Here is a 69,082-nt window from a genome sequence, read left to right as displayed (position 1 = left end):
AAATCGATGTAGAAAAAAGAACCACCTCTTTTTTGACAGTCAGTTAAAAACCGATTACCTTGAAATATTTACGGAACAATTTTTTAAATATCCCCTTTCTAACAAAAAAAGAATGAATGAAATCGGACTACGCGTTAATGAATTACAACTCAGTATACATTTTAACTTTCATCCCCTCTCCTACGGGAACCATGCTGAATTTCGGGATAAAAAGTATCCTATATTCTTCCTCATAGTATGACCTCAAATCGTACCAAGTTTCATTGGAATCCATTCAGTAGTTTCAGCGTGATGCGCGGCCGTGATACAGACAGACAGACAGACAGACAGACAGACAGACAGATAGACAGACAGACAGACAAAAATGAAAAAAATTACAGTTTTGTGTTCAGTATCGATTATAGAGTGCCCTCGAAAAAAAAATTTCAAAATATCTTCAATGTACAGAATTTGACCTGTTACAGTTTTATTATAAGTAGGTATTGATATTGATGATTGATGATATAAATTTATGGCGCAAACTGAAAACCAGCGCCGAGCATTGTGAGGAGTGCTCGGCTAAGCTGAGTTTGCGACCTTTTGTTTATTGTTAGTTTTTAGTTTAGATAGTATATTAGATATAACATTGTACATACTAGTTACTAGCAATAATGTAAACAATAAAGCATATTTATTTATTTATTTACTTACCTACCTGCTGACTACCTAACTACAGCTGACTCTGAGGGCCTGGCACTGGTCGCGCGTGCAGGACGCCATGTGCCACTTATGATGATGTCGGGACTCTACCACCCGGCTGAAGTCGTGGCGACTGCACGACACTCAGCCCCGCATGTTGCCGCCCGCCCCCTGGCGGCCAGTGTTTACCTTTACAACACACTGCCTACGTTCTGCTATCGACAAGGACATCGAGCTGCCGGTGCGAGAGCCCATGGTGGCGCTCTCCGGTCTCCTTGCAGTTTTTTCACATTATTTTGTTTGCATCTTCATATTAAGTAGGTAAGTCTAAGATCCTTTAATAAATAGTAATAATAATAAATACCTACCTATATAAGTACTTAAGTAAGAGGCTGGCGGGAAGTGGCTGGATGAGGAAGGCTGAGGACCGGGTGTGGTGGCGCTCTTTAGGGAAGGCCTATATGTCCAACAGTGGACATCCACAGGCTGATGATGATGATGAAGTACCTACTTACTTAATTTAATTTAATTTAAAATAACTTTATTGTTAATAGATTTTCAGAGAGTAAGAATACAGGATACACTTAAAAAACAAAGGGCGACCTTATCACTAAAGTGATCTCTTCCAGGCAACCCATACTTAAGAACTTATAGAACTGTTAAGACGGGGAGTCGCAATGTAGCTATAAATATAATATATATATATAAATATATATAGGTATATATAAACACATACACTCTAATAGGTACATAGTTTGGGGGTGTATGGTGGTGTAGGAAGACCAAGGCTTTCCCCAATAATCAGAAGACAGGCTCCAGCACTCAATCGGTTTAATTGGCACTATTAAAACTATTACAGACTCGCGAAGTAACGTACTTGCTAATTTAAAATTACGTACATATGTTTTCGCGCGCTAGACAGACGTGGACACAGGGACGGTGTTGGAAGCCACTAGGTAGGCACCTCGGGGCTGCGGCGCGCTGCGGGCGGGGGCAGGCGCAAGTGACCGGTTCCCCGATCAGCTGGGACGCGATAATATGCACACAGATGCCGCGCGGCAAAACTAATATTAGGTATCTAAATTATCTTATTAAATATGTACAATTGATTTTTATTTATGTGTAATGTAGCCCACAATACTATAAAATATAATATAATATATACAATATACATGTATATAAATACTATATAAACTTACTTATATATTCTAGTATCTATTTGTATAGTTTGTATAGGTATATATATAATCCCTATAATTGTGTGTTCTTTGTGCTGTTGTAGATGACTAACAATTAACAAAATCCAGTTATTGCAAAAGATAATAATTCGAATCTTAATAGTATCGCCTTTTTTTTAAACTGTCCCCTCTGTGGCTCTTCCATTCTACGTGACATTGGCGAAGTGCATTGTGCTCGGTGTGGCACTACTGCACTACTGCACTATACTGAAAGCCATAAAGCAAATTAAGAAGAAGTAGAAGAAGTAAGTGCGATAACATAACTATAAGCGTTATAATATTATTGTGTTCTTTTCGACACCGTCCGAAATCAAATCTAGGTATTCGCAATTTGATTGCACGAGCACGAATTCGCCTTTCAACCCCCGGCTCTTCCTTGGACCGTGGACCGTGGACAGTGGACCGTGGACCAGTGTTACCACTGCGTCTACCAAGCTTGACTTTGCCGCACGGGCACGGGGCTCGGGCTGCCACCTACATCCGGGACTGACGACATAAGTGTCTGCCAATCCATGACGTCATTTTCAATACTTTTCCAGAGAAAATATAAAAAAATGGTGCCCGCGACTTCATTTTCTTGGATTAGGTTTTTAAAAATCCCGTGGGAACTCTTTAATTTTCTGGAATAAAAAGTGCCCTATATCCTTCCCCGGAAAGTAAGCTAACTCTGAAAACATTTCATCAGTCGGATAGGCTCCTGCGCCGTGAAAAGCTAGCAGACAGACAGACAGTTCGACTTTCGCATTCATAATATTATTAGTACCTATTAGTATATTAGATAGGATAGTATGGATTAGGCTTTATACTTAGACTTTAGATTTTTTACAGCTGTGTTACCCGTTATCTCCCAAAGCCACCACGATCCCAACTTCATAGTCGCTGATCGTTCCTCCCCGTGTTGGGGACAACATTATGCAGAGAAACTTTCAGCTTTTATAAAATAACCAGTCGGTACGTGCTGGCTCTCTCTCTATTACTATAACGACAATTACTTATTGAAAATCCTATCACTTGGAGAATTTACACTACCTATACAATAGTACACAATAGTACTCAATACCCATAATATTATAAATGCGAAAGTGTGTTCGTTTGTCCTTCTATCACGTCCCAATGGAGCATGGATCGACATGATTTTTGCATGGGAATTGTAAGACGAGAGTGACATAGGCTACTTTTTATCCCGGAAAATCAAGGAATTCGCACTTGGGGGGGGGATTAATTAACATTTTATTTTAAATATTTACATTTATTTTAAACACATCACAATTGCAAATTAGACTGCAATATAGGTAGCAACAATCTCAAATTTAAATACACACATAATTTCTTAGGAGTGTCTTAAGAGTTTCTTCTTCTCAATGTGGACAATGTGCCAATGTGGACAATGTGCCAACGTGGACAATGTGCCAATGTGGACAATGTGCCAACGTGGACAATGTGGACAATGTGGACCAAACCTCTCAGTCCACCGGCACCAAGCGCCTCCAAATGTAACCCATGGCATCTAATGTGAACTGTTTGTATAGCCATGCATCTATAGCAGCCTATGTCTCTGTGCTGCTCAAGCAATCAGGAGACACAATATCATTAGTGAGTACAGCTCACTCAACGCAAGCCACGTGCACATCAGGCCTGCTCTGTGCCTCGGTGGCTCCAACACAACTGTGTCACCGTCCACACCATCTCAGCAGGTTCATAAACATGTTAATAGTTCTGGGCTACCCATATTGTGTCACAAAAATTCTACAGCACTCTAGAAGACACAGCTCACATATTTCGTACCAGATCCAGAATTTTGTCACAGAAAATTTTTGGTAACACGCAGCCGGCCAACACGTGTCCACTCGTCGGTCAGAAGTGCTCCGGGTGCGCCTTCATCTCGGCGGCGAGCGCGCGCTCCAGCAGCGGTGCGGCGAGCCGGTCCAGGCGCTCGCCGGTGCACACCAGCGCGGGGCGCTGCAGCGCGGCGGCCAGGCGGCGCGCCAGCGCCGGCGCCGCGCCCGCACCCAGCAGCGCCGTGGCCAGCGCGCCGTCCGCGCGCGGCACGCCCAGCGCCACGTCGCGCAGCCGCGCCGCGCGCGCGCCCGCCCACAGCAGCAGCGAGCGCTCCATGCGCAGCACGGCCACGCGCCACACGGCCGCGCCGCCGACCACCTCGAACTCGTGCACGCTCCACGCGCTGGCGCGGTACTTCACGCGGCGCTTGGTGGTCAGTATCCTCGGCGAGCTGCCGACTTCCATCGTGAGAAACACTGCCACTGGATACTTCAGCTAAATAAATTTCACCTATTCATTTCATGGAACCGTTTCTATATCTGTATTAAATTGCTTTTAATTTATGAAATGAAATTCATTCTCTAGCATTCTCCATTTTAACCACCGACCAGAAATAAAAGATTTTAACATTTGACACGACACCACCACACCACGACACTTATATGCATTACGTTATTGGTCTGTGGTATTTACTATCAACAAGCTATCAACTCTGTGCTTGTGCTTGTCATATTATAATAGGTACTCTTTGGTGCTTGTCACTCTTTTTTTTTTTTTAACAGACTACTACGACCACAGAGTACTTTTTGCATACATACTATACTGGATTCGTAGATAGAGTAATAAAGGTAGATACAGGAACGTTTGCTTTCTCATTCGCACTAAAAAGAGAGCACAGATAAAGTTACTAATGTGATAAACAGAGACGCAGCTAACCTATTTTTTGTCCCATATCGTGGGTCAGCAACACTGGCAAAATTACTGTTTATATTCAACTTCTGTTTAATAAGTCTATGATAAGTATTAATAAGAATAATGTAATAAGTTATTGTTAAATTAGTATTTGAATTGACACAACTGGCTAGAGCAGGTCAACTATCTTGACCAATCAGAAACGGTGGCTCTTCCGACCAATCAGAGACGTTTACGAAGAAAGGGTAATTAATAAGTGGGGAAACTCGAGAAAAGGAAAGCCGCCCCGCTCCGCAGTTGATTTTTGTGCGAAACGTGAAGTGTAAAACTGCAGGCTGAGATATGTGAGTATATAGTGGCCACAATATAATATTACGAGTAAGTTATAAATAAATAAATAATAAAATCATTTTATTTCAAGTCTGGGACCCATATAAAACATGTTGATAATTAAAGATTAAAATGTGTATAAAATATTTAGTTAAAATCATTTAAAAAAGGAATAGTCATTTTGCGTTCGGGATCTGGTGTACCCTTAGCCAGTGTTTATAAAACACATTGTCAGGGGATGCCTGTTATCTTTTATTTCACTACTATTAATTAATAATATAAGATTATCTATCATTGGATCACAAAATGTAGGTTGGTTGACGCAGTCATGAGATAGCGTCAACATGTGTAACTGGTTTTTTTCAAGAATACATACAAGAAGTTGCAAAACAAACTTTGAGAATTCGTGGCGTAATTGTATTTCTATATGAGTTATTTTCACATAAAAAACGTTTGATACAAATATTGATGATCGGTTAATACAAATATTGACTACTAAACAATGGTAATAATTGTGGTGTTATTCATCGTTACAAGGAATACCTAATGTTAGTTCCGATTTTCGCCACGCGCCAAGGTAGTCTTGTCGCACTGTAAGTTGTTTGCCGCAAGCATGTGGTGTCGCCATCAAATAGGTATGCCTTGACAGTTGTCAAACTGACGGCATGTCAAAGATCGATGACGTACAAGATTTTAATTTAGCCAATCAGATCTAGACATTTGTATTTTCTGTTTTCCTATTTGCTCGGTTGTTTTCGTGGACAGTTCTAATAGGCGACAACTCATACTTCAAAATTATTTCAACCAATGATAACAATAATTTGGTGTTATCTTTTTTCATACAACATCTATGAAACTGGAATAGAGAAGATTTTTTTGGCAAACTTCCTCTATTTCTGTTGTCGCACAGTCGGGACTAGAGGCGTTCAACGGCGTCATCCGCCGGTATTTAGTGCATTTTGTGGGATATTTATGAATAAATCAGTTGAAGTGAATTAGAAATGAAGCGCTACTTTTTGTTAGGGGTAGGCGTCCTACTGCTCACAGGTGAGGCTTCATAAAACAATTTATATTCGAAAAAGAATGATGTCCACGTTGCTTTATAACTAAATAGATAGATGTGAAACTCGTATATTGTAATTTTGAGAAGTAAATACATTCGTTTGTAAGCTGTCGTGGTATCGTCGCGAGTGGAGTGGTGTTCACTTTGCGGGAGTTAGTGTACCGTATAACGTCTTAGAATAACAACTCGATATAACGTATTGCGTATGAACTGTTGCACCTCGTAACTGCAGTGAGGCATGTCTGTCGGTCTGTTGCAGGATGGTGCCGCGCGCAGGACGCCGCGCCCAGCGTGGCCGCGGCGACGGTGGACGCGGACCTGGGCGCCTCGCGCGAGGGCTCGCGCACTGGTGAGTGCTCAGACTCCCCGTCTACCTCTCATACTAGCCAACTAAACTTGTCTATAACAGACATATATATTTTACAGAACATAATATTATACTAATATGATAGACAAAAGCATCCACGATAATATTAATAAATCATTTTTCCTTATTCTAATCTCTCATAAAAGTCAAATAGCGTTCTAATAAAATGTACAAAGCCAATGGCACAGCAGAGATTATAACGAGGATTAACTAATATGTTGCCTGCTATCATACCCACGTGTATCTGTCACCCTACTGTTATCATACCCACGTGTATCTGTCACCCTACTGTTATCATACCCACTGTATCTGTTATCCTATCAGTGGTGTTCTATTACAATCTAGTCCTAGTAGTTATGTTTTCCATAATTTATTATTTAAAGTAATTTTAATCAATCGAGGGTCGGATGTCTTTAGTGCAGCTTATTGTATATCATAATAAAAGAGTATGAAAATATAAATAAAGAACCTGCAAAGAACTATAGCTGTTATATTTTATTAATTAGCAAAGTTTTGATTATTTTACAATATATTCAGCACAATCATGATTGGGATATTCTGTTAGGTCAGCAAGTATAAGTTTGGTAAGTTTGAAAGAGACAGTGGTTTATATTTGCTGCTACAAACTTTTTATGCATGAATCAAAAACTATCAATATATTATGTAGTATGTCATCCTGCAGACTTGCTGCGCCACAGGTTAGCAATATATGCAGTATGCCATCCTGCAGACTTGCTGCGCCACAGGTCAGCCCTGCAGCACCACTCATTTCCCATTTGAATCCCATTCATTTTGCGTTCCATTGCTTGTGCTATTGACGGGCGGCGGCGGCGGCGGCGGCGGCGGCGGCGGCGGCGTCAGCGTCAGCGGCGCTGCAGCACGCGCAGGCGCTCCTTGAGCCAGGCCGAGTCGCGGATGTGGTGCTGCAGGCGCGGGTCGGCCTGCAGCCGCGCGCCGCGCTCGCACCACCAGCCGTACCTGCGGGCGCCACTGGTGTTAGATCGATCGCAAAGTCGTGTTCCGCGAGCTATCCAACCGGCTGTGAGCTGAGCCATCGCACCATTCGCGTGCAGTGCTGTGAAATAGTACATTACATTCCAGGCCTAAATAAAGCGATTACTGGCTGAGTATCTATATTGTAAGGCCGAGGCGAAGCCGAGGACTTCTAAGTGATAGGGACGAGGCGCTAGCCGAGGCCTTTTAAACTAAACGAGGTTGGTAATCGCTAATTTCGGCAGAGATATTGTATATGATATAATATAGTACTTTTCTTCCAATTGCGTGGAAACAATAAAAAAATAATAGAAGAAACAAAGGTTTAATTGATACGAAAATGTATATTGTATTTTTTCGACATTTTGCACGATAATTAAAAAACTATGATGCATAAAAATAAATAAAAATATGATTTGGAATGTACAGGTGAAGACCTTTCATATGATACCCCACTTGATATAGTCACTCACTTCGAAAGTTGAAAATACTAATTATTAGTTCATGACCACAATTTAATTTTTCTTGTGTGATCTAACCCTAAATTCACGGTTTTCAGATTTTTCCCCAAATGTCAGCTATAAGACTACCTGCCAAATTTCATGATTCTAGGTCAACGGGAAGTACCCTGTAGGTTTCTTGACAGACAGACGGAAAGACAGGCAACAGTGATTTGAGAGGTACGGAACTCTTAAAACTAAAAAAATACCTAATTAAAAAAATAAAAATTATTTAAAAAGATTTAAAAAAAAATTATATACAATATATACGATTTTATTAATACAAGTCAGAATATTAATAAAAACGTAACTACAAAAACTCAATTTATTTTAGTCGACACCATAAAGAATCGCGTCATCAGTATGAAACTGTCCAGCAATTTCCATTACAGTCCTCTTGGAAATTGTTGGCGTGCCGTCAGTGAGGAGCCGATAGCAGTCCTCAGTCCTCTGTAGTGAACTGTTCAGTAAAGTAGCAAATTCGCGCAAAGGCGACAAGTCAACGGCTCGCAAGTGTCGGTGTGCTCGTTGCATACATAGTAGCGATACTACCGCGTCGCGCGCCAGGCTCGCGCCGCGCACCACGCTCGCTGCACACACGTTCAACGTACTCGTGCGAGGCGGTGAGAGGCGCGGCGAGGCGCTCGCGCGGCCCCGCGCGGAACATGGCCTGCACGCGCCGCAGCGCGCTGCGCTCGCGCGCCGCGTCCGCGCCCGCGTCGCGCGCCAGGCTCGCGCCGCGCACCACGCTCGCTGCACACACGTTCAACGTACTCGTGCGAGGCGGTGAGAGGCGCGGCGAGGCGCTCGCGCGGCCCCGCGCGGAACATGGCCTGCACGCGCCGCAGCGCGCTGCGCTCGCGGTCCGCGCCCGCGTCGCGCGCCAGGCTCGCGCCGCGCACCACGCTCGCTGCACACACGTTCAACGTACTCGTGCGAGGCGGTGAGAGGCGCGGCGAGGCGCTCGCGCGGCCCCGCGCGGAACATGGCCTGCACGCGCCGCAGCGCGCTGCGCTCGCGCGCCGCGTCCGCGCCCGCGTCGCGCGCCAGGCTCGCGCCGCGCACCACGCTCGCTGCACACACGTTCAACGTACTCGTGCGAGGCGGTGAGAGGCGCGGCGAGGCGCTCGCGCGGCCCCGCGCGGAACATGGCCTGCACGCGCCGCAGCGCGCTGCGCTCGCGCGCCGCGTCCGCGCCCGCGTCGCGCGCCAGGCTCGCGCCGCGCACCACGCTCGCTGCACACACGTTCAACGTACTCGTGCGAGGCGGTGAGAGGCGCGGCGAGGCGCTCGCGCGGCCCCGCGCGGAACATGGCCTGCACGCGCCGCAGCGCGCTGCGCTCGCGCGCCGCGTCCGCGCCCGCGTCGCGCGCCAGGCTCGCGCCGCGCACCACGCTCGCTGCACACACGTTCAACGTACTCGTGCGAGGCGGTGAGAGGCGCGGCGAGGCGCTCGCGCGGCCCCGCGCGGAACATGGCCTGCACGCGCCGCAGCGCGCTGCGCTCGCGCGCCGCGTCCGCGCCCGCGTCGCGCGCCAGGCTCGCGCCGCGCACCACGCTCGCTGCACACACGTTCAACGTACTCGTGCGAGGCGGTGAGAGGCGCGGCGAGGCGCTCGCGCGGCCCCGCGCGGAACATGGCCTGCACGCGCCGCAGCGCGCTGCGCTCGCGCGCCGCGTCCGCGCCCGCGTCGCGCGCCAGGCTCGCGCCGCGCACCACGCTCGCTGCACACACGTTCAACGTACTCGTGCGAGGCGGTGAGAGGCGCGGCGAGGCGCTCGCGCGGCCCCGCGCGGAACATGGCCTGCACGCGCCGCAGCGCGCTGCGCTCGCGCGCCGCGTCCGCGCCCGCGTCGCGCGCCAGGCTCGCGCCGCGCACCACGCTCGCTGCACACACGTTCAACGTACTCGTGCGAGGCGGTGAGAGGCGCGGCGAGGCGCTCGCGCGGCCCCGCGCGGAACATGGCCTGCACGCGCCGCAGCGCGCTGCGCTCGCGCGCCGCGTCCGCGCCCGCGTCGCGCGCCAGGCTCGCGCCGCGCACCACGCTCGCTGCACACACGTTCAACGTACTCGTGCGAGGCGGTGAGAGGCGCGGCGAGGCGCTCGCGCGGCCCCGCGCGGAACATGGCCTGCACGCGCCGCAGCGCGCTGCGCTCGCGCGCCGCGTCCGCGCCCGCGTCGCGCGCCAGGCTCGCGCCGCGCACCACGCTCGCTGCACACACGTTCAACGTACTCGTGCGAGGCGGTGAGAGGCGCGGCGAGGCGCTCGCGCGGCCCCGCGCGGAACATGGCCTGCACGCGCCGCAGCGCGCTGCGCTCGCGCGCCGCGTCCGCGCCCGCGTCGCGCGCCAGGCTCGCGCCGCGCACCACGCTCGCTGCACACACGTTCAACGTACTCGTGCGAGGCGGTGAGAGGCGCGGCGAGGCGCTCGCGCGGCCCCCGCGCGGAACATGGCCTGCACGCGCCGCAGCGCGCTGCGCTCGCGCGCCGCGTCCGCGCCCGCGTCGCGCGCCAGGCTCGCGCCGCGCACCACGCTCGCTGCACACACGTTCAACGTACTCGTGCGAGGCGGTGAGAGGCGCGGCGAGGCGCTCGCGCGGCCCCGCGCGGAACATGGCCTGCACGCGCCGCAGCGCGCTGCGCTCGCGCGCCGCGTCCGCGCCCGCGTCGCGCGCCAGGCTCGCGCCGCGCACCACGCTCGCTGCACACACGTTCAACGTACTCGTGCGAGGCGGTGAGAGGCGCGGCGAGGCGCTCGCGCGGCCCCGCGCGGAACATGGCCTGCACGCGCCGCAGCGCGCTGCGCTCGCGCGCCGCGTCCGCGCCCGCGTCGCGCGCCAGGCTCGCGCCGCGCACCACGCTCGCTGCACACACACGTTCAACGATATCACTCCTTAATTCTGTGTACAATATTTTAATTTATTTGTAACTTTCGATCAACAACTATTCATTTTATTTCAATTCAATATCAACATCCTCACGGGCCGCAGCCCTCCGACGCCGGGCCTCGCCCGACGAGCCCCCGCCCGGCTCCGGTCGCTCGTGACGTCATCCATCTCGCCGGAGGACCCTCCTTCGCTTCCTCGGCCGCGGTTTCCGGGAAAGTGTCAGCGTGGAGAGTTTATTTGCCTACAAATTGCGAAAACCCTGGGAGCCGTGAGGAGCTGACGGCATCGTTGTATCTTTGGGAACGTATTCGCTAGGCGGCGGGCGCGTGTCGCACCGCGCCGGACTCACGCAGGCCGAGAGGCTTGACGGCGGACACGTCGGAGCGGCCCAGCTCGTGCTGCGTCGCGAAGCGCAGCTTGAACGCCCTGGCGTGCAGCCGCGCGCCCTCGCCCGCGCCGTCGCCCGCGCGCTCGCCCGCGCCGTCCCCGCGCTCGCTGGCCGACAGCGACATGCTCTCGACCGGCACACCCGACGGCGACGCGCGGCATCGACCACACGCCGCCCGGCGCCCGTATCGTAGCGACAGTGTATACTCACATTATGTATTCAACATTTTATGGGGGCCGATGTTAACCGACGCTATCCGTGAAGGGCGTGAAGAGGGCGGAAATGGCCCATTTTATTTTCAGAATTACAGTTTTTTTTTATTTTTTTATTTTATTGGTTTGCCAACAGATAGTACACATATTATAAATAACAATTACAATTCACAGAGAAAAAATTTAGAGTGTACAACCAATTACTGGCAAACCGGCATGCATTTTAAAAGTTTGCAAGTGCGGGATTACCAGTTAACTTAAAGCTAAAAATATAAATATGAAAAAATAAAAAATAAAAACACTGCAATTTACAATAGTACTAAATATTAAATACTAAATATTACATAAAACAAGGAAAATAAGAAAAATTACGAAGAAGCATACGAGTTTATAGTGCCGTGTAGCAGGTCCGGACATCTCCAAAGATATGGACGGCAACAGCCGCATCAATATACTGATGCAGCATTTTTTTGTACTGCTGCAAGGAGAGTGAATAAGGATCTATTATCATATTTTTCGCAGTTTTAAAAAGATTATTATGTTCGCGACATCTTCTAATCAAGACATTGTTTTCTCCTAAGTTTGTTCTGCATCCCCTTATAATATAAGGCTTGTACGTAGAAAATCGCGAATTTTTACGGGGCACAGAAAAAATTATTTTGCATAAAATGTTTGGGCAGTCAATTTCATAATTTAAAATTTTGAACAGAAGTACCTGATCGGACCCAGCGTCGGTTTTCAAGTGACATTATTTTAAAATAGCTCAGTCTTTGCCTGTAAGATGTTAATGCCCTTTCTAGTAAAAAAAGTTTTAAATAAACTCTACTGCAGTTTGTGGAAAGATCGAGACAAATCTGTTAGTGCAAGATTCATTGATTGCAGACGCGGAGGCCGTGCTGCGCGAGGAGGAGGCCATCTCGCCCGACGCGCTGAGCGTGGCGCAGCAGCGCGAGCTGCGCGACAAGGCGCAGAACTACACCTTCCAGACCGAGGTCAACCGCATGATGAAGCTCATCATCAACTCGCTCTACCGCAACAAGGAGGTACGCCGCTCCCGCTCGCTCTCTCCCTCGCGCTCGCGCTCGCACTCGCTCACCGCGCGCCTCCCTGTCCGCAGATCTTCCTGCGCGAGCTCATCTCCAACGGCTCGGACGCGCTGGACAAGATCCGGCTGCTGTCGCTCACCGACAGCGACGTGCTGGCCACCAACCCCGACCTCAGCATCCGCATCAAGGCGGACCCCGAGCGGCGCCTGCTGCACATCGTGGACTCGGGCGTGGGCATGACGCGCCACGACCTCGTGCACAACCTGGGCACCATCGCCAAGTCGGGCACGGCCGACTTCCTGGCGCAGATGCAGGACTCTGAGCGCGCGAGCGGCGCGCAGGAGATGAACGACATGATCGGCCAGTTCGGCGTCGGCTTCTACTCCGCCTTCCTCGTGGCCGACCGCGTCACCGTCGTGTCCAAGCACAACGACGACGCGCAGCACGTGTGGGACTCCGACGCGACCTCCTTCAGCGTGGCCGAGGACCCGCGCGGCGACACGCTCAAGCGCGGCACGCACATCACGTGAGTACGCCTCGCCCCGCCTCGCTCGTGTCCGAGCACGACGACGACGCGCAGCACGTGTGGGACTCCGACGCGACCTCCTTCAGCGTGGCCGAGGACCCGCGCGGCGACACGCTCAAGCGCGGCACGCACATCACGTGAGTACGCCTCGCCCCGCCTCGCTCGTGTCCGAGCACGACGACGACGCGCAGCACGTGTGGGACTCCGACGCGACCTCCTTCAGCGTGGCCGAGGACCCGCGCGGCGACACGCTCAAGCGCGGCACGCACATCACGTGAGTACGCCTCGCCCCGCCTCGCTCGTGTCCGAGCACGACGACGACGCGCAGCACGTGTGGGACTCCGACGCGACCTCCTTCAGCGTGGCCGAGGACCCGCGCGGCGACACGCTCAAGCGCGGCACGCACATCACGTGAGTACGCCTCGCCCCGCCTCGCTCGTGTCCGAGCACGACGACGACGCGCAGCACGTGTGGGACTCCGACGCGACCTCCTTCAGCGTGGCCGAGGACCCGCGCGGCGACACGCTCAAGCGCGGCACGCACATCACGTGAGTACGCCTCGCCCCGCCTCGCTCGTGTCCGAGCACGACGACGACGCGCAGCACGTGTGGGACTCCGACGCGACCTCCTTCAGCGTGGCCGAGGACCCGCGCGGCGACACGCTCAAGCGCGGCACGCACATCACGTGAGTACGCCTCGCCCCGCCTCGCTCGTGTCCGAGCACGACGACGACGCGCAGCACGTGTGGGACTCCGACGCGACCTCCTTCAGCGTGGCCGAGGACCCGCGCGGCGACACGCTCAAGCGCGGCACGCACATCACGTGAGTACGCCTCGCCCCGCCTCGCTCGTGTCCGAGCACGACGACGACGCGCAGCACGTGTGGGACTCCGACGCGACCTCCTTCAGCGTGGCCGAGGACCCGCGCGGCGACACGCTCAAGCGCGGCACGCACATCACGTGAGTACGCCTCGCCCCGCCTCGCTCGTGTCCGAGCACGACGACGACGCGCAGCACGTGTGGGACTCCGACGCGACCTCCTTCAGCGTGGCCGAGGACCCGCGCGGCGACACGCTCAAGCGCGGCACGCACATCACGTGAGTACGCCTCCGCCTCGCTCGTGTCGACGACGCGCAGCACGTGCCCCTCGCTAACCGCGCGCTCTGCCCGCAGGTTGCACCTGAAGGAGGAGGCGGCCGACTACCTGCAGCCGGACACCATCCGCGCGCTCGTCAAGAAGTACTCGCAGTTCATCAACTTCCCCATCTACCTGTGGGCCTCGCGCACCGAGACCGTGGAGGAGCCGGACGCGGAGGCCGACGCGGCGCCCGACGCCGACGACGTGCAGGTGGAGGACGCGGCCGACGAGCCCGGGCCGCCGCGGCGCACCGAGAAGACGGTGTGGGAGTGGCAGGCCATGAACGACAACAAGCCGCTGTGGACGCGCAAGCCGGCCGACGTGCGCGACGAGGAGTACGCGCAGTTCTACCGCAGCCTCACCAAGGACTCGGCGGCGCCGCTCGCGCACGCGCACTTCGTGGCCGAGGGCGAGGTGACGTTCCGCGCGCTGCTGTTCGTGCCGCGCGCGCAGCCCGCCGACTCCTTCAACCGCTACGGCGCCAAGACCGACCACATCAAGCTGTACGTGCGCCGCGTGTTCATCACGGACGAGTTCAACGACCTCATGCCCAACTACCTGGCCTTCGTGCAGGGCGTGGTGGACTCGGACGACCTGCCGCTCAACGTGAGCCGCGAGACGCTGCAGCAGCACAAGCTCATCAAGATCATCAAGAAGAAGCTGGTGCGCAAGGCGCTCGACATGCTCAAGAAGATCCCCGACGACCAGTACGAGCACTTCTGGAAGGAGTACTCCACCAACGTGAAGCTGGGCGTGATCGAGGACCCCTCCAACCGCTCGCGCCTCGCCAAGCTGCTGCGCTTCCAGTCGTCGCGCGGCGCCCACGCCACCTTCCTGGCCGACTACGTGGCGCGCATGAAGCCCACGCAGGCGCACATCTACTACATCGCGGGCGCCAGCCGCGCCGAGGTGAGTGTCGTGTCGTGTCGCGCTCGTGTCGTACTCCACCAACGTGAAGCTCCGCCTCGCCTCGCCAAGCTGCTGCGCTTCCAGTCGTCGCGCGGCGCCCACGCCACTTTCCTGGCCGACTACGTGGCGCGCATGAAGCCCACGCAGGCGCACATCTACTACATCGCGGGCGCCAGCCGCGCCGAGGTGAGTGTCGTGTCGTGTCGCGCTCGTGTCGTACTCCACCAACGTGAAGCTCCGCCTCGCCTCGCCAAGCTGCTGCGCTTCCAGTCGTCGCGCGGCGCCCACGCCACCTTCCTGGCCGACTACGTGGCGCGCATGAAGCCCACGCAGGCGCACATCTACTACATCGCGGGCGCCAGCCGCGCCGAGGTGAGTGTCGTGTCGTGTCGCGCTCGTGTCGTACTCCACCAACGTGAAGCTCCGCCTCGCCTCGCCAAGCTGCTGCGCTTCCAGTCGTCGCGCGGCGCCCACGCCACCTTCCTGGCCGACTACGTGGCGCGCATGAAGCCCACGCAGGCGCACATCTACTACATCGCGGGCGCCAGCCGCGCCGAGGTGAGTGTCGTGTCGTGTCGCGCTCGTGTCGTACTCCACCAACGTGAAGCTCCGCCTCGCCTCGCCAAGCTGCTGCGCTTCCAGTCGTCGCGCGGCGCCCACGCCACCTTCCTGGCCGACTACGTGGCGCGCATGAAGCCCACGCAGGCGCACATCTACTACATCGCGGGCGCCAGCCGCGCCGAGGTGAGTGTCGTGTCGTGTCGCGCTCGTGTCGTACTCCACCAACGTGAAGCTCCGCCTCGCCTCGCCAAGCTGCTGCGCTTCCAGTCGTCGCGCGGCGCCCACGCCACCTTCCTGGCCGACTACGTGGCGCGCATGAAGCCCACGCAGGCGCACATCTACTACATCGCGGGCGCCAGCCGCGCCGAGGTGAGTGTCGTGTCGTGTCGCGCTCGTGTCGTACTCCACCAACGTGAAGCTCCGCCTCGCCTCGCCAAGCTGCTGCGCTTCCAGTCGTCGCGCGGCGCCCACGCCACCTTCCTGGCCGACTACGTGGCGCGCATGAAGCCCACGCAGGCGCACATCTACTACATCGCGCCGATGTGAGTGTCGTGTCGTGTCGCGCTCGTGTCGTCCCTGCCGACTGACCGCGCCGCTCTGCCCGCAGGTGGAGAGGTCGCCGTTCGCGGAGCGGCTGGTGGGCGCGGGCTACGAGGTGCTGTACCTGACGGAGGCCGTGGACGAGTACTGCCTGTCCGCGCTGCCCGAGTACGACGGCAAGAAGTTCCAGAACATCGCCAAGGAGATCTTCGACCTGGACGAGAGTGAGTGCGACGACGCGTGCGGCGGAGGCCTGGACGCCAGGCGCGCCTGCTCACCGGCGACTCTGTTGCAGGCGAGGAGCAGCGCGCGCGGCTGGAGGCGCAGCGCGCCGAGTTCGAGCCGCTGACGACGTGGCTGGGCGCGCAGCTGGGCGAGTGGGTAACGCGTGCGGCCGTGTCGCGGCGCCTGGCGCGCTCGCCCGCCGCGCTGGCCGCCACGCCCTTCGGCTGGACGGGCAACATGGAGCGGCTGGCGCTGTCCAACGCGCACCAGAAGGCGGACGACGCGCAGCGCCGCCACCAGCTGGCGCAGAAGAAGCTGCTGGAGATCAACCCGCGCCACCCCGTGGTGCGCGAGCTGCTGCGCCGCGTGCGCGAGGACCCCGACGACGCGCTGCTGCGCGACGCGGCGCGCACGCTGTACCGCACGGCGGCGCTGCGCTCCGGCTTCCTGCTGCAGGAGGGGCAGGCCACGGACTTCGCGCTCAGCGTGGAGGGCATGCTGCAGCGCGCGCTGGGCCTGCCGCCCGGCGCGGCGCCCGAGCCCGACGACGAGCCCGACGCGCCCGACGCGCCCGACGCCGACGACGCCGGCGACGAGCGCCACGAGGAGCTGTGAGCGGTGTGGCGTGCGAGTGAGAGGGAATGATTCGTTTTTATATCGGCACGAGTTGTAATACTGTGTGTGTGCATCAGGATGGCGGGTGGATGTGTACGGACGGGCTCGCCCTGGACATGAGAGCAATGTACCCGATGTACGTGCCGTGATGTGGACGTCATTATATAAAGCAAGTGAGCCGCCAGTGCAGCCTAATACCAGAATGGCGGGTGTATTCCAAATCTGAGCAAATGAGTAACTGAATGTGAAATGACTATCGTAGCAATGTACGAGGAATACACTTAAACATATTCAAAACATAACCAGATTTAGTTAACGGTTTTAGAGTAATTTAAGAATTAAAAACACTTTATATATTAAAGCGCCCGTCTGAATTAATTTATATCTTAATATCTTGGTAATTGCTAATGAATTGAAACAGGCGCTTGGATATGGAGAGTTCTCTTAAACCGTCCACTGCAGCTGATGTTTTGATATGTCGACGTGCATTCCTCGGACATTGCTGTGATGTACCGAGCGTGGCCATCTGTACACATTGCTGTGATGTACCGAGCGTGGCCATCTGTACACATTGCTGTGATGTACCGAGCGTGGCCATCTGTACACATTGCTGTGATGTACCGAGCGTGGCCATCTGTACACATTGCTGTGATGTACCGAGCGTGGCCATCTGTACACATTGCTGTGATGTACCGAGCGTGGCCATCTGTACACATTGCTGTGATGTACCGAGCGTGGCCATCTGTACACATTGCTGTGATGTACCGAGCGTGGCCACACCCACACATACACATACTCCCGCCATCCTGATGCACACAATTTTGTGTAAATAAACTTTAATATTTATTTATCAGTGATTTTATTTGGAAGGTGTCCACCGCACCCGCTCCAGCGTGACACACTTGCACGTCGCACGTCGCACGTCGCACGTCGCAACTCGCCGAACGCCGAACGCCGTGGCTCGTTCCATAGATTAAAGTATTATTATAAACTAGCTGATGCCCGCGGCTTCACCCGCGTGGTTTTTAGGTTTAAAAAATCACGCGGGGATATGTGGAACGGCTGAACCTATTTTGACGGGACTTTTACAGAGAAGGAGAGAATTAACCGGGGAGTACCATAGGCTACTTTTTAGGGTTCCGTACCTCAAAAGGAACGGAACCCTTATAGGATCACTTTGTTTGTTGTCTGTCTGTCAAGAAACCTACAGGGTACTTCCCGTTGACCTAGAATCATGAAATTTGGCTGGTAAGTAGATCTTATAGGGAATTCTCATTTGGGGAAAAATCTGAAACCGTGAATTTAGGGTTAGATCACACAAAAAAAAAAAATTGTGGTCATGAACTAATAATTAGTATTTTCAACTTTCGAAGTGAGTGACTATATCAAGTGGGGTATCATATGAAAGGTCTTTACCTGTACATTCTAAAACAGATTTTTATTTATTTTTATGCATCATAAATTTTGAATTATCGTGCAAAATGTCGAAAAATACGACTGTAGTACGGAACCCTCATTGCGCGAGCCTGACTCGCACTTGGCCGGTTTTTTTTAAACCACTGTCAAAAAAGGAGGAGTTCTACCTATGTACACCGAAATCTTTCAGAGCCTCAATAGCTCAACCGGTAAAGGAGTGGACGTTGCACTATTCCTCCTCCTAGCACAAGCTTGACGCTTAGTTGGAGAGGAAAGGTGAATATTAGTCATTTAACATGGCTAATATTCTTAGAAAAAAAGATCTCCGAGATTACCGAACCGATTTGCGTAGTTTCTTCTTTAATTGAAACTTTGCGACGGAGGAGTCGGAATACAATTTTTTATGGAACAATTTCCATAAAAAAATTGGATTCCAACCCAACCCTGATGCTGTAAGGAATTGCATTCCTAAATCGTGATGATTTAAAAACTGGCCTACTAAGTCTGTTAGAAAAAGGAGCAATTTACTCTTATCCGTTGAGGCATGGCCGTAGCCATAGAGTAGGATGGCCGTAGCCATAGAGCAGAAACAAAGAGGAGATGTTGTACTAAGATTTCCCTATGAAATATCGAGTGACATTTTGCGGGGTGAGGGGTTGTGGAACGCCGCCCACTTCTCAATTTTCCATCTGCGGGTTAGTAGCAAAACTACTCGCTTAGCGACCTAACACCGATATATTGATGTCACTACATAGTTCAGCTATCTCACACTAGATGTCATTTTCTAGAACTATTTTAATAATTACGTATAAAATTACTTACAAATGAAATGTGATACCATTCATAGCATCAGAACGTCTGTCTGAATAACTTTGACACGATAAAACACAACACTTCATCCTTTTGTTCTTAAAAACGCGAAAACACACCGATAATACGAGTCTCAATATATGTGAACCTGACGAACGCAGACAGCATACTAACTAAGGCCCCGCCCACAGTGATGACGTCAGGACCTAGTTGAAAATCACAGTGCACAGTTGCTTAGGCCAACTCCTCTTTGTTTCTGCTCTATGGCCGTAGCCATAGAGTAGGATGGCCGAAGCCATAGAGTAGGATGGCCGTAGCCATAGAGTAGGATGGCCGAAGCCGTGTGCGCAATCCCCAGCAAAATAATGTTGAATTTCTTGATCATAGATCTTTAGTGTGTAACGTCGTGTAAAAAATATACCATCAGCTCGAAGCTTCTGTTCCCGAGTTCTGTGTCCTGTGTTGATTTAATCTTTATTTATCATAGAGAATCATTAATCCATCCATACTAATATTATAAATGCGAAAGTGTGTCTGTCTGTCTGCTACCTTTTCACGGCTCAACCGTTCAACCGATTTTGACGAAATTTGGTACAGCGACAGCTTTCATCCGGGGGAAGGACATAGGCTACTTTTTATCCCGGAAAAGTGAAGGATTCCCACAGGATTTTTAAAAACGTAAATCCACGCGGACGAAGTCGCGGGCATCATCTAGTTTTTAATAAAAGAACAAAAAAATTAATACTCAAACTGCACTAAGGGCAAATGCAAATTATGATGAATAAACACCAATTTCTCTGCGTTAAAAGGTAACACACGGCTTCGCTTGTGACGTGTGACGTGTGACGTATGACGTATGACGTATGACAATACCTCGATTGGTGATAAAGTCCATCAAATAATTTAACACGTATAAAAAGAGAAACTAATTTTGTTCGTCACTTTTCACTTACATATATCAAAACAATTGATCGAAGACAACTTACCACAAGGCACAAACTAAAACAACATGTTTTTTCATAACCTCTAGTGATCGTATTTGTATTTGAAATCAATTGCAAAAAACGAAATCACCCGAGTCCACCCGATCGCTTCACTCGCGTAACGAGGCGATTCATTACACGAGTGTGAGTGAAGCGATTGGGTATGTTCGACTCGACTACGTTCGGCCGGATATTCGGCTATCCGGCTTTAAGGTTGGCCGAATACCCGGTATCCGGCCAAACCACTATCCGTTTCATCTCTAATTTAGACTATATTTTGACGTAATTTTCCTTTATTACCTGTTATCTCCCAAAGCCACCCTGATCCAAACGAACGTTCCTCTCAATGTTGGGGACAATACGCAGTCTTTCAGCTTTTATAAAATAACGAAGGTCTGGCACGCGCTGGCTCTTAGTCCATTAGGATAGAATTTACATATTTAGCACCAAAGGAGCATAAAGTGATGAGTATTTATACGTCCATGGCGGACGTGTCACGACTCACGTCACGGGTAACAGCTAGCAAATAAATACATATTTATACGTCCATGGCGGACGTGTCACGACTCACGTCACGGGTAACAGCTAGCAAATAAATACATATTTATACGTCCATGGCGGACGTGCCACGACTCACGTCACGGGTAACAGCTAGCAAATAAATACATATTTATACGTCCATGGCGGACGTGTCACGACTCACGTCAGGGGTAACAGCTAGCAAATAAATACATATTTATACGTCCATGGCGGACGTGTCACGACTCACGTCACGGGTAACAGCTAGCAAATAAATACATATTTATACGTCCATGGCGGACGTGTCACGACTCACGTCACGGGTAACAGCTAGCAAATAAATACATATTTATACGTCCATGGCGGACGTGTCACGACTCACGTCACGGGTAACAGCTAGCAAATAAATACATATTTATACGTCCATGGCGGACGTGCCACGACTCACGTCACGGGTAACAGCTAGCAAATAAATACATATTTATACGTCCATGGCGGACGTGTCACGACTCACGTCAGGGGTAACAGCTAGCAAATAAATACATATTTATACGTCCATGGCGGACGTGTCACGACTCACGTCACGGGTAACAGCTAGCAAATAAATACATATTTATACGTCCATGGCGGACGTGCCACGACTCACGTCACGGGTAACAGCTAGCAAATAAATACATATTTATACGTCCATGGCGGACGTGTCACGACTCACGTCAGGGGTAACAGCTAGCAAATAAATACATATTTGAATACGTTGGGCATTGGACGCCAACAAAAAAAGACTCATCGCATCCCGGACCTTGACACACTTAACCAGCATTTCACGACTGCTGGGACACTGGATGATCAAATAAAACAAGCGACGCTCAATAATTTGAGGTCCATACCTATACCTAATTACCCTCCTTTCCAATTCAGCGACGTAACTCTGGATGAAATGAAGAAACACGTTGTGGCCATAAAGTCGGATGCAATGGGGTATGACGGAATCAGTCGGAGGATGATCCTACTGCTCCTTGATAGCATCGCTCCTATCCTATGTCACATTTTTAACTTTTCTCTGTCCTCGTGTACTTTTCCTTCTGAATGGGGGAAAGCCTTTGTTATCCCAATACCTAAAACCTCCAATCCGACATCCCCCACACACTTTCGACCAATCTCCATTCTTCCTTTTCTGTCCAAAGTCCTTGAGCGCATTGTTAACAAACAACTGAGTCTCTTCCTTACTAAAAATAACATCCTATCTTCATTTCAATCTGGCTTTAGACCCGGCCATAGCACAGTCACTGCGCTAATTAAAGTCTGCGATGATATACGGAAAGGTATGGATAACAAGTTAGTCACTGTTCTCATTCTCCTCGATTTCAGCAACGCTTTTAATAATGTCGACTTCGACCTACTTCTTGCGATATTAAGTTCCCTGAATGTATCCTCTGACGTAATTAACTGGTTCAGATCGTACCTAAGCGGACGTCAACAATGTATCAAAATCGATGGCAAGTGTTCCACGCTCTCACCGCTCTCTGCAGGTGTCCCACAGGGTGGGGTCCTATCTCCTCTTCTCTTCTCTATTTTTATTAATACAATCTCCTCGGTTATTTCATCTTCCTTTCATTTTTACGCTGATGATTTACAAATTTACACTTCAGAAACCGTTGAGCGCATTCCAGCTGCAATTAACACACTAAATTCAGATTTGGCCAAGGTTTGCGAGTGGTGTAAGTGCTATGGACTTGCGGTAAATCCGATCAAATCGCAAGTAATCATTATTGGTAATCCCAGAATGCTCTCTAAGCTACATAATCTACCTGCAGTCCGCTTCGATGGTATAGCATTGCCATACAGCAATAAAGTCAAGAACCTTGGTCTAATCTTGGACAATTCTCTCTCTTGGGGTCCACAAGTGGGGGAGGTGGGGCGGAGAATCTTCGCCACTATTGGATACCTAAGACGGTTGAAAAATCTTCTGCCAATAAAAACTAAGATTACGTTAGCTAACACACTTTTGTTGCCAATATTAGACTACGGTGACTCTTGTTATCCGGACCTGACACAAGAACTTTTAAACAAGCGAGAGACTACAAAACATGTGTATTCGCTTCATCTTCGGCCTACGAAAATATGATCATGTATCAGAGTTCCGTGCTAAACTAAAGTGGCTGCCAGTATCTCGGCGGAGGGAGATGCACGTTTTGTCGCTCCTATATCGTATTCTGTACTACCCTCAAACACCATCATACTTAAAAGAACGGTTTTCCGATCTTGGTGAGAACCATCAGTTCTCCCTCCGCTCCAGCACCGACAATAAGCTTATGACTCCACACAGCCGCACGGTATACTATGGTAACTCTTTCACCACTAACAGTGTCAAGCTCTGGAATTCTCTCCCAGCTGAAATACGTCAGGCAAAATCCTTAAACACCTTCAAAAATCGTTTGAAGAACTATTATTTATCTATGTAAACAGAATTATGTAGTATATTATAGATATATGTATATGGGTATATATACTATATATAGCTCAATTACCACTCACTCACTCACTCACTGACTCATTGACATAATTGTTCTCCTAGAAAGAGATAGAAAATGATATAATAATGTATGGGAGATATGTTCAGAAGTGGGATTCGAGTAGGGAAAAATTATGACATTTCAGAAAAACAAGATGGCGGCCGACCTGACTTTTGTAACTTTTTTGTTTTCCAACCGATTTTGTTTAAACTTGCAGTTATTTTAGATATTAGCAAACGATTTTTAGAAAAAGTGAAAAAAATTGGAAAAACAAGATGGCGGCCGAGATTTTCAAAAAATTTCCTCCTGTAAAATTTTGTATGAAACTTTTTTTTTTCAATCACGGTTTCATATAGAAGACAAAGATTCCTTTAGGGCAACATATGGAGGGAGCTGATGATTGAGGATTTCGGAGACGGGTGAAGGGCACGCTTAGGGTATTGAAGATAGGTGGGAGGTGCTCGACCGAATGTCATTCGAAACCTCATCCAATTGCCAAAAATTTGAAAAAAAATTCAAAATTGTGAAAAAAAGATGGCCGCCATACAAATTTCATCGGCGTCCATCTCGGAGGGTATGACAGATGGAAGAGTGGTTTCTTGGCAAGAGATGATCAGGGTCCGAAGGTCTACTCGTTGGATGGAAAAAAAATTCAAAATGGCGGAATTTATTTTTTCATACAAAATTTTTTATTATTCAAAATGGCCATTATAGACCTCGAGAGCTGCTTTAGCAGCTCGAGCAGCGAGCAAAATACTAGTTATACTATATATAGCTCAATTACCACTCACTCACTCACTCACTGACTCATTGACATAATTGTTCTCCTAGAAAGAGATAGAAAATGATATAATAATGTATGGGAGATATGTTCAGAAGTGGGATTCGAGTAGGGAAAAATTATGACATTTCAGAAAAACAAGATGGCGGCCGACCTGACTTTTGTAACTTTTTTGTTTTCCAACCGATTTAGTTACAACTTGCAACTATTGAAGATATTAGTAAACATGTTTTAGAAAAAGTGTAAAAAATTGGAAAAACAAGATGGCGGCCGAGATTTTCAAAAAATTTCCTCCTGTAAAATTTTGTATGAAACTTTTTTTTTTCAATCACGGTTTCATATAGAAGACAAAGATTCCTTTAGGGCAACATATGGAGGGAGCTGATGATTGAGGATTTCGGAGACGGGTGAAGGGCACGCTTAGGGTATTGAAGATAGGTGGGAGGTGCTCAAGCAAATGTCATTCGAAACGTCATCCAATTGCCAAAAATTTGAAAAAAAATTCAAAATTCCGAAAAAAAGATGGCCGCCATACAAATTTCATCGGCGTCCATCTCGGAGGGTATGAAAGATGGAAGAGTGTTTTCTTGGCAAAAGATGATCAGGATCCAAAGGTCTATTTGATGACTTGAAAAAAAATTCAAAATGGCGGAATTTTTTTTTTCCGATGACTCACCCATTGACATAATTGTTCTCCTAGAAAGAGACAGAAAATGATATAATAATGTAAGGGACATATGTTCAGGAGTGGGATTCGAGTAGGGAAAAATTATGACATTTCAGAAAAACAAGATGGCGGCTGACCTGACTTTTGTATCTTTTTTGTTTTTCAACCGATTTTGTTTAAACTTGGAGTTATTTTAGATATTAGCAAACGATTTTTAGAAAAAGTGAAAAAAATTGGAAAAATTGACATAATTGTTCTCCTAGAAAGAGACAGAAAATGATATAATAATGTATGGGAGATATGTTCAGAAGTGGGATTCGAGTAGGGAAAAATTATGACATTTCAGAAAAACAAGATGGCGGCCGACCTGACTTTTGTATCTTTTTTGTTTTCCAACCGATTTTGTTACAACTTGCAACTATTGAAGATATTAGTAAACAATTTTTAGAAAAAGTGTAAAAAATTGGAAAAACAAGATGGCGGCCGAGATTTTCAAAAAATTTCCTCCTGTAAAATTTTGTATGAAACTTTTTTTTTTCACTAATACTTTCGTACAGAAGACAAAGATTCCTTTAGGGCAACATATGGAGGGAGCTGATGATTGAGGATTTCGGAGACGGGTGAAGGGCACGCTCAAGGTATTGAAGATAGGTGGGAGGTGCTCGACCAAATGTCATTCGAAACCTCATCCAATTGCCAAAAATTGGAAAAAAAATTTAAAATTCCGAAAAAAAGATGGCCGCCATACAAATTTCATCGGCGTCCATCTCGGAGGGTATGACAGATGGAAGAGTGGTTTCTTGGCAAGAGATGATCAGGATCCGAAGGTCTACTCGATGGATGGAAAAAAAATTCAAAATGGCGGAATTTTTTTTTTCATACAAATTTTTTTTTAATTCAAAATGGCGATTATAGACCTCGAGAGCTGCTTTAGCAGCTCGAGCAGCGAGCAAAATACTAGTATTATACTATATATAGCTCAATTACCACTCACTCACTGATTGACATAATTGTTCTCCTAGAAAGAGATAGAAAATGATATAATAATGTATGGGAGATATGTTCAGAAGTGGGATTCGACTAGGGAAAAATTATGACATTTCAGAAAAACAAGATGGCGGCCGACGCGACTTTTGTAACTTTTTTGTTTTCCAACCGATTTTGTTACAACTTGCAACAATTGAAGATATTAGTAAACGGTTTTTAGAAAAAGTGAAAAAAATTTGAAAAACAAGATGGCGGCCGAGATTTTCAAAAAATTCCCTCCTGTAAAATTTTGTATGAAACTTTTTTTTTTTCAATCACGGTTTCATATAGAAGACAAAGATTCCTTTAGGGCAACATATGGAGGGAGCTGATGATTGAGGATTTCGGAGACGGGTGAAGGGCACGCTTAGGGTATTGAAGATAGGTGGGAGGTGCTCGAGCAAATGTCATTCGAAACCTCATCCAATTGCCAAAAATTTGAAATTTTTTTTAAAATTCCGAAAAAAAGATGGCCGCCATACAAATTTCATCCGCGTCCATCTCGGAGGGTATGAAAGATGGAAGAGTGGTTTCTTGGCAAGAGATGATCAGGATCCGAAGGTCTACTCGATGGATTGAAAAAAAATTCAAAATGGCGGAATTTTTTTTTTCATACAAAATTTTTTATTATTCAAAATGACGATTATAGACCTCGAGAGCTGCTTTAGCAGCTCGAGCAGCGAGCAAAATACTAGTTATACTATATATAGCTCAATTACCACTGACTGACTCATTGACATAATTGTTCTCCTAGAAAGAGACAGAAAATGATATAATTATGTATGGGAGATATGTTCAGGAGTGGGATTCGACTAGGGAAAAATTATGACATTTCAGAAAAACAAGATGGCGGCCGACCTGACTTTTGTAACTTTTTTGTTTTCCAACCGATTTTGTTACAACTTGCAACAATTGAAGATATTAGTAAACGATTTTTAGAAAAAGTGAAAAAAATTGGAAAAACAAGATGGCGGCCGAGATTTTCAAAAAATTTCCTCCTGTAAAATTTTGTATGAAACTTTTTTTTTTCACTTACGGTTTCATATAGAAGACAAAGATTTCTTTAGGGGAACATATGGAGGGAGCTGATGATTGAGGATTTCGGAGACGGGTGAAGGGCACGCTCAAGGTATTGAAGATAGGTGGGAGGTGCTCGACCAAATGTCATTCGAAACCTCATCCAATTGCCAAAAATTTGAAAAAAAATTCAAAATTGTGAAAAAAAGATGGCCGCCATACAAATTTCATCGGCGTCCATCTCGGAGGGTATGAAAGATGGAAGAGTGGTTTCTTGGCAAAAGATGATCAGGATCCGAAGGTCTACTCGATGGATTGAAAAAAAATTCAAAATGGCGGAATTTATTTTTTCATACAAAAAATTTTATTATTCAAAATGGCCATTATAGACCTCGAGAGCTGCTTTAGCAGCTCGAGCAGCGAGCAAAATACTAGTTATACTATATATAGCTCAATTACCACTCACTCACTCACTGATTGACATAATTGTTCTCCTAGAAAGAGACAGAAAATGATATAATAATGTATGGGAGATATGTTCAGAAGTGGGATTCGAGTAGGGAAAAATTATGACATTTCAGAAAAACAAGATGGCGGCCGACCTGACTTTTGTAACTTTTTTGTTTTCCAACCGATTTTGTTACAACTTGCAACAATTGAAGATATTAGTAAACAATTTTTAGAAAATGTGAAAAAAATTGGAAAAACAAGATGGCGGCCGAGATTTTCAAAAAATTTCCTCCTGTAAAATTTTGTATGAAACTTTTTTTTTTCACTTGTGGTTTCATATAGAAGACAAAGATTCCTTTAGGGCAACATATGGAGGGAGCTGATGATTGAGGATTTCGGAGACGGGTGAAGGGCACGCTTGAGGTATCGAAGATAGGTGGGAGGTGCTCGACCAAATGTCATTCGAAACCTCATCCAATTGCCAAAAATTTGAAAAAAAATTCAAAATTGTGAAAAAAAGATGGCCGCCATACAAATTTCATCGGCGTCCATCTCGGAGGGTACGAAAGATGGAAGAGTGGTTTCTTGGCAAGAGATGATCAGGATCCGAAGGTCTATTTGATGACTTGAAAAAAAATTCAAAATGGCGGAATTTATTTTTTCATACAAAATTTAAAACTTTTTTTATTTATTCAAATTGGCGATTATAGACCTCGAGAGCTGCTTTAGCAGCTCGAGCAGCGAGCAAAATACTAGTAATTATATATATTTGTGTATTATTAGAATGTACTGTGTATGTAGTCTAATTTATAATAATAACTAGGGCAATTTTCGGCTGCCGCACCAACCCGTGCTTTCGTGATTCCTTTCGTCAAAGGTTGCCTGGAAGAGATCGCTTTAGCGATAAGGCCGCCTTTGCATGCTACATGTATTAGAATAAGATCCTGTATTGTGTTTTTTCAATGTTTACTTTGTGTTGTGTGCAATAAAGTGTCAATAATAATAATAATAATAATATTTATACGTCCATGGCGGACGTGTCACGACTCACGTCACGGGTAACAGCTAGCAAATAAATACATATTTATACGTCCATGGCGGACGTGTCACGACTCACGTCACGGGTAACAGCTAGCAAATAAATACATATTTATACGTCCATGGCGGACGTGTCACGACTCACGTCACGGGTAACAGCTAGCAAATAAATACATATTTATACGTCCATGGCGGACGTGTCACGACTCACGTCACGGGTAACAGCTAGCAAATAAATACATATTTATACGTCCATGGCGGACGTGTCACGACTCACGTCACGGGTAACAGCTAGCAAATAAATACATATTTATACGTCCATGGCGGACGTGTCACGACTCACGTCACGGGTAACAGCTAGCAAATAAATACATATTTATACGTCCATGTGTACCGGGTGTTAAAAAAAATTATTTATGATGAGAGAAATGATGGAAATGAAACTGCGTAAATAGCACACGGTAGGATTTAATAATATAAAATGTTGGTACAGAAAACTACCGCGGCTTAGCTCGTAGGTCGGCACACAAAATTTGTAGGGTCGTGGTGTTACGTTGATTTCGGCCTTTGCCCTAGCGGCAGTAATGTGTACTCCCCTCGTGTTGTCGGCCTCGTAGATGGTGTGAGGCCGGGAGTTCGGTGTCAGCAGATGTTGCCGTGGGTACCCGACGGTGCTGACTAGATGATGGGGTTTAAACCCGCCTTTAAATCCAAACTTCGCCCCTGGAAATGATAACCAAGGTGGGTTATCCTCTGGCATATAAATTTCCGTTCTGGAATCAAACCCGGGTCCGTGTCGAACACAGAAGGTAAGTACTTCGACATGACAGGATTGCCGGTGTGGCGATATCAGAACGGAGATTACAATGATTTGCCTAAATATACGGCTGAAGGCCCAAAATATTGAAAATAATGAAATTATTCACAAAAATATAAAAAAGAGGGTTGTCAAAATAATTTTACAATGATGATGCAATCTAGATTGAAAATTACTAATGAATTGGCAAATAAACTACGCTAATCGATAATGCAAAGGTTGAAATTAACTACTAAGGTTATGATTATTAAAATAAGCAAGTAGAATAATCGAAATTTGAAAAAATAACTAAGTATGAAACGTGGTGAAAAAAATGACAATGAAACAATTACGATTTACATGTTTGAGTACCATCCAAAACTTACCCGTAAACGGGAGCGTAAGAGCACTGCATAATATATTTAAATTAGAGAAAACATTTCGATAACGCACATTTTAAAGGCGTCGCGTCCACCATAAAAAAAGGTGGACGCAACAAAAAAAACTTACACACCCAGCGTCAAGACGCGCCGGGTGCATAATGGCGGTCTGTCAATCAAACCAACTTCAAGCCGTTCTATTCGACCTGACGTATAAAACAAGCAACAGCAAAGATTGCGTTTGGAAATGGGTGTTGCTATTTGCAACGCCTAAATTTAATAACACAGTGTATATGAATTTAAAAAAATACAAAATTACGTTTAAAAATATGATTTATAATAATAAATTAGATAAAATTATAATATAAATAATAAATTCATGTAACGCTTCGTTACATTACCCCCCTTCGCACGTAAGGATTTTATTTTAAAAATAAAATCCGTACTTATAAATTAAATTTACTTTCCTTCAATTCCCAATCATACATTTCATACAACCTTTCAAAAATCATAGCCTTTCGCACCTTTCATATCCTTGTAATTATTCTTCAACTACCATAAATGGAGTCATGTACCTACTGCGGTCTATGACTCTGTCCCACTAACATAAAATAATAAAGTCATATGTCTAATGCGGCTTATGACTCTTTGGTAAAGAAAGCAAAAATAACCTTAAGGCTGAGAGACAATGTAGCTAGCAAATAATAATAATATATCAATAAAATTCAATAAAAATAATACTAGATTCTATAATTATAATGTACTTATACATTCATTACATAAAATAAAATATATCAATATAATAGGTACCAGAATATTATTTTTTATAATAATATATAACAAAATAAGTAATATAATATTACAAATAAACAAAAAAAAAAAAAAAATTAATTTACTATAATATTATATAAACCGAAAAAAAAATATGGTAAAGTTGTGGATGGCACAAAAAAATAGTTATAAAAATACTCCGTTCTGTTACAACAATCAATTTAACAGAACGCCTTGGTTTGATGTTAATAAAGGATAAATATGTAAACTAGTTGCAAAAGAAAATAAAATTTGAAACAAAAAAAAACTAACAAAAAAATATTATGCAACTGGTGTGAACGCAGCTTTATAATTGCAACGTATGTACTAATACGTAGGTACCTGCAAACTTGAACAAAATTAGTTACAAAAATACCTAACTATTAGCGCAAGGTGGGTACTAGGACGTACACAACTCTTAATAATAACATTAGGTAATTTAAGTAGCATTATAAGTACAATAATTATGAATGTTTACTAATATATACTTTTTAGACTTTAAACAAGAAGAAATGCAAAAACACCTGACAAATAATGCGAAGGTGGGTACTAATACGTACACAACTTCTGAAACATTAGGTAGGTATGTATGCAAAAATTATATGATAAGAATTACGGAGGTTATAATGTAAAATTGCTGCTATCACCTCAGTTGCTGCAAACCAAAAAATTAAAGCGTTTTACATAACAAACACGCACCGTACAAAACTATCACTATACCACTAAGGAAAAGCAGAAATCAACCACGTGAAAGGCGCCAGTGTACCGGGTGTTAAAAAAAAATGATAATGAGAGAAATGATGGAAATGAAACTGCGTAAATAGCACACGGTAGGATTTAATAATATAAAATGTTGGTACAGAAAACTACCGCGGCTTAGCTCGTAGGTCGGCACACAAAATTTGTAGGGTCGTGGTGTTACGTTGATTTCGGCCTTTGCCCTAGCGGCAGTAATGTGTACTCCCCTCGTGTTGTCGGCCTCGTAGATGGTGTGAGGCCGGGAGTTCGGTGTCAGCAGATGTTGCCGTGGGTACCCGACGGTGCTTTTTTTTTTTTTTTTTTTTTTTTTTTTTTTAGCACACGGTAGGATTTAATAATATAAAATGTTGGTACAGAAAACTACCGCGGCTTAGCTCGTAGGTCGGCACACAAAATTTGTAGGGTCGTGGTGTTACGTTGATTTCGGCCTTTGCCCTAGCGGCAGTAATGTGTACTCCCCTCGTGTTGTCGGCCTCGTAGATGGTGTGAGGCCGGGAGTTCGGTGTCAGCAGATGTTGCCGTGGGTACCCGACGGTGCTGACTAGATGATGGGGTTTAAACCCGCCTTTAAATCCAAACTTCGCCCCTGGAAATGATAACCAAGGTGGGTTATCCTCTGGCATATAAATTTCCGTTCTGGAATCAAACCCGGGTCCGTGTCGAACACAGAAGGTAAGTACTTCGACATGACAGGATTGCCGGTGTGGCGATATCAGAACGGAGATTACAATGATTTGCCTAAATATACGGCTGAAGGCCCAAAATATTGAAAATAATGAAATTATTCACAAAAATATAAAAAAGAGGGTTGTCAAAATAATTTTACAATGATGATGCAATCTAGATTGAAAATTACTAATGAATTGGCAAATAAACTACGCTAATCGATAATGCAAAGGTTGAAATTAACTACTAAGGTTATGATTATTAAAATAAGCAAGTAGAATAATCGAAATTTGAAAAAATAACTAAGTATGAAACGTGGTGAAAAAAATGACAATGAAACAATTACGATTTACATGTTTGAGTACCATCCAAAACTTACCCGTAAACGGGAGCGTAAGAGCACTGCATAATATATTTAAATTAGAGAAAACATTTCGATAACGCACATTTTAAAGGCGTCGCGTCCACCATAAAAAAAGGTGGACGCAACAAAAAAAACTTACACACCCAGCGTCAAGACGCGCCGGGTGCATAATGGCGGTCTGTCAATCAAACCAACTTCAAGCCGTTCTATTCGACCTGACGTATAAAACAAGCAACAGCAAAGATTGCGTTTGGAAATGGGTGTTGCTATTTGCAACGCCTAAATTTAATAACACAGTGTATATGAATTTAAAAAAATACAAAATTACGTTTAAAAATATGATTTATAATAATAAATTAGATAAAATTATAATATAAATAATAAATTCATGTAACGCTTCGTTACACATGGCGGACGTGTCACGACTCACGTCACGGGTAACAGCTAGCAAATAAATACATATTTATACGTCCATGGCGGACGTGTCACGACTCACGTCACGGGTAACAGCTAGCAAATAAATACATATTTATACGTCCATGGCGGACGTGTCACGACTCACGTCACGGGTAACAGCTAGCAAATAAATACATATTTATACGTCCATGGCGGACGTGTCACGACTCACGTCACGGGTAACAGCTAGCAAATAAATACATATTTATACGTCCATGGTGGACGTGTCACGACTCACGTCACGGGTAACAGCTAGCAAATAAATACATATTTATACGTCCATGGCGGACGTGTCACGACTCACGTCACGGGTAACAGCTAGCAAATAAATACATATTTATACGTCCATGGCGGACGTGTCACGACTCACGTCACGGGTAAGCTATGTAGCGGGTTTGCTATGTAGCTGTTACCCAGCTACATAGCAAATAAATACAATGATGTTAAATAATTGTTTTTGTATTAAATAGCATCCATAATTAAACTAACAGTAGTCTGTTTCTGTACATCCACTGTACCGGCGGCGCGCGTCACACGGGCAGCAGCGGGCGCGCGGCGGGCTGCGCGCGCTCGCGCACGCGCGCGCGGTTGTAGGCCAGCACGCCCAGCAGCGCCAGCGCCATGCCGGCCAGGTTGAGCGGCGGCGCGGGGTTGCGCAGCAGCAGCAGCGACGCGGCCACGACGCACGCGCGCTTGGCGCTCGACGCCACGGCGTAGCCCAGCGGCGAGATGCGCGACAGCACGCTGAAGGCGGCCAGCGCCTGCAGCCACGCCAGCGCGCCGTCCGCCGCCAGCAGCGCGCCCGCGCGCGGCGCCACGCCCGCCGCCAGCGCGCCGCCCTCGGCCCACAGCCAGGCCGGCAGCAGCGGCGCCAGCGCCAGCGCGCTCAGCAGCTGCAGCAGGCGCAGCGGGTGCAGGCCCGGCTGGCGCAGCGCGTGCTTGCTGCCCAGGTGCTGCAGGCTGAGCAGCGCGGCGGCCGCCAGCGCCGCGGCCAGGCCCAGCGCGTCGAACTGCAGCTCGGTGAGCGAGGCCACGCCCACGCCCAGCGCGATGAGCAGCAGCGCGGCCGCCACGCCGCGCGACACGCGCTCGCCCAGCAGCGCGCGCGCCAGCAGCGCCGTCCACAGCGGCGTGGTCGCCTTCACTGCAACACGAGCGCTCGGCTCAACACCTTGTTGCCACACATCTCGGCGCTCGCAGACACAGTGAACAAACTTGCAGGTTTGGTATTTGATGAATGTAGAATGTTGACCCAAAACCCAATATTTAATTACAATTTCAGTTCAATTATTTTCCTTCCCCTAGCATTTGTGCAGTCACCGTCTAGAGCTCAATATATTTTCCTTCCACTAGCATTTGTGGAGTCACCGTCTAGAGCTCAATATATTTTCCTTCCCCTAGCATTTGTGCAGTCACCGTCTAGAGCTCAATATATTTTCCTTCCACTAGCATTTGTGGAGTCACCGTCTAGAGCTCAATATATTTTCCTTCCCCTAGCATTTGTGGAGTCACCGTCTAGAGCTCAATATATTTTCCTTCCCCTAGCATTTGTGGAGTCACCGTCTAGAGCTCAATATATTTTTCATTCTTTTTATTTAAAAAAAAAAAAAAATTAGGGGCCATAAAAGTTGTCCGTTTTAGACCATTTGAGTGACAGTCTATTTCAGAAACTAAACTCTTTAGGAATATAACTTTACCATTATGAAATGCACAGAAATGCACACAAAACAAGGCTTGATAGCAGGGACTGGCCCCATCTCGTCATGGTGGGCACACGCCTCATTGTCTGCTACTAGAAATGGTCTCCACCTTAAGAAATGTGTAACTTAACGTTGAAAACTTAACTGGCCCATGTAATAATCTTATGTATTAATCATAAGATATGATTATACTGTATTTACACAACAAATGCAATAAATTTACACAACAAGAGAGAGATCCTGGAGATAGATTCTGGAAAATCTAAGAGTTCTGAATTTTTAAAACCCTAAATCCTACAAAGTCGCAGGCAATGAAGAAGTCCCAGGCCAAAGCTAGTACTGGAACTTCATACACAGTGCGGAGTGGGGAGTGGGTACCGACCGGTGTGCGCGTAGGACACGGGCACCTTCCAGATGGAGATCTGCGTGAACATGGTGGTCAGGAACTTGGCGGCGGCCAGCGGCAGCAGCACGCGCAGCAGCGTGGCGCGCGACGGCGCCGGCGCGCGCCGCACGCCGCACGCCGCCAGCGCGGGCGCGCTGAGGGCCGCCGTGGCCGCCAGCTGCGTCGCGCTCACCGTCAGCGGCAGCGGCAGCTCCGTGAGCAGCAGCTTGCCCACCACGTTGCTGGCCGCGCTCAGCGCGTACCACGCCGCGCACAGCAGCGCCACGGCCGCGCTCTCGCGCCGCGTCCCCATGTTCCTCAGCCCTCAGCTCATACTGCCCCCTACCGCTCTCTACTCACTAGTCACTACCGACTACTCGACAGTCGGCACATTCAAATCGAGATAACAGCGTAATTAATAACACCCCTAAATATTATTGTTATACATAATTTACTTTTTGAATTAACCTTGCGACAAAATACGATTTGCATTTTTGCCACCGACCAGATTTTTGCAACGTGACAGTCGTGACGCTGACAATTTGTGACAATCACCGAATAAAAGGTGTGACAATCACATTCACAGATTACTATTGTACATCCGGTCAATGTCATTCAAGTGCCAAGAGAGCCTTGTCGTGCTTGTCGCACGTTACATGAGTACATCTACTCGTGTGGTATTAATTATTACATTCGAAATCCATGAGGCTACGCCATGACTACCACATGACTACGCAACACCAGATTTGCAACTAGCGTAGCCCCCTCAATCCCTCTCGCTCAAGATTTTCTTACTTGTGAAATGTCATTCCTTCTATACTTCACGTTGTTTGCCAAATAGGTACCTACTCACGTACAGATACACTTAATGAAAAGTGACCATGAGAACAACCTTTATTGAAAAAGTTACGAGTCCAGAGCTGAAAATCAGTCGAAAAAAGGAAGGTCATTTGTCAAGTTGTCAAGAAGTAAAAATGTCAAAAACAAGTTGGTAGTCTGTGGTAAAAAATAAGAAAGTTTGCAATTTCCTGATTTCAGATTCCTAATTTCTAGTCTAACTTTTGTGCAGAAATTAGTGTTTCAAATCCACTGGCACTGTCGTTCTAACAAAAATAAATATTTTGTGTGTTTATAGTGGTGATAACGTTCACAGTCGATATCGTTTTATATATACGAATAAACCACAGTGAAAAGTTTTCAAGTCAATTAACGGAGCGGTGACAAGAAACTTTTATCAGATTTATTATCTGGAGCCGCGAGTCGGGTGAGTGTGTGGGCACGGACGGCGCTGCGCCCGCGGCGCCGCCCTAGGCCTCGGCCGCGCCTCGCAGGGCGCTCGCGTCGTGTCCGTCGCAGATTCGTTAGGTACTCGCATTAGATTATAGTCGTTATCTGCTCGAGTCCGAGATAATTTTGTGATAGTGATAACTTTTTCCTCCTCTATTAATCCTCCGATGTGACCAAATAAATGCGTACAGGCATCGAAAAGATCTTTGATTCTAATAAAATATACTAACATTTAATTAAAATTACATTATAATAACATCAATAGTTCAATATTGATACACGAGTAATGAGCTAGTAGGGAGGAAACCATCAGACTTGCATGCGGCCCAGCAGGCGGGCTCTCTTGTTACATGGATACGTCAACATATTCTGATACTGGGCTGTTTGTGGAGAGCAGCTGCTGAGTTTCTTGCCCGGTATAAAGAGATTGTGCTCACTGAACGGATGGTGGAGTCTTGATGTGTGTAGAGAGCAAAGATAAAATTATTCAAATAAATTGACTTATTTCTAAATCCCACAAACTTGCTCCGTCGCCACGTGAGGGTCTGCACGGTGCAGCTGCTGCTCCGTCCAGCTCCGGTGTGAACACCGATGAACGAAGCCATCTGAGCTCGTGTGGTGTAATCCAAAGAACACAGGAACAAAGTAGCTACTAATGAAAACTAATATAATGTAAGATAAGTCAGCAGACTGATTGTTAGATATAAATTGATGTATACACGCTGATGTTTTGTTGGATGTCTTCCCACGGCTGAATGATCAATTTATGTGTAGTGTGAGTTACGGGAGCGTGCTACGTGTCGACAGGGCGGTGGCGGCGGCGGGAGCGGCGGCGGCAGCGGCGGCGGGAGCGGCGGCGGGAGCGGCGGCGGGAGCGGCGGCGGGAGCGGCGGCGGGAGCGGCGGCGCGGCGGCGGGCGATGGTGCGATGGCCGGGCGGCGCGTGACGCGCAAGTGGGAGGTGTTCGCGGGCCGCAACCGCTTCTGGTGCGACGGGCGCCTCATGACGGCGCCGCACCCTGGCGTGTTCCTGCTCACGCTGGCGCTCATCACGGGCACGTGCGCGCTGCACTTCGCGTTCGACGCGCCCTACCTGGCGGCGCGCGTGTCGGGCGCGCTGCCGGCCGCGGGCGCCGCGCTGGCGCTGGTCACGCTGGCGGCGCTGCTGCGCACGGCGCTGTCGGACCCCGGCATCATCCCGCGCGCCGCGCCGCCCGAGGCGGACGCGGAGGCGGACGCGGGCGCCGCCGCCCGGCCGCCGCCGCGCGCGCGCGAGGTGCTGGTGCGCGGGCGCGCCGTCAAGCTCAAGTACTGCTTCACGTGCAAGATGTTCCGGCCGCCGCGCGCCAGCCACTGCTCGCTGTGCGACAACTGCGTGGAGCGCTTCGACCACCACTGCCCATGGGTGGGCAACTGCGTGGGCAGGCGCAACTACCGCCACTTCTACCTGTTCGTGGTGTCGCTGGCCTTCCTCGCCGTGTTCGTGCTGGCGTGCGCCGCGGCGCACCTGGCGCTGCTGGCGCGCGGCGCGGGGCTGGCGGCCGCGCTGCGCGCCTCGCCCGCGTCCGCGCTGGCCGCCGCCGTGTGCTTCCTGGCCGTGTGGTCCGTGCTGGGGCTGGCCGGCTTCCACACCTACCTCGCGTCCACCGACCAGACCACCAACGAGGACGTGAGTGTCACGTGTACCACGAGTGTCGCGTCGAGGCTCGTCATGGCGCCCCACTCACCGCCACCGCCCCCGCCTGTTGCAGATCAAGGGCGCGTTCTCGTCGCGGCGCGGCGCCACCAGCCCCAACCCCTACTCGCGCGGCAACGCGTGCGCCAACTGCTGGCACGTGCTGTGCGGCCCGCTGGCGCCCAGCCTCATCGACCGGTGAGCGGCTCGCGCCTGGCACTTCGTGTCGCGGCGGCTCCGTGCTCATCCCGTGCGTCGTGTTGCAGGCGCGGCCTGGTGGCGGCCGACGAGCTGCCGCCGCGCTTCGCGCAGGCGCTGTGCGCGCAGCCGCCGCCGCAGCCGCCCCCGCCGCCCCCGCCGCCCGCGCTGCACGCCTACATGAACCACAGCCTCGACCTCGACCCCGTGCCGCTGCACGGTGAGTTACACCCCTCCCACTCCCCCGACTTACCCCGCCTTCCCTCCAACTTGCCCCGACGTCCCCCACCTCCCCTATCTCCCTCATCTCTCCCACCTTCCCTCATCTTCCTCATCTCCCCCACCTACCTCATCTATGTATATACCACCTTCCCCATCTCATCCACTTCTCCTATCTCCCCTCCACTTCCACTGCACCATCTCTCCTCATCTACCCCACCACCCCCACCTTCCCCCACTTCCCCTCTTACGCTATCTTTCCCCACCTCTCCACATATTCCATATAACATCGGGTTATTCCCGTTGAGTAACACTGTTACACAACGGGAATTTTTTGAACTTGTTGGCACCTTGTGTCACACCTACATAAATACATGTAGGCTCGCCGCCATTTAATTGTAAAGACTTTGCTCATTGAACATCGCGTCATCGTCCCCACCGTCATTGTGAGATTATAAAATGAGATGCGCAGTGTGTCTCGAGACATTATTCGTTTGGCTTTGGCCAGAGTCGCTTCTCAGTGGATACTATGTGTGTCGTACTGTAGGTTTGTGACCTAATGTGGTTTCAGTTGTTTGAGGTTATACTACTAGGTTGTGAAAGGTTGCTGTGAGTGTGTTTTGGCGATCTAGACAGGTTGTTTATCGGGTGAGTCCTTTTGTATCGTTCCAATTTGTATTAGACAAACGTGATCGTTGTAGTTGATGTTAATTGAACTAATTCTGGTGTGCTAGGTTAGCTGGTTGGTCTGGGGCCGGTATGGGGACATGATGGAGCCGGTCGCTAGGTAGGGTTAGGTTTACCTACGTTACGTTACGCCAGTGGTTTTCACATGTGATAAGTGAGTTTTACAATGATTGTAATTGAAATTACTACCTTCTGATGTCGGCCATCCCCTTTGTTCTCCGACATACATATTATTGCGCGTGTATCAAGTATTAACTGATTGTGCACTTTTCCGGGATGTGTTGGGAAAAGTGCGCCGGAAAATACAATGTTGTGTTCTTGCCACTAGGTGGCGCTTTTCCGTTTTGTTTAATGTGCATCCTGTTATAATTTTAAAAACTGCCATGCCGTCATATACATACGAAGCTGAACTTAAACTACCTATTTGATTTAAATTTGTCGAAAGAAACATAGACTTTAGGCACAGTCCTTAACGTAAGCTCACCGTTGTGCGTCGCTCCCGCAGAGGTGTGCCTGGCGTCGCGCGCGGCGGTGGCGCCCCCCGCGCCGCGCGCTGCGGCGACGCGCGGCGCGCTGTCGGCGTCGCGCCTGCGCCTGCTGCACGAGTCCACCATGATCGACGCCGCGCTCGACCTGGACGAGCCCGACCTGCCGCCGCCGCGCCCGCACCCGCCCGCACACCCGCCCGCACGCGCGCTCTGACATGCGCGCTACGTCGACACGTACAATAAACCGTTCTGCCAATACAATGCTTTTTATATTTTCATCCTCTTGTCGTGTCTATCCCCCTTCAAATACAATACAGAAAAATCTTCGTAAAAACCAGCACGAAAAACCTAAATAGAAATAATATTTTGACACTTGAAGTTCAGTCTTTATCTCCTAAACCTATGCATTGAACGATGTGAGAAATCGTATCATACTAAAATATTAAATAACGCTTCGATTAAAATCATCAAACTTATATAAAAAAAAATACCTTACGAGTTATAAAAGACCAATTTAACGTGTAGTTGGGACAAAGAATTAAAGGAACAAAATGTATGAACAGAAACAGCAATCATAACTTTGTAATCTTAAGGACTAATGTGTAACCGTTAGGTTATGTTAGGTTATGTTAGGTTATGTTAGGTTATGTTAGGTTATGTTAGGTTATGTTAGGTTATGTTAGGTTATGTTAGGTTATGTTAGGTTATGTTAGGTTATGTTAGGTTATGTTAGGTTATGTTAGGTTATGTTAGGTTATGTTAGGTTATGTTAGGTTATGTTAGGTTATGTTAGGTTTTTTTTTTTTTTTTTTTTTTTTTTTTTTAAGGCTAGGTTCCTCTAACGTAATTAGAGACTTTGTGTGCTCTAAATTTTTGACTCTTTCATGCTAGTTCTCGCATTTGTGCTTCTCGCACTTTCGTTCTTCATACCATTTCTTTCTTTTATACATCCTCTTTAATACTATGGGTGGGTTCCCTTCCTATGCTAGGCTTATGTTTGAAGGGTTTTTATTATTTTTTTTTATTCATTTATTTTATAAATTCAAGGTTACAGTTTTTAACATTATACAATTATATTTTATTACATTATAGTCTTTGGTGCGATCTTATTAACAATTTTTGTCTTATTTTATATTATAATATTTTTACATTTTGTATGGCGTCAAGATTTTCATACCGGAAGGAACAGAGCCATTTAATTTTCGTCCATGTTAATTTATGTATTCAATAATACTAAACAACATTGGGCCTTACTTTTTATTTGGCTCTGTTCCTTTCGTTGACAATTCTCACTACTCTCGAGCAAAAGGACAGGAATATTTGCCTGCTTTTAGTGTTCCCGAGTATGGCGGGAATAGAGCCCCTGCACAGTTCCATTTGAATCTGCTGGAGTAGGTCCTCCCGTATTCGGCTGTGCTGCGGACAGTCGATGAGTAGATGTAAAATCGACTCATCGACAGTCTCATCGCAGACACAGCCAGGTTAGGTTAGGTTAGGTTAGGTTAGGTTTTTTTTTTTTTTTTTTTTTTTTTTTTTTTTTTTTTTTTTTTTTTTTTTTTTTTTTTTTTTTTTTTTTTTTTAATGCTAGGTTCCTCTAACGTAATTAGAGACTTTGTGTACTCTAAATTTTTGATTCTTTCATGCTAGTTCTCGCATTTGTGCTTCTCGCACTTTCGTTCTTCATACTATTTCTTTCTTTTATCCATCCTCTTTAATACGATGGGTGGGTTCCCTTCCTATGCTAAGCTAATTTTTGAGGGGTTTTTTATTATTTTTAGTCTTTTATTTCATAAATTCAAGGTTACAGTTTTTAACATTATACAATTATATTTTATTACATTATAGTCTTTGGTGCGATCTTATTAACAATTTTTGTCTTATTTTATATTATAATATTTTTACATTTTGTATGGCGGGTTAGGTTAGGTTAGGTTAGGTTAGGTTAGGTTAGGTTAGGTTAGGTTAGGTTTTTTTTTTTTTTTTTTTTTTTTTTATTAATAAATAGATCTTTCCAGATTCTATTTAGCGGCGGCTTCTCCCCTGACATAATGTCAGAGACCTTTTTCAATATTTAGTTTTGTCAAATTTTGTGCGAATTTCGCGACTGTTTGAAAGGAACAGAACAGTTTAATTTGGACCCATGTTAATCGTCGTATTCTATAATACTGGACAACATTGTGTCCTTGTCACTCTGTTCTATTCCTCTTAATAGCTATTCCTGCTATTTTAGAGCAAAATAGCAGGAATAAGCTCCGACTTGCGTCGCACTCCAGAATGGCGGGGACGGAGTCCCTACACAGTTCCACCCTAATTTGTTGGTGGAGGTCCTCTCGGATTCGGCTGTGCTGTGGACAGTCGATGAGTAAGTGCAATATTGATTCATCGACCGTTTCATCACAGACACAGCCAGGACCGTCTTTACACTTAAACCTGTGTAGGTACTCCGAAAACCCGCCATGTCCGCTGAATATTTGGACCAAAAGGGGTGTGAGCTTAATTTTCTTCAAAATTTTATGTGCCTTTTCAACTGACGGCAGGAATGTCTTGGTCACGGACGCTGTCACACCCTCCCTGTAACGCTCAGACCATTTCATGACAGTGTCCTCCCTTATGCATCTCTTTATATATGAAATTGGACAACTGTCATAAGCCGGCCTGGTCTTGAGCTTTGTGACAGCCTCCCTGGCCAAGAAGTCGGCCCTTTCATTCCCGGCCACCCCTACATGAGCTCGCACCCAGAAGAGGCTGACCCTCTTATTCTTTGCCCTAAGAAGAGCTAAGTTTCTTCTTATTTCAAATGCCAAGGGGTGGAAGGTTCCGTTGCTCAGCATTTCTAAGGAGGACCTGGAGTCACTGAGGATATTCACAGAGCTGTCCTTGGCTTTTAAAGCCACTTCTGTTGCTTTAAGGATTGCATACAACTCTGCCTGGAACACTGTGCAGTAAGGCTCGAGACGAAACTTCCTACTCAGAGTTTCCTCTCCATCCCTCCAGCACGAGAGAGCTGCACCCACTCCGGCGTCCATTTTACTGCCGTCTGTGAATATCCTCAGACCGGTCATGTCATAGTCTGCGATAGTGGCCTCCTCCATGTCCTCTAAGCATTGGAACCCCACAACAGCCTCCTCTGAGGGATGCGGGGCGTTCAGGAAACATACTCTCTCTTCGACCTCCCTGCCGTTCAGTATGGGCTGTGGTCGGCCCCTTTTGGCCTCGTAAAGCTGAGCCGCCTCTTGTATACGTAAATCAAGTGGTATGAGACCGGCCAGCAGAAGTGCTGCGTTCAGTGACACGGTTCGGTACGATTTACAGATTTTCTGGGCAAAGCCCCGCTGAACCGTGTTTAGCCGCTTTTGTGTCATCAACTTCCGTGTGGCCGGTGCCCATACACTGGACGCGTACATGATAATGGGCTCAATCACGGCCACATAAATAGTTCTGATAGTCTCAGAGTTCAGTCCCCAGTTAATTTTTGCTGCCCTTGCCAATGGTTTGTAGATATTGGTAGCTTTCTGGCACACAGCCTTTACATGATCATTAAATGTTAATTTGTTATCTACCAATAGGCCTAAAATCTTAATTTTGTTTACAATTTCTATTTGAGTGCCACCCATGCGTATGTGAGGGGTGTCGCATTTAAGCTTCTTGGTTACTACCATCGCATTTGTTTTGTGAGGTGCAAATTTCAGCTTATTTGCGAGGCCCCACTCATACACATGGGTCAGGACTTGGTCGGCTTGTTGCTCCATTTGAGCAATGCTGAACCCTGAGAAGATCAGAACTATGTCGTCAGCGAACGCTTGACAGTGTACGTTGCGTTCGCTGATTTCGTCTAGTAGGGGGTCTAAAAGTGTATTCCAAAATGTTGGACCACTTATAGACCCTTGTACGCAGCCCTTCGTTGTTGAGGTACAGAACTCTTCGTCCGCATACCTCACTCTTACCCTCCTGTCTTTAAGGTAGCTGTCGACTATCCTGCGCAAGTTGAGGGGGCATTTCTTTTCGGCTAATCTGCATTTTATTGCCGGCCACCATGCGCTATCGAAAGCCCCCTCAATGTCTAAAGACACCACGATATTTATCTTTTTTGCACGAACGTTCTCTCGGATGTGCTGGACGAGGTCATAGAGAGCGTCTTCTGTTGAACGTTGGGGGACAAAGCCGTACTGTCTCGTGTTTAGTCTGGGTAGCAGGTGCCAACGAATCCTTTTTATCATAATCTTCTCTAATATCTTACCGAAGACCGATAGTAGTCCTATGGGCCTGTATGACTTAGGCTTTGTATAATCATCTTTGCCTGGCTTCCGCAGGACTACTATCGTTGCTTCTTTCCACAATATCGGAAAATATGTCAAGGCGAAGCACCTGCTCACCAGACCAAAGAACACTTGTGCGTTCGCTCTGATAGCGGCCAAGCATATATCAGCTGTAAACCCGTCTGCTCCCGGCGCTTTTTTCGGGTTGAAGCTTTCCGCCGCGTGTATTAGCTCGTCCATTGTGAGCGGTGGGTCTTGGACGCTCTCCTGGCTACTGTCCACTTCCAGTTCAGCTTTCCGTCTCGTTTCTCTGTGAACTTGATTGTCGTCAGCTTCTAAGTCCTGCGGGAAGAACGTTTTGGTCAGAAGCTGGACCGAGTCCTTTGGATCCAGGACCACTCCGTTGTCTATTAGGGGATGGTCTTCATATTTCTTAGTCGTCCTTCTTATTACCCTATATATCCCGTCCCAGACGCTTTCGCGGCTCTGGGTCCCACAGAACTCTTTCCAGCTTGCAGTTTGGGCCTTCATCGCCTCCAGTTCATATTTCTCTTTTAGTTGCAGGTACTTGTCGACGACGTATTGCCTTCTTCGTGGTGCTGCGCAGGATATTCTTCGCTTCCTAGTCATAACCTCTCTCTTCAGAGCTTCGAGTTCTTCGGTCCACCATGGTAGTTTAAACTTGGGTTTTCGTGCGACTGGAGGGATCGATTCACAACAAGCCTTCTCGACACAGTTGACGTATGTCGTTATCGTTTGTTCGAGTCCAACTGGTGTTTCGATGTTTTCTATTTCTATTTGATTTAGTTGCTTTCTAGCCAATTCTTCTTGCAAGACCTTTTGAAATTTTTTCCATTCGGCTTTCCGCGTGTTATACTTCCGCGTCGTCTTCGGAGGTCTTGCACCAGTTGGTTTCGTTAGCCGCAACGTGAATGTGATCGCGTTATGATCAGAGCTTGTGATGCCCTGGTCGACCCTCCAGTCGCTAATCTTTCCGAGCAAATCATGGCTGCATGTTGTGATGTCTACTATGCTCTTGTAGATAACCCCGTTTCTGATGGTGAAGAAGGTCGGGTCAGTTCCCTCGTTCAGTATGTGCATTTCCATCTCCTCGATAGTGCCCATTAACGCTTCACCCCTGTGGTCCTCAGTATTGCTACCCCACCATGTGCTCCAAGCATTAGCATCACCTCCAATGATGAAGTGTTTCGTCTTGAGCTTTTCTTTAATGCTTTTCACTTGAGTTAGATAGGGTTCTATGGGCAAGCTGTCTTCGAAGTACACGGAGATGATTCCGAGTTCCCAGTTATTCGATTTGAGGATCGCGACGGCTATATTCTCTGTGGTGGCTGTAGGGCATTCGATGATCTGCATGTCATTGTTAAATATCACAATTGCAGCCTTAACGGGTTTTGTCCGATTCTGCGTTTGCTGAACTACCCTAAAGCCACCACTTTGTGCAATTTCTCCTTTCGCACCCACATAGGGTTCCTGAACGAGGGCCAGACTGATCCCACCCTTTTGTGCCTCCAGGAACATTTCTTTTAGGGCCAGCTGCTTTCTTTGGAGGTTAGCTTGGATGAATTTATACCCTTCACTTGTTTCGCCCGAGGAGCCTTTAGCAGTATGCCACTCTCGCTCTTGCCAGTGCATCCCACTTTTTCCGGATCGGACAGCTCTCGTCAGAACTATTGTGATCTGTCCGATCTAGTCGGCTGCTCTGGCAGTTGCAACACGTGGGTCGATCTCCAGCCTTCCACGCCGGGCACTCATTACGCAGGTGCGGACCCGCGCAGTGGCTGCAGGTGTCTGCGGACGCCTCGCAGGTCCTACGGCCGTGCCCGTAGCTCAGACACCTGGAGCAAGTAACCAGTGGGGACTGATCTTTAGCCACCACCCGCTGCAGATCTATGTGGACCTTTCCCACGGCTGTGACACGCTGCCATACTTGCGGTGACACCTGCAAAACCACATGGTTCTCGAGCGGATTCCTGGCCCTTCTTCGATACCTCACGCTTGCCCTATATTCGCCGTCCGGTATCGTCCCCAGCACGTTCCCATTTTGCAGCTTTAGGGCACCCAATATGTCTTCATCGGTATTAATGCTAAGGACGTTTAGCAGAATGACAAGCGGATCCCTATTTTCCACCTCCTTAGTCAGGAGTGTTGGGCTGCCAGTCTTCAATTTCTCTACTACTCTGGCGAGCTCTTCTCGCGACTGGCAGCCCAGTACTACCTTTTGATCTCTGGCTTTTCTCAACCTGTCCACTCGCACGCCGGAGGTCTTCGCGTTCACGGCAGTTCTTATTTTGTCGATTATGTCTTCGCTTTTGTCGTGAGCGTCGACCGAAGACACGACCATCGAGTGGAAAGCTTGAGGTGGCTGGGAGGTGGCCCCAGCGGGCTTGGCGGTCGCCGCCATCGCCGCGTACGTAATACCGTCAGTGACTGTGTTCATCTTTTCTATATTACTATCAATTTTTTGTACGTGGTCCCTGACAACCCCGATGTCGGCCCTGGCGGCGACCACCAATTCTCGCTGCTGCTGTAGCTCCTCCATGACCTCCCTCGCAAAGTCTGCCGCTGTTGCTGTAACGGTCTGGGTGACGGGAGGCGGTGTCCCTCCGTTGAGCCGCAACACGATCGTGTAGAGGCTCGAGAGGCACTCGATGACCGTCTCCTTTATTGTTGACTTTATGTTCCCAGACTGCTCCAGTTGAAGTTTGGCCTCCTGGAAGAGCCGGTTCGCGGTAGTCGCCAGCTCTCCGAGGGGGCCCTCCGCGGCCGACTTCGCCAGGAAGGGCATTTCGGTTGACGGGGGCTTAATTGCGGGTTTCTTTCTAGACTCTGGGTCCATGTGCTTTACAGAGGTGCTCCCTGTATTGGGGGGTTTGCTTGTTGCACTCGATAGTGTTGGCGCCATTGGAGAGAGGTTTATTTTAGTCTTAACCTAATTTGAAGAAGTTGGAGGTGTAAGGGGCCTCCAACTGTCAGTAACCTTAAATAACCTTTACCTAACCTTATGGTCAAATCACTAAGTGGTGTATAGGGCCAGAATTAAACTAGTAGGCAGTGTATAGCTGCCAAGGTCCGATTTTCTTAAACTAATGTAAACAATTTTGAAAAAGTTGGAGGTGTAAGGAGCCTCCAACTATCAATAAGCTAAGCCTAACCTTAACAGTCCAATCACTAAGTGGTGTATAAGGCCTGTGATGAAAATTGAAGTATTAGGCAGTGTATAGCTGCCAAAGTCTATATTACTTAAATTAATTTAAAATTTTTAATGTCTAGTTTGGGCAGTGTAAAGTCTGCCCAGTCGAATATACTTAACTAATTAAAGATAGATTTACTGTCTAGCTTGAGCAGTGTAAAATCTGCTCAGTCAGAAAAACACTTAAATAATTAAATAAGAATCAAATTTAATGTGAGTTTTTTGTGATTCCTAAGTCGGTGTATTAGTGTAGAGAGCTGTGAGTATATAAAGTGGGCCCTCTGTACTGCCAGACACAAGACTGCAAAATCAGAATTTCGAATTTCCCAGTCCCAAATTCCGCGGCTCTCACGTCGGTACTGCTGGTTACCACCTCAGTAACTAAGATAGGGTGGGTGGGGGGGCCTTTTTTCCGCGTTTTCGGGCACCGTCCGAGTCGGAAAAGACCGGAAAACTACGAAAATTTGGGGTATAAATTTTGCCGAAAAATTTTGTAAGTGAAAATTTTTTGAAAATTTTAATTTTGGATTTTCTTTCGCAGGACGCTGGGGCCGGTGGAAAGCAACGCCCTGAGAGATTTTCACGTGAAAATTCGAAGAACCGGGACAACGACGCAGGATTTATGCAGTTTCTTTAAGCAAATCTATGAATTTTGTATGAGAAATTCCACTTAGCTATATCAGCTCGGTACAGATGTCTATGCTGTGATCGGCGCACGATTTTCCGCGTTTTCCGCGCGAAAATTGTCGGAAAAGCGGTCAGGCGCACGGTCCTCACGCGCGGGCACCGTCCGAGTCGGAAAAGACCGGAAAACTACGAAAATTTGGGGTATAAATTTTGCCGAAAAATTTTGTAAGTGAAAATTTTTTGAAAATTTTAATTTTGGATTTTCTTTCGCAGGACGCTGGGGCCGGTGGAAAGCAACGCCCTGAGAGATTTTCACGTGAAAATTCGAAGAACCGGGACAACGACGCAGGATTTATGCAGTTTCTTTAAGCAAATCTATGGTTTTTTTTTTTTTTTTTTTATAAATAAGTTAACAACTCCGCAGACGCGTGGTCTGCGACCTTTTTTAGATTAGTTTATTTTGTTATTTAATTACTTCTACACAGCTATTTTCCTTAATACTAAATCATACATGCATACATATTATTATATATATATATATATATATATATTTTTTTTTTTTTTTTTTTTTTTTCAATGTTAGATGCATCATGTTTTTATTTTTAATTTGTATATATTCAATGCTTTTTTTTTTTTTTTTTTTTTTTTTTTTTTTTTTTTTTTTTTTTTTTTTTTTTTTTTTTTTTTTTTTTAATAATAATAATTATTATTATTATAATTAATTTTTTTTTTATTTTTTTATTATACTTATTATAATGATTAACAGTTTACAGTTACTCGGTTAGTTTATCGAAACGTGCACTTTACTTATTGTTTCTGTTAGTTGCTTAAATTAGGTCTAGTTTCTAGGGACTTATTGTAAGTAGTTTCCTCAAGACTGCCTCGTCACCCCCCCGTATCGCCATCTTGATGTTATAGTCCCTGATCGTGTTGGACGTAGCCTTGACCGCCTTCGAGATGAATAAAGCGGTCGCGTCACTGCTGTCATCGGTGTAATATGTACAGCTTTTTGTGTGACGCGACACGGCCACGACTGCGTGTGGTACACTGTCGAGGAGCTGTATCTTCTTCTGTGTTGTACGCACTATTACCACTGTCTCAAAGGTAGCTCCCTGGGCTTCATGGATGGTATTCACGCGCGATCCCAATCCCGTCCCGAAACCCTCCTGTTTTAGGGTTTCCTTCTCACCTTGTGTGTGAGTGAGGTACAAGGTGTTGTCTGTACCTTTCGGGATGTTCGCGCCTGTATACTGCTTCAGCTCCAGGGATCGAATCTGAGTCTTGGATGAGTATATGCCCCCGTATACTTCACTGAGGGCATACGCTACATCGAGTGGGTTCCTGTGCGTACATAACAGCTCCTGGTCGACTGACGCGATTAGGTTTGGGCGGCAGTAGGACATCTTGAAGAGGTTTTCTCTGTCGATATAGGGCAGTTGATTCATGTCACCGATCATGAGGGTCTCGCTGGCTCCCGCTAGCTTGGTTGCCATCATTATGGCCCCAAAATGGTTCATGAGAGCCTCATCGATAATGAGACGCTTACATCCCTTCCGATCAGGCTCCCTAAAACCATTTGCTAAAACTGAGGCCATAGTGCGCACCTTGTTTTTGGTTTGCGCTCCAATTTTGGGCTCCAGCTTCTCCCTCAAGTCGTTTACTGCCTCCGTCGTGCTGGTTATGACAATATCGTTTCTTGTGTCAAAGTTCCTCACGATCCAAGTGGTCTTGCCACAGCCTGGCACTCCGTTAACCCATTTGATCTTCGGAGTTTCCCAGAGCGCCAGGGTCTCGTTGTTATTGCCGGCGATGGTTTTAGCCCTCTCCAGGATCTTCTCTTGTAACATGATCCTGGTGCAGCGGGCGACAACCACCACCGGGTCATCTGGGTCCGTTCGGAACTTTGGTTTACCGCTCTCTTTCGTCCCCTCCTCGTCCAGTTCGACGAAACCGCGTTTGGTGTTATATGCGGCCATGTGGTCCCCTCCTTCCTCTCCGATGACGATTTCAGAGGTGTTGTTATTGTAGATCGATGCCTCCGCCTCTCTCAGCCTCACTTTTAGCAGGCCGGTGTTCTCCAGGAGGTAAGCCTGCATGATGTCTGCACAAGTCTTGCGACTGACCTCCTGTTCTGCTTTTGTGATGGCTTGGAATTCGAGAAAGGCGTTTATGACATGATCTAGGGGCCTTTTTACGTCTCTAAGAACGGGTGGGGAGACTTGTCCCTTGTCTGCTCTAGATCTGTCTTGTCTTGATGGTCCTGGTCGGATGTCTGTCACGGGTCTGGTAAAAGTCCGTATGGCCTGTTCGACTTTCTTTGTTGTTTTCGCAGCTCTTATATTGTCTATTCTTCCGGACATGCTTTGGATAGCTTCGGCTAGTGTACTCACCGTGGCGCTCAGCATGCTCTTTCCTTTGCTAACTACCCCAGCGGTTTTTGCTTTGCCTGCTGACACCAGCTTTAGCTGCAGTTTCTCCGAGCCGCTAAGTGTCGCAGAAGTTCTTGACAAACCTTCTGGGTCTGGACTTGAGCAAGGTGATTTAGCTTTTTGTGGTTTAAGAAAACTGAGGTCTTCACCTCTGCCTTCATAAACCACCACCTCGTGTGTTTTTGAGGCTTCGATGCACCCGATGAAGTCATCCACTATGCCCTTTGAGTATCCGACAGCCATCGCATCGACACTGATACGCCTCGGTGTGTCCACGTTCATTTCTCCTATGCGTTTGAGCACAGAACTTACCTGTGTGAATGGGGTCTCGAGGAGATCCCATTCGAATAGTGCTATGATTTTGTTCTTTACTCTCACTATTCGACAGCGCTTTTCAGCCACTGTAGTCACAGGCATTGCGTTGTATGTTCTGCGCTTCATGGTGTTTTTAGATGTGCTTCCGTTAAGCAGAGCGGCCAGTCCGGGGGACAATTCCACTCTGCCTGCACCGTGCGCATTACAGAAGCACATTCCCAACGCTTCGAGATTGGTGTCCATGAACGTGGCCACCCCGCGCAGTCTGATCCCCGGTTCGCCTTTTTCCCCAGACTTTAGCAGTTCTTTGATAGTAATGGTTTGCACTGCTGCAGGACTAATGTCTATGGGTGTGGCGGTTTGGTTCACAGAGTCAGTGCCGGCTGCATGGCTTGTTTCAACCTGTCTTGGTGTCATGGTGCTGTTTCTTTTCGTCGCAGTCCGGAAGATTTTTTCTATAAAGTCTGTTAGTTTGTCTCTGGTGTCATTGTCGCGAAGAGTCTCGTGTAAAGTCTTTGTCGTCAGTTGTACGTCTGCTCCGATTTCAATTCCCATCCTCATCGCTTCAAAGCGAGGACAGTCCAGAATGATGTGCTCGACCGATTCACTAATGTCTCGGTCGCACTCGCACCCCGGGCTGTCTCTCAGTTTGAACCGATGTAGGTACTCCGCTATTCCTCCGTGTCCCGTGAAGGCTTGACACAGCAGAGGAGTTATTTTAATCTTCCTCACCGTGCTATAGGCGTTAGCCACGTCTGGGAAGAATATCTTCGTTACTCGCCCTGTTTGAGAAGTACTGTACCTGTCCTGCCACTTCCGTACAGACTCCTCTCGTATCTTCCTTTTGACATAGGATAGGGGGATCTTCGAGTAGTTTGGAGTAGAGTTGATTCTTTGTGATGCCGCTTTCGCGAGTTCATCTGCTCTTTCGTTTCCTGGGGTACCTATGTGGGCCCTGATCCAGAACAGACGCACATCTCTGTTGTCTTGGTGAATTTCTCTCAAGTTGTCTAAAATTTTCCTAGCCAGTGGGTGTGTTGTTTTTGGGTTCTCCAGTAGCTCAAGTGATGATCTCGAATCACTCATGATGTTGACTACTGGCAGCTCGCTTTGTTTTGCAAGCAGAACTGCCCTGTGTAGGGCGTAGAGTTCTGCCTGGAAAACAGTGCAGGCTGGATCCAGTGTGTAGAGAGCGTGTTTTATTTCCCTCCCTTCCTCCCACCAGGTGAGGGCAGCGCCTACTTTTCCCTCTAGTTTGCTGCCATCGGTATAGATATGTGGGCCTGTTATGTGGTGGGAGTCCTGGGAGTTTTGGTCCAAGCTCTCTAGGATCGTGTACTTTATTGTTGTAAGGTGTGACGGGTGTGGTTGGTTGATGTGTTTGACGTTGTTTTCTAAATCCCGCTCGGGGGGCAAATAATCTCTAGACCAGCTCTTTTTGGCCATGAATAGATTTGCCGCTTCTTGTATTCTTAAATCCAAGGGAAGTAGCCCCGACAAGACGAGTGCCGAGGTGAGCGAGACCGTGCGATACGCTCTGCAGATCTTTTGCGCGAATCCCCTTTGAAGGGCATCCAGCTGGCTTTTGACCATCTCGAGCTCCGTGGCAAATCTATGGTTAGGTTAGGTTAGGTTAGGTTAGGTTAGGTTAGGTTAGGTTAGGTTAGGTTAGGTTAGGTTAGGTTAGGTTAGGTAGGTTAGGTTAGGTTAGGTTAGGTTAGGTTAGGTTAGGTTAGGTTAGGTTAGGTTAGGTTAGGTTAGGTTAGGTTAGGTTAGGTTAGGTTAGGTTAGGTTAGGTTAGGTTAGGTTAGGTTAGGTTAGGTTAGGTTAGGTTAGGTTAGGTTAGGTTAGGTTAGGTTAGGTTAGGTTAGGTTAGGTTAGGTTAGGTTAGGTTAGGTTAGGTTTTTTTTTTTTTTTTTTTTTTTTTTTAAATTACTAAATAGATCTTTTCGGATTCTATTTAGGCAGCTTCTTCCCCTGACATAATGTCAGAGACCTTTTTTAGTTTTAGTTTTATCAGACTGTACGAACTTCGCGACTGTTTGAAAGGAACAGAACAGTTTAATTTGGACCCATGTTAATCGTTGTATTCTATAATACTGGACAACATTGTGTCCTTGTCACCCTGTTCTGTTCCTCTTAATAGCTATTCCTGCTATTTTAGAGCAAAATAGCAGGAATAAGCTCCGACTTGCGTCGCACTCCAGAATGGCGGGGACGGAGTCCCTACACAGTTCCACCCTAATTTGTTGGTGGAGGTCCTCTCGGATTCGGCTGTGCTGTGGACAGTCGATGAGTAAGTGCAATATTGATTCATCGACCGTTTCATCACAGACACAGCCAGGACCGTCTTTACACTTAAACCTGTGTAGGTACTCCGAAAACCCGCCATGTCCGCTGAATATTTGGACCAAAAGGGGTGTGAGCTTAATTTTCTTCAAAATTTTATGTGCCTTTTCAACTGACGGCAGGAAGGTCTTGGTCACGGACGCCGTCACACCCTCCCTGTAACGCTCAGACCATTTCATGACAGTGTCCTCCCTTATGGATCTCTTTATATATGAAATTGGACAACTGTCATAAGCCGGCCTGGTCTTGAGCTTTGTGACAGCCTCCCTGGCCAAGTAGTCAGCCCTTTCATTTCCGACCACTCCTACATGAGCTCGCACCCAGAAGAGGCTGACCCTCTTATTTTTTGCCCTCAGAAGAGCTAAATTTCTCCTAATGTCAAAAGCCAAGGGGTGGAAGGTTCCAGTGCTCAGTATTTCTAAAGAAGACCTGGAGTCACTGAGGATATTCACAGAGCAGTCCTTGTCTTTTAAAGCCAGTTCTGTTGCTTTAAGGATTGCGTACAGCTCTGCCTGGAACACTGTGCAGTAAGGCTCGAGACGAAACTTCCTACTCAGAGTTTCCTCTCCATCCCTCCAGCACGAGAGAGCTGCACCCACTCCGGCGTCCATTTTACTGCCGTCTGTGAATATCCTCAGACCGGTCATGTCATAGTCTGCGATGGTGGCCTCCTCCATGTCCTCTAAGCACCGGAACCCCACGACAGCCTCCTCTGCGGGATGCGGGGCGTTCAGGAAACATACTCTCTCTTCGACCTCCCTGCCATTCAGTATGGGCTGCGGTCGGCCCCTTTTGGCCTCGTAAAGCTGAGCCGCCTCTTGTATCCGTAAATCAAGTGGTATGAGACCGGCCAGCAGAAGTGCTGCGTTCAGTGACACGGTTCGGTACGATTTGCAGATTTTCTGGGCAAAACCCCGCTGAACCGTGTTTAGCCGCTTTTGTGTCATCAACTTCCGTGTGGCCGGTGCCCATACACTGGACGCGTACATGATAATGGGCTCAATCACAGCCACATAAATAGTTCTGATAGTCTCAGAGTTCAGTCCCCAGTTAATTTTTGCTGCCCTTGCCAATGGTTTGTAAATATTGGTAGCTTTCTGGCACACAGCCTTTACATGATCATTAAATGTTAATTTGTTATCTACCAATAGGCCTAAAATCTTAATTTTGTTTACAATTTCTATTTGAGTGCCACCCATGCGTATGTGAGGGGTGTCGCATTTAAGCTTCTTGGTTACTACCATCGCATTTGTTTTGTGAGGTGCAAATTTCAGCTTATTTGCGAGGCCCCACTCATACACACGGGTCAGGACTTGGTCGGCTTGTTGCTCCATTTGAGCAATGCTGAACCCTGAGAAGACCAGAACTATGTCGTCAGCGAACGCTTGACAGTGTACGTCGCGTTCGCTGATTTCGTCTAGTAGGGGGTCTAAAAGTGTATTCCAAAATGTTGGACCACTTATAGACCCTTGTACGCAGCCCTTCGTTGTTGAGGTACAGAACTCTTCGTCCGCATACCTCACTCTTACCCTCCTGTCTTTAAGGTAGCTGTCGACTATCCTGCACAAGTTGAGGGGGCATTTCTTTTCGGCTAATCTGCATTTTATTGCCGGCCACCATGCGCTATCGAAAGCCCCCTCAATGTCTAAAGACACCACGATATTTACCTTTTTTGCACGAACGTTCTCTCGGATGTGCTGGACGAGGTCATAGAGAGCGTCTTCTGTTGAACGTTGGGGGACAAAGCCGTACTGTCTCGTGTTTAGTCTGGGTAGCAGGTGCCAACGAATCCTTTTTATCATAATCTTCTCTAATATCTTACCGAAGACCGATAGTAGTCCTATGGGCCTGTATGACTTAGGCTTTGTATAATCATCTTTGCCTGGCTTCCGCAGGACTACTATCGTTGCTTCTTTCCACAATATCGGAAAATATGTCAAGGCGAAGCACCTGCTCACCAGACCAAAGAACACTTGTGCGTTCGCTCTGATAGCGGCCAAGCATATATCAGCTGTAAACCCGTCTGCTCCCGGCGCTTTTTTCGGGTTGAAGCTTTCTGCCGCGTGTATTAGCTCGTCCATTGTGAGCGGTGGGTCTTGGACGCTCTCCTGGCTACTGTCCACTTCCAGTTCAGCTTTCCGTCTCGTTTCTCTGTGAACTTGGTTGTCGTCAGCTTCTAAGTCCTGCGGGAAGAACGTTTTGGTCAGAAGCTGGACCGAGTCCTTTGGATCCAGGACCACTCCGTTGTCTATTAGGGGATGGTCTTCATATTTCTTAGTCGTCCTTCTTATTACCCTATATATCCCGTCCCAGACACTTTCGCGGCTCTGGGTCCCACAGAACTCTTTCCAGCTTGCAGTTTGGGCCTTCATCGCCTCCAGTTCATATTTCTCTTTTAGTTGCAGGTACTTGTCGACGACGTATTGCCTTCTTCGTGGTGCTGCGCAGGATATTCTTCGCTTCCTAGTCATAACCTCTCTCTTCAGAGCTTCGAGTTCTTCGGTCCACCATGGTAGTTTAAACTTGGGTTTTCGTGCGACTGGAGGGATCGATTCACAACAAGCCTTCTCGACACAGTTGGCGTATGTCGTTATCGCTTGTTCGAGTCCAACTGGTGTTTCGATGTTTTCTATTTCTATTTGATTTAGTTGCTTTCTAGCCAATTCTTCTTGCAAGACCTTTTGAAATTTTTCCCATTCGGCTTTCCGCGTGTTATACCTCCGCGTCGTCTTCGGAGGTCTTGCACCAGTTGGTTTCGTTAGCCGCAACGTGAATGTGATCGCGTTATGATCAGAGCTTGTGATGCCCTGGTCGACCCTCCAGTCGCTAATCTTTCCGAGCAAATCATGGCTGCATGTTGTGATGTCTACTATGCTCTTGTAGATAACCCCGTTTCTGATGGTGAAGAAGGTCGGGTCAGTTCCCTCGTTCAGTATGTGCATTTCCATCTCCTCGATAGTGCCCATTAACGCTTCACCCCTGTGGTCCTCAGTATTGCTACCCCACCATGTGCTCCAAGCATTAGCGTCACCTCCAATGATGAAGTGTTTCGTCTTGAGCTTTTCTTTAATGCTTTTCACTTGAGTTAGATAGGGTTCTATGGGCAAGCTGTCTTCGAAGTACACGGAGATGATTCCGAGTTCCCAGTTATTCGATTTGAGGATCGCGACGGCTATATTCTCTGTGGTGGCTGTAGGGCATTCGATGATCTGCATGTCGTTGTTAAATATCACAATTGCAGCCTTAACGGGTTTTGTCCGATTCTGCGTTTGCTGAACTACCCTAAAGCCACCACTTTGTGCAATTTCTCCTTTCGCACCCACATAGGGTTCCTGAACGAGGGCCAGACTAATCCCACCCTTTTGTGCCTCCAGGAACATTTCTTTTAGGGCCAGCTGCTTTCTTTGGAGGTTAGCCTGGATGAATTTATACCCTTCACTTGTTTCGCCCGAGGAGCCTTTAGCAGTATGCCACTCTCGCTCTTGCCAGTGCATCCCACTTTTTCCGGATCGGACAGCTCTCGTCAGAACTATTGTGATCTGTCCGATCTAGTCGGCTGCTCTGGCAGTTGCAACACGTGGGTCGATCTCCAGCCTTCCACGCCGGGCACTCATTACGCAGGTGCGGACCCGCGCAGTGGCTGCAGGTGTCTGCGGACGCCTCGCAGGTCCTACGACCGTGCCCGTAGCCCAGACACCTGGAGCAAGTAACCAGTGGGGACTGATCTTTAGCCACCACCCGCTGCAGATCTATGTGGACCTTTCCCACGGCTGTGACACGCTGCCATACTTGCGGTGACACCTGCAAAACCACATGGTTCTCGAGCGGATTCCTGGCCCTTCTTCGATACCTCACGCTTGCCCTATATTCGCCGTCCGGTATCGTCCCCAGCACGTTCCCATTTTGCAGCTTTAGGGCACCCAATATGTCTTCATCGGTATTAATGCTAAGGACGTTTAGCAGAATGACAAGCGGATCCCTATTTTCCACCTCCTTAGTCAGGAGTGTTGGGCTGCCAGTCTTCAATTTCTCTACTACTCTGGCGAGCTCTTCTCGTGACTGGCAGCCCAGTACTACCTTTTGATCTCTGGCTTTTCTCAACCTGTCCACTCGCACGCCGGAGGTCTTCGCGTTCACGGCAGTTCTTATTTTGTCGATTATGTCTTCGCTTTTGTCGTGAGCGTCGACCGAAGACACGACCATCGAGTGGAAAGCTTGAGGTGGCTGGGAGGTGGCCCCAGCGGGCTTGGCGGTCGCCGCCATCGCCGCGTACGTAATACCGTCAGTGACTGTGTTCATCTTTTCTATATTACTATCAATTTTTTGTACGTGGTCCCTGACGACCCCGATGTCGGCCCTGGCGGCGACTACCAATTCTCGCTGCTGCTGTAGCTCCTCCATGACCTCCCTCGCAAAGTCTGCCGCTGTTGCTGTAACGGTCTGGGTGACGGGAGGCGGTGTCCCTCCGTTGAGCCGCAACACGATCGTGTAGAGGCTCGAGAGGCACTCGATGACCGTCTCCTTTATTGTTGACTTTATGTTCCCAGACTGCTCCAGTTGAAGTTTGGCCTCCTGGAAGAGCCGGTTCGCAGTAGTCGCCAGCTCTCCGAGGGGGCCCTCCGCGGCCGACTTCACCAGGAAGGGCATTTCGGTTGACGGGGGCTTAATTGCGGGTTTCTTTCTAGACTCTGGGTCCATGTGCTTTACAGAGGTGCTCCCTGTATTGGGGGGTTTGCTTGTTGCACTCGATAGTGTTGGCGCCATTGGAGAGAGGTTTATTTTAGTCTTAACCTAATTTGAAGAAGTTGGAGGTGTAAGGGGCCTCCAACTGTCAGTAACCTTAAATAACCTTTACCTAACCTTATGGTCAAATCACTAAGTGGTGTATAGGGCCAGAATTAAACTAGTAGGCAGTGTATAGCTGCCAAGGTCCGATTTTCTTAAACTAATGTAAACAATTTTGAAAAAGTTGGAGGTGTAAGGAGCCTCCAACTGACAATAAGCTAAGCCTAACCTTAACAGTCTAATCACTAAGTGGTGTATAAGGCCTGTGATGAAAATTGAAGTATTAGGCAGTGTATAGCTGCCAAAGTCTATATTACTTAAATTAATTTAAATTTTTTAATGTCTAGTTTGGACAGTGTAAAGTCTGCCCAGTCGAATATACTTAACTAATTAAAGATAGATTCACTGTCTAGCTTGAGCAGTGTAAAATCTGCTCAGTCAGAAAAACACTTAATTAATTAAATAAGAATCAAATTTAATGTGAGTTTTTTGTGATTCCTAAGTCGGTGTATTAGTGTAGAGAGCTGTGAGTATATAAAATGGGCCCTCTGTACTGCCAGACACAAGACTGCAAAATCAGAATTTCGAATTTCCCAGTCCCAAATTCCGCGGCTCTCACGTCGGTACTGCTGGTTACCACCTCAGTAACTAGGATAGGGTGGGTGGGGGGGCCCTTTTTTCCGCGTTTTCCGCGCGAAAATTGTCGGAAAAGCGGTCAGGCGCACGGTCCTCACGCGCGGGCACCGTCCGAGTCGGAAAAGACCGGAAAACTACGAAAATTTGGGGTATAAATTTTGCCGAAAAATTTTGTAAGTGAAAATTTTTTGAAAATTTTAATTTTGGATTTTCTTTCGCAGGACGCTGGGGCCGGTGGAAAGCAACGCCCTGAGAGATTTTCACGTGAAAATTCGAAGAACCGGGACAACGACGCAGGATTTATGCAGTTTCTTTAAGCAAATCTATGAATTTTGTATGAGAAATTCCACTTAGCTATATCAGCTCGGTACAGATGTCTATGCTGTGATCGGCGCACGATTTTCCGCGTTTTCCGCGCGAAAATTGTCGGAAAAGCGGTCAGGCGCACGGTCCTCACGCGCGGGCACCGTCCGAGTCGGAAAAGACCGGAAAACTACGAAAATTTGGGGTATAAATTTTGCCGAAAAATTTTGTAAGTGAAAATTTTTTGAAAATTTTAATTTTGGATTTTCTTTCGCAGGACGCTGGGGCCGGTGGAAAGCAACGCCCTGAGAGATTTTCACGTGAAAATTCGAAGAACCGGGACAACGACGCAGGATTTATGCAGTTTCTTTAAGCAAATCTATGAATTTTGTATGAGAAATTCCACTTAGCTATATCAGCTCGGTACAGATGTCTATGCTGTGATCGGCGCACGATTTTCCGCGTTTTCCGCGCGAAAATTGTCGGAAAAGCGGTCAGGCGCACGGTCCTCACGCGCGGGCACCGTCCGAGTCGGAAAAGACCGGAAAACTACGAAAATTTGGGGTATAAATTTTGCCGAAAAATTTTGTAAGTGAAAATTTTTTGAAAATTTTAATTTTGGATTTTCTTTCGCAGGACGCTGGGGCCGGTGGAAAGCAACGCCCTGAGAGATTTTCACGTGAAAATTCGAAGAACCGGGACAACGACGCAGGATTTATGCAGTTTCTTTAAGCAAATCTATGAATGGTTAGGTTAGGTTAGGTTAGGTTAGGTTAGGTTAGGTTAGGTTAGGTTAGGTTAGGTTAGGTTAGGTTAGGTTAGGTTAGGTTAGGTTAGGTTAGGTTAGGTTAGGTTAGGTTAGGTTAGGTTAGGTTAGGTTAGGTTAGGTTAGGTTAGGTTAGGTTAGGTTAGGTTAGGTTAGGTTAGGTTAGGTTAGGTTAGGTTAGGTTAGGTTAGGTTAGGTTTTTTTTTTTTTTTTTTTTTTTTTTTTTTTACTTGTCGCTATGACAAGTGTCACCGCTCCCCTGACAAGATGTCAGAGACTTTTTTAGACTTTATAAATTTTGAATTACGCTAATTTGTTATTTATTTAATTTATTTATTTAATCTTATTTGTTGACAGAAGTGTCACTTTATGCAAGGTGAAAGGAACAGAACCATGCAATTTCTGTCCATGTTAGTTTATGTATTCTTATAATATAAAACAACATTGGACCTTTATTATCTGGTTCTGTTCCTTTCAATGACTATTCTCGCAATTTTCAAGCAAAATTCTAAGAATATTTTCCGGCTTGCATTGCTCTCCAGTATGGCGGGGATAGAGCCCCTGCACAGTTCTATTTGTATTTGCTGGTGTAGGTCCTCACGTATTCTGCTGTGCTGCGGACAGTCGATGAGTAGATGTAAAATCGACTCATCGACAGTCTCATCGCAGACACAGCCAGGACCCTCCTTGCACTTGAACCTGTGCAGGTACTCCGAAAACCCGCCATGCCCACTGAACACTTGAACAAGAGCTGGTGTTAGTGTTAACCTGCGCAAGATGGCATTAGCTCCTTCCACTGTTGGGAAGAACGACTTGGTGACTGCAGCCTTTTCAGTTATTTCATATCTATGTTGCCAAATTTTCACGGTTTCGTATCTGATATGTCTTTTGACAAAGGATATAGGGCACGCGTCGTAGTCGGGGGCTGTCTTTTTAGTTATTGCTGCTTCTTTAGCTAACTGGTCGGCTCTTTCATTGCCCTCGACCCCGACGTGAGCCCTAATCCAGAAGAGTCTGATTATTTTTTGTTTATCTTTTAATTTTTTCAAATTTTGTCTAATTTCGAATGCCAATGGGTGATAAGATTTTAAATTTTGAATAGTTTCCAAAGATGATTTTGAGTCACTGTAAATGTTTATCTGCTTATCTTTACATTTGATAGCAACATCGGTGGCTCGGTACAGCGCATACATTTCGGCCTGGTATACTGAGCAGTACGATTCCAAGAGGAATTTCTTTTTTCCGGTTTCTATACCATCTCTCCAGTACACCAGAGCTGCGCCGACCTTGCCGCCGATCTTGCTACCATCCGTGAATATTTGCAGCCCTTCCCGGTCGCTCTTCCCAACAGAGGGATCCGATATGTCCTCTAGTTTAGCGTAGTTAATGCCTATCTCTTGCGCAGGGTGGAGAGCATCCAAAAAACACTTCTTTGTCTCTACCAATCTGTCTCCTAACACATCTTGTTGTTTTCCTCTCTTTGCTCTATACAGTCTTGCTGCTTCTTGCACCCTTAGATCTAGAGGAAGTAGCCTGGCCAGGGCTAGAGCCGCGGGAAGTGACACTGTTCTATATGATTTTATGATTTTTTGAGCGAACCCTCTTTGCACGGCATTGAGGTGCTTCTGAATGGTCAGCTTCTGCGCGGCTGTAGCCCAGACGCTTGCTGCATAGAGCACTATGGGCTCTATTACCGAGACGTAGATCGTCCTGATGATCTCCGATCTCAGTCCCCAGTTTATTTTGGCTGATCTAGACAGATGCTTGTAAATATTTAGCACTTTTGTGCAAATATATTTAACATGGCTGTTAAATGTCAACTTTCTGTCTATGATCAGCCCTAGGATTTTTATTTGTTCTTCCAGGCCAATCATTGCACCCGCCATGTGTATGCGTGGGGTGTCATATTTTAATTTCTTAGTTATGACCATTGCGCTGGTTTTGTGCGGTGCAAATTTTAATTTGTTTTGCACTCCCCACTCATACACATAGTCCAGGACCCGATCGGCCTGCTCTTCTATTTTGGGACTGAGTGTCCGGAGAACACCAGAACGACATCGTCGGCGAACGCCTGGCAATATACGCCTCTCTCTTCGATTCCGTTGATCAAAGGATCCAGGAGTGCATTCCAGAAAGTGGGCCCCCCTATGGACCCTTGCACACACCCTTTTGTTGTTTCTGTAGTGCACTCCTGGTCAGCGTATCGCACGCTCACCCTCCTGCCTTGAAAATAACTAGTGACAAGTTTTCGTATGTTATGTGGGCAGCCTTGCTCCGCGAGCCGACATTTGATGGCGGGCCACCATGCGCTATCGAAGGCTCCCTCTATGTCCAACGAGACCACAACATTGATCAATTTGTTTACCAAGTTTTCACGAATGTGCTGCACGAGGTCATAGAGGGAGTCCTCTGTGCTGCGCTGAGGTGTGAAGCCGTACTGCCTGGGGTTCGCTTCGGTAACAAGTGCCATCGGATTCTCCGTACCATCATCTTCTCCAAATCTTGCCGAATATGGATAGTAGCCCTATCGGTCGATACGACTTGACATGATTGTAATCGGATTTTCCCGGTTTCCGTAGGACCACTATGACGGCTAGCTTCCAAGATGTTGGAAAGTGATATAATTCGAGGCACTTGTTCAGTATCGCGAGGAACACCTCCGTGTTGGACAGTATGGCTTCAGCGCAGGATGTCAGCAGTGAACCCGTCCGGCCGGGGGCTTTCTGGGATTGAAGGTGTTCGTTACGTATACGAGTTCCTCTCTCGTGAACGGTGGATCCTGTATATCGTCTTGCAGCAATTTGTCAGAATTTTTTGATTTATTTCTAGTTTCCGAATGTTCTATACTATCTTCTGTTTCTAAGTCTTGTGGGAAAAATGTTGCTGCTAGTAATTTTGCCGAATTTTCTGGACTTAAAACAATTCCATCGTTCACGAGCGGTTGTCTTCGTATCTGCCAGACGTCCTTCTTATAACGCGGTATATCCCGTCCCACAGCTTTCTCGATCTTGGGTGCGGCAAAACTCTTTCCAACTTCTAATCTGTGCTTTTGCAGCTTCTTCTTCATACTTTTCCTTTGACTCGAGGTAGTCGTTTACGACTTTTCTGTTTACGTTGGGGTGCGGCCGCAGCGTATTCTGCGCTTCTTTGTAGTCATATCTTTTTTCAATTTCTCCAAGTCGGCGTTCCACCAAGGTAAGTGCACTTTTTTATTATTTTTTATTTATTAATGGTACTGCTTTTTTGCATGATATTTTAACACAGTCTATAAATTTGTCTACTATTTCTTCTAGATTTTCTTTGTTTTAATTTCGTTAATTCCGTAGTGACATTTTATGCTATTTAGTTCATTTTGTAACTCTTGTTTAATCTTTTCCAATTAGCCTTTTTGGTGTTAATATCTTGTGGATTTTGTCAAACGCTTTTCTGTGGGTTTCTTAAGTTTTACTGTAAAAGTTATGGCATTGTGATCCGAACTGGTCATCCCTTCGTCTACCTTCCACTCCTCAACTAGCCCTAGGAGCTCCTGGCTGCACACGGTAATGTCCACGTGCTCTTGTATTCCCTACCGTTTCTGATCGTATAAAAGTAGGAGTCCTTCCCTCATTCAAGACGTGTAGATTCGTCTCCAAGAGTACTCCGAGCACTTCCCTTCCTCGGTGGTCCTCTGAGTCACTGCCCCACCATGGACTCCATGAATTAAAGTCCCCCCCTATTAGAATGTATTTGTTTTTAGATTTTCCACAATAGTTTTGAGTTGTAATAAGTATGAGTCTAGGGGCTGGCTGTCCTCGAAGTACACGGAGACGATTCCGAGTTCCCAGTTATTCGATTTGAGGATCGCAACGGCTATATTCTCTGTGGTGGCTGTTAGGGCATTCGACGATCTGCATGTCGTTATCAAATATTACAATTGCAGCCTTAACGGGTTTTTGTCCGATTCTGCGATCGCTGAACTACCCTAAAGCCACCACTTTGCGCGATTTCTCCTTTCGCACCCACATAGGGTTCCTGAACGAGGGCCAGACTAATCCCACCCTTTTGTGCCTCCAGGAACATTTCTTTTAGGGCCAGCTGCTTTCTTTGGAGGTTAGCTTGGATGAATTTATACCCTTTGCTTGTTTCGCCCGAGGAGCCTTTAGCAATAGGCCACCCTCGCCCTTGCCAGAGCATCCCATTTCTTTCTTATCGGACAGATTTCGTCGAAGCCATTGTGGTCCGCTCGATGGTTAGGTTAGGTTAGGTTAGGTTAGGTTAGGTGGGCTTGTCTCCAGCCTTCCACAGTTCGCATTCGCTGCGCAGGTGTGGGCCCGCGCAGTGGCTGCAGGTGTCTACGGACTCTTTGCAGTTCTTTCGCCCGTGACCATACCCGAGACACCTGGAGCACTGCGTCAGTGGAGACTGGTCTTTTACGACCACACGCTGAAGGTCGATGTGCACCCTCTGGTGGTCGTAAGCCGCTGCCAAACCGTCGGCGACACCTGCAGGACAACGTGGTTTTCGAGCGAATTCCTTGCTCTCCTTCGGTACCTCACGCTTGCCCTATATTCGCCGTCCGGTATCGTCCCCAGCACGTTCCCATTTTGCCGCTTTAGGGCACCCAGTATATCTTCATCGGTATTAATGCTAAGGACGTTTAGCAGAATGACAAGCGGATCCCTATTTTCCACCTCCTGAGTCAGGAGTGTTGGGCTGCCAGTCTTCAATTTCTCTACTACTCTGGCGAGCTCGTCTCGCGACTGGCAGCCCAGCACCTTTTGATCTCTGGCTTTTCTCAACCTGTCCACTCGCACGCCGGATGTCTTTGCGTTCACGGCAGTTCTTATTTTGTCGATTATGTCTTCGCTTTTGTCGTGAGCGTCGACCGAAGACACCACCATCGAGTGGAAAGATTGAGGCAGCTGGGAGGTGGCTCCAGCGGGCTTGACGGTCGCCGCCATTGCCGCGTACGGTTTTTTTTTTTTTTTTTTTTTTTTATAATAAGGCTAGGTTCCTCTAACGTGATTAGAGACATTGTTTGCTAAATTTTGAATCTTCCATGCCAGTTCTCGCTTTTTTACTTCTCGCACTTTCATTCTTCATACCAGTTCTTTCTTTCATACATCCTCTTTCATACGACGGGTGGGTTCCCCTCCTATGCTAGACTATTTTTTAAAGGGGTTTTTATTATTTTATTCTATTATTTTATTTTAATCTTTAATACAATCTTGTTTACAATTTCTGTCTTATTATATATATACATTTTATATGACATCGAGTTTTTTCCATATCGAAAGGAACAGAGCCATTTGATTTTCGTCCATGTTAATTTGCGTATTCAACAATACTAAACAACATTGGGCCTTTTATTTGGCTCTGTTCCTTTCGTTGACCTTTCAGCTTTGATGCAGAATAAACTTATACGTTTGCTTTGTATCAAAGCGTCTTTCCGGAGTGTCTGTTCCTCGGTCTCATGTTTTGTCTGGCCTCCAGGTATTCTTCGACTACCTTTGAACGTCGGATCGATGCCGCACGCCGGATCCTCCTCTTTCCGGTGGCCACCTCACGCTTCAACTTCGCCAACTCCTCTGACCACCACGGCAGCGTAAGTGTATATTTTCTCCCAATTTTGGGAATTGCATGTTCGCTCGCTTCGGTCAGTGACTGCATAAGTTCGTGTATGCTATGATCTAGTTGTGTAGCTGTAGTGGTGTTTTGAATGTGTGTGACTGTAATGTTTTTGGTTTGCAAAATTTGGCCCGGTTTCTCATGAAACTGGCTCCAATTGGCTTTCCGTGTGTTATATGTTCGTGTTGTGTGCTTGATGTAGTTATATCTGACCCGTTTTAGATGTAATTTAAAAGAGATGCCGTTGTGGTCCACATTAAAAACAATTATTGCGGCCTTCACCGTACCCTCCCCGTTGTCAGCGCTTTGGAAGACCCTGGTCCCCGTCCGACCCGAAACCCTGCCCTCTCTTCCGACATACGGTTCCTGCACCAGCGCCACCTGAGCTCCGTATTTCTCCGACTCGAGCAGCAGCTCGTTTAGTGCTAGTTTTTTACGTTGTAAATTTACCTGGAAGAAATGGAGTGCCATGGCGTCCCCGGGTGCGCCCTTAGCAATAGGCCACCTTCGCCCTTGCCAGAGCGTCCCATTTCTTCCTTATCGGACAGCTATTGTCAAAACTATTGTGATCTGTCCGATCTAGTCGGCTGCTCTGGCAGTTGCAACACGTGGGTCGATCTCCAGCCTTCCACGCCGGGCACTCACTACGCAGGTGCGGACCCGTGCAGTGGCTGCAGGTGTCTACGGACGCCTCGCAGGTCCTACGACCGTGCCCGTAGCCCAGACACCTGGAGCAGGTAACCAGTGGGGACTGATCTTTAGCCACCACCCGCTGCAGATCTATGTGGACCTTTCCCACGGCTGTGACTTGCTGCCATACTTGCGGCGACACCTGCAAAACCACATGATTCTCGAGCGGATTCCTGGCTCTTCTTCGGTACCTCACGCTTGCCCTATATTCATCGTCCGGTATCGTCCCCAGCACGTTCCCGTTTTGCCGCTTTAGGGCACCCAATATGTCCTCGTCGGTATTGATGCTAAGGACGTTTAGCAGGACTACAAGCGGATCCCTATTTTCCACCTCCTGCGTCAGGAGTGTTGGGCTGCCAGTCTTCAATTTCTCTACTACTCTAGCGAGCTCTTCTCGCGACTGGCAGCCCAGCACTACCTTTTGATCTTTGGCTTTTCTCAACCTGTCCACTCGCACGCCGGATGTCTTCGCGTTCACGGCAGTTCTTATTTTGTCAATTATGTCTTCGCTTTTGTCGTGAGCGTCGACCGAAGACACCACCATCGAGTGGAAAGATTGAGGCAGCTCCAGACCGCGTTTCCTTGGGGCGCCGGCTGCCACATTTGCGTATGTGACGGCTATCCTCTCTTGGATGTTTTTGCTGAGGTGCGACACTTGGTCTTTTAGGGCTCCCAGGTCGTCCCTGGTCGCGGACGCCACCTCCTTCTGCTGTTGCAGTTCGGATCTGACCTCCACGACCAGAGCGTCATTTGCGTGGGGCAGAGGAGCTGCACGGGCGACAGAGGCGTTCTTGTCCAGGTGAACCTTTAACAGCTTCATTTGTGCTGTGTTCTCCTGGACGAGTTTTTTGTGCTCTTCCAGCGCCCGAGTCAGCTCGGCTGCGTCACCCTTCGTGTTCGCTGCGATTTTCGCACTTGCACTCTGTTGTGTCACTTTTGGTAGCTCCTTGGGTTTATTGTGGTCGTTTCCGGTCGTTTGGGTGAGTCGGAGTCCAGCCGCCTCAGATTCTTTCACCAGGCGGTACAACTTTTCAATTGCCCAGATCACCTCGGTCTTTATTTCCGCCTTTAGGTTGCGGGAATTATTTAGCTGGAGTTTTGCTTTCATAAGACACGCTTTTGCCTCCGCAGCCCTTCCCTTTAGCTTTGTTGTTTCTGGCTCGGGGGAACCGAGCTTTTGGAATGTCTGGTCCAGAGGTGCGCCGATCCTCCGAGGCGCTGGCCCTTCACCTTGCGGTGTTTTGTCCTGCGTGCTTGGCTGAGAGGAGTTCGTTGGATCGTCCTTTGAGGGAGGCAGGCTGGGGTCGCTTACCACTGCACCCACTTCCGGTGTCTGGCCGGGCTCGACCAGTTCCTTACTTGTGTGAAGAGGCGCCTTTGCAGCGTCTAGGCTCTGCCTTGGCGTTTTTACGGGTGTCCGGAGACCCAGCATTTTATGTTGGGATGAGTATACGTCAGGGAACAAAGAAAATCAAGTTTAACCTAGCCTTGTCAACGAAATGTTAGGTGTAAAGGGCCTGTAATCTCGGTTAATTTATGGAGGTGTAAAGGGCCTACCTTCGTCAATTTATACCTATACTATTGGGTGGTGTAAAAGCCGCCCAAGTCAATGAAATACTAAAACTAGTTATACAATTTAAGACTAGGTTGGGCAGTGTAAAAGCTGCTCAAGTCGATAATATGCTAGACAAAAGTATCAGAAACTAATTTGAGCAGTGTAAAAAGCTGCTCAAGTCAATAAACTTAAACTGAGTGTAGATTTAAAACTAGTTTGAGCAGTGTAAAAAGCTGCCCAAGTCAAGTTGCTATTACAATACAACGGGAGTTTTGTCCAATTTTACTTAAAACTACTTTAAACAAGTTTGAAAAAGTTGGAGGTGTAAGGGGCCTCCAACTGTCAAAAGCCTACTACTGACTAACTAGCAGTCAAAATCTGCTTAGTCAAAAAACTACTTTCGCTGCTTGGTAGAGATTGACTCTACCTTGACTCTAGCTAGAGCCGCCCGTCCAGTACCGATCGATAGCCCTCGTCGTGGGCTGGTCAGCCGTGAAAACCGCAGTTCTCTACGACCAACGGTTGCCGGGATATCCAACTTTTAAAATTTTTCAAGATGGCGGACTTAATTGTTGCCTGGATCTTCTAAATTCAATATCTCGGGAACCGCCGGTCGCAGAGATGTGTGCGACGGCTCTCCGTGCTTGTCTCGTTACAAGCTATGTGTTCACCGATACCGGCTCTAGGGTTTAGGTACAGACTCTACCTAGAGTCCAGAACCGGCACCTGCGGTAGAGCTCACCACGATTTCGTCAACCTAATCCTAATTACAAACAGTCTCCGCGATTTTGTAGAGCTCAACTCCACTTTGACCCTGGGTAGAGTCGCCCTTCTGGTGTCAGTAGATAGCCCTTGAGGAGGGCTAGTCAACAAAGAAAACCGCTACGCGCTACGACCAATAGTTCCCGAGATATCCAACTTTAAGTTTTTTCAAGATGGCCGACCAAACTGTTGCCTATGTCTAGACTGAACTTTGAAAATTAATATCTCGGGAACTACCGGGCGGATATATGCGTGCGACGGCTCGCCGTGGTCGTCTTTTTACAGGCTATGTGTTAACCGGACTAAAAAACCAGGTTAGGGGGTCGACTCTATCCAGGGTCCCAAGCCGGTACAAGTTGTTGAGCTCGCCACGATAGGGTGCCCAAAGGAAACCGCAGCCCTTAGCGTCGTCTCAGACCGAAGTTATGCCCTTTTGAAGTTTTCCAAGATGGCCGCCAATATGGCCGCCACTTTGGACAGAAGGCCCAATTTCGGCAGTTTTCAACCTAAACTGCCCGTGTTTGGGCTTGTTTGATAGGTCTTATAAAGACCTATTCAATTTCGTTAATGGGGTAGTTGTATGAGCAACCCCCGATTTTTAGGGGTTGAAAAACCTTAAGTTTTTAACTAAATTCACAATTAAAATTACTTATAAAAAATTTTTGAAACTAGCGATAATTTACAGGGCCTAACCTATCTAAATACTATTTTTACCGATTAGTTGCAGAGCTGTTGCACCCTTATTTCAACAACCACGTGTCAACCCCTAAATTTCAAAAAATCGTAACTTAAAAATTACTGAGCAAAAAATTTTGAAATTTAGAATACAAATAAAGTTAATTGATCTTTACAATTTAACCAAAAATAAAGGGGGGGGTGTCGATCTAGATTTTAGTGAAATTAATTTTGAAATTTTTGTAAAACTTTAGAGTGCAATAACTCTGCAACCACTTAACTTAGTAGACGCTCGATGTGTCGCCGAGCAGCTCACGTTGTACTCCGTTGATAGAGGCAGGCAGCAGCGCCCTCTGATGTCGGGAAGTACAAACACGTGGCCACGTGGTTTTCAGTTTTTCCGTGTTTTCTCCGCGCGCATGCGCGGAAAAAATCCAAGTGAGGTGTCCCCTTGTAGAGCTCGGTGAGGCGCGTCGAACGGCGTAGTGAAAGTGGTAGGTCGTCGATCGTATTTAGGCAGCGTTCGCCGTCAAAGTTTGTTTTTTAAACTTTGCGGTTTTTCGATCGCTGCACTTCCAGTTTTGCACCTTTTCAATCACTTTTCGCCACTTTATAGCACTCACCGAGACGCAACTTTTAACGTATCGCACTTGTTATTCGGTTGCGAAAAACCCACTTTTTCGAATTTTTAAAACTTTAAAATTGCCCGGAGCGACACCACCTTGTACGCGTGCGCTACCGACTGCGGGGGGCGGCAGACCGTGGGTAGGTTAGGTTAGGTTAGGTTAGGTGTTAGGTTAGGTTAGGTTAGGTTAGGTTAGGTTAGGTTAGGTTAGGTTAGGTTAGGTTAGGTTAGGTTAGGTTAGGTTAGGTTAGGTTAGGTTAGGTTAGGTTAGGTTAGGTTAGGTTAGTTAGGTTAGGTTAGGTTAGGTTAGGTTAGGTTAGGTTGTAGGTTAGGTTAGGTTAGGTTAGGTTAGGTTAGGTTAGGTTAGGTTAGGTTAGGTTAGGTTAGGTTAGGTTAGGTTAGGTTAGGTTAGGTTAGGTTAGGTTAGGTTAGGTTAGGTTAGGTTTGGTAGGTTTTTTTTTTTTTTTTTTTTTTTTTTTTTTTTTTTTTTTT

The 69,082-nt window shown here is 47.3% G+C and overlaps 8 protein-coding genes and 2 long non-coding RNA genes across 12 annotated transcripts; 4 read left to right on the top strand and 6 right to left on the bottom strand.

Annotated features, from left to right (window-relative positions):
- Nucleotides 1–2,114: 2,114 nt before the first annotated feature.
- Nucleotides 2,115–4,342, bottom strand: LOC138402328 (uncharacterized). Its single transcript, XM_069498556.1, has one exon. The coding sequence runs from the start codon at nt 4,158–4,160 to the stop codon at nt 3,771–3,773; it is 390 nt and encodes a 129-aa protein (XP_069354657.1). The 5' UTR covers nt 4,161–4,342; the 3' UTR covers nt 2,115–3,770.
- A 1,457-nt stretch (nt 4,343–5,799) lies between these two features.
- LOC117982101 (endoplasmin-like) lies at nt 5,800–17,760 on the top strand. The gene is made up of 7 exons (XM_069498651.1): nt 5,800–5,984; nt 6,260–6,349; nt 12,234–12,394; nt 12,469–12,923; nt 14,096–15,899; nt 16,138–16,294; nt 16,366–17,760. The coding sequence occupies exons 1-7, from the start codon at nt 5,939–5,941 to the stop codon at nt 16,908–16,910; spliced, it is 3,258 nt and encodes a 1,085-aa protein (XP_069354752.1). The 5' UTR covers nt 5,800–5,938; the 3' UTR covers nt 16,911–17,760.
- LOC138402331 (nuclease SbcCD subunit C-like) lies at nt 6,857–10,919 on the bottom strand. The gene is made up of 8 exons (XM_069498559.1): nt 10,845–10,919; nt 10,085–10,727; nt 9,759–9,911; nt 9,433–9,585; nt 9,107–9,259; nt 8,792–8,933; nt 8,472–8,693; nt 6,857–7,345 (listed from the first exon to the last, which is right to left on the bottom strand). The coding sequence occupies exons 1-8, from the start codon at nt 10,917–10,919 to the stop codon at nt 7,231–7,233; spliced, it is 1,656 nt and encodes a 551-aa protein (XP_069354660.1). The 3' UTR covers nt 6,857–7,230.
- Nucleotides 17,290–17,715, bottom strand: LOC138402378 (uncharacterized). The gene has a single exon (XM_069498664.1). The coding sequence runs from the start codon at nt 17,713–17,715 to the stop codon at nt 17,290–17,292; it is 426 nt and encodes a 141-aa protein (XP_069354765.1).
- Nucleotides 17,761–32,810: 15,050 nt separating the features above from the next.
- LOC117982457 (solute carrier family 35 member E1 homolog) lies at nt 32,811–34,937 on the bottom strand. Its single transcript, XM_034968813.2, has 2 exons — nt 34,444–34,937; nt 32,811–33,505 (listed from the first exon to the last, which is right to left on the bottom strand). The coding sequence occupies exons 1-2, from the start codon at nt 34,757–34,759 to the stop codon at nt 32,892–32,894; spliced, it is 930 nt and encodes a 309-aa protein (XP_034824704.2). The 5' UTR covers nt 34,760–34,937; the 3' UTR covers nt 32,811–32,891.
- Nucleotides 34,938–35,453: 516 nt separating this feature from the next.
- LOC117982456 (palmitoyltransferase ZDHHC18-like) lies at nt 35,454–39,246 on the top strand. 3 transcript variants are annotated; one of them, XM_069498601.1, is made up of 5 exons: nt 35,454–35,710; nt 36,541–37,401; nt 37,484–37,605; nt 37,674–37,825; nt 39,017–39,246. In XM_069498601.1, exons 2-5 carry the CDS (start codon nt 36,661–36,663, stop codon nt 39,211–39,213), a joined length of 1,212 nt encoding a protein of 403 aa, XP_069354702.1. In that variant the 5' UTR covers nt 35,454–35,710; nt 36,541–36,660; the 3' UTR covers nt 39,214–39,246. The 3 variants fall into 3 exon arrangements, with proteins under 3 accessions (XP_069354702.1, XP_034824703.1, XP_069354701.1); XM_034968812.2 differs by having other exon boundaries at nt 35,454–35,718; nt 36,585–37,401; XM_069498600.1 differs by having other exon boundaries at nt 35,454–35,811.
- Nucleotides 39,247–46,887: 7,641 nt separating this feature from the next.
- LOC138402318 (uncharacterized) lies at nt 46,888–47,480 on the top strand. The gene is made up of 3 exons (XR_011236730.1): nt 46,888–46,935; nt 47,008–47,294; nt 47,367–47,480. It is a non-coding gene; the product is annotated as an uncharacterized lncRNA (long non-coding RNA).
- Nucleotides 47,481–57,659: 10,179 nt separating this feature from the next.
- On the top strand, nt 57,660–58,723 carry LOC138402346 (uncharacterized). Its single transcript, XR_011236748.1, has 4 exons — nt 57,660–57,756; nt 57,829–58,115; nt 58,188–58,474; nt 58,547–58,723. It is a non-coding gene; the product is annotated as an uncharacterized lncRNA (long non-coding RNA).
- Nucleotides 58,724–59,131: 408 nt separating this feature from the next.
- On the bottom strand, nt 59,132–60,562 carry LOC117982451 (uncharacterized). Its single transcript, XM_034968806.2, has one exon. It carries the CDS (start codon nt 60,560–60,562, stop codon nt 59,132–59,134), a length of 1,431 nt encoding a protein of 476 aa, XP_034824697.2.
- Nucleotides 60,563–64,202: 3,640 nt separating this feature from the next.
- LOC138402345 (uncharacterized) lies at nt 64,203–66,636 on the bottom strand. The gene is made up of 2 exons (XM_069498577.1): nt 66,547–66,636; nt 64,203–66,490 (listed from the first exon to the last, which is right to left on the bottom strand). The coding sequence occupies exon 2, from the start codon at nt 66,403–66,405 to the stop codon at nt 64,774–64,776; it is 1,632 nt and encodes a 543-aa protein (XP_069354678.1). The 5' UTR covers nt 66,406–66,490; nt 66,547–66,636; the 3' UTR covers nt 64,203–64,773.
- Between the last annotated feature and the right edge of the window lie 2,446 nt (nt 66,637–69,082).

This window comes from Maniola hyperantus, chromosome 5, assembly GCF_902806685.2.
Source record: "Maniola hyperantus chromosome 5, iAphHyp1.2, whole genome shotgun sequence".
Lineage (NCBI taxonomy): Eukaryota > Metazoa > Arthropoda > Insecta > Lepidoptera > Nymphalidae > Maniola > Maniola hyperantus.
This window is presented reverse-complemented; position numbering and strand designations above follow the sequence as displayed.

Bases quoted from the DNA above. Each gene is read 5' to 3' on its own strand.
- LOC138402328 (XM_069498556.1), bottom strand. From the start codon at position 4,160: ATGGAAGTCGGCAGCTCGCCGAGGATACTGACCACCAAGCGCCGCGTG.
- LOC117982101 (XM_069498651.1), top strand. From the start codon at position 5,939: ATGAAGCGCTACTTTTTGTTAGGGGTAGGCGTCCTACTGCTCACAG. The intron at 6,350-12,233 runs GTGAGTGCTCAG...CATTGATTGCAG, and splicing joins GCGCGAGGGCTCGCGCACTG to ACGCGGAGGCCGTGCTGCGC. The intron at 16,295-16,365 runs GTGAGTGCGACG...ACTCTGTTGCAG, and splicing joins GATCTTCGACCTGGACGAGA to GCGAGGAGCAGCGCGCGCGG.
- LOC138402331 (XM_069498559.1), bottom strand. From the start codon at position 10,919: ATGGATGACGTCACGAGCGACCGGAGCCGGGCGGGGGCTCGTCGGGCG. The intron at 9,912-10,084 runs GTGTGTGCAGCG...ACGTGTGTGCAG, and splicing joins CTCGCACGAGTACGTTGAAC to CGAGCGTGGTGCGCGGCGCG. The intron at 9,260-9,432 runs GTGTGTGCAGCG...ACGTGTGTGCAG, and splicing joins CTCGCACGAGTACGTTGAAC to CGAGCGTGGTGCGCGGCGCG.
- LOC138402378 (XM_069498664.1), bottom strand. From the start codon at position 17,715: ATGGCGGGAGTATGTGTATGTGTGGGTGTGGCCACGCTCGGTACATCA.
- LOC117982457 (XM_034968813.2), bottom strand. From the start codon at position 34,759: ATGGGGACGCGGCGCGAGAGCGCGGCCGTGGCGCTGCTGTGCGCGGCG. The intron at 33,506-34,443 runs GTCGGTACCCAC...CTCGTGTTGCAG, and splicing joins CGTGTCCTACGCGCACACCG to TGAAGGCGACCACGCCGCTG.
- LOC117982456 (XM_069498601.1), top strand. From the start codon at position 36,661: ATGGCCGGGCGGCGCGTGACGCGCAAGTGGGAGGTGTTCGCGGGCCGC. The intron at 37,402-37,483 runs GTGAGTGTCACG...CGCCTGTTGCAG, and splicing joins ACCAGACCACCAACGAGGAC to ATCAAGGGCGCGTTCTCGTC. The intron at 37,606-37,673 runs GTGAGCGGCTCG...GTCGTGTTGCAG, and splicing joins GCGCCCAGCCTCATCGACCG to GCGCGGCCTGGTGGCGGCCG.
- LOC117982451 (XM_034968806.2), bottom strand. From the start codon at position 60,562: ATGGCGGGTGCAATGATTGGCCTGGAAGAACAAATAAAAATCCTAGGG.
- LOC138402345 (XM_069498577.1), bottom strand. From the start codon at position 66,405: ATGCTGGGTCTCCGGACACCCGTAAAAACGCCAAGGCAGAGCCTAGAC.